Raw genomic sequence first — 72089 nt, 5'->3', positions numbered from 1 at the left:
ACCTACTTTGTCAAGGCCACTATATTTCATGCAAGCTACATTGTAAAGATGACGATATTGGCATGGCGAGTGTATTGTTATGTTCAATATAACGCCATTCTGGCTACATTATCTTGGTCTCTATATCAACTTGATGGCTATATTGCTACGTTCATTTTCATCGTTGGGATGTATTTTGTCTTTACCTACAATTTGGTTGTGATTATATGATCATGATAATATTTCTATGACGGCTTATTTGGCATCTTGAGTGTATGTGTCTCGATATCATATCATCATGTAACTTAGTCTGTCATGCTTTTAAACGGTAATGGTGCTTAAGTGAAAATGCTGATCACATTATCATCATTAATATATGATTATTGTAACTATATAGCAATGGCAATATCTTTTTTGATCATTTTGGTATGTTGACTTCATTTAGTAGTAGTTATATTGGTATGGCAGGTACATTTTCATGGTTCTGACATTGTTTTATGGGCTATAATGTCAAGGCGGCTGTATAGTATTGTTAAATTCTGTTTTGGACGCTATTGTCTCCTGGACACTATATACTTTAGAGGCTATATGTTTCCTATGATCCGAAAGCGACTATTGTGTCACGGTATCTATATTGTTAGGTGGCTATATTGACATTGTGAACATATTCTGAATATTTCTTTAATGTTGCGTTGACTATATTGTCATATCAGTTATATGGCCATGGTGACTTTGTTGTTATAGTGAATATATTGTAGTTGTGACTATACTATCATATTGGCTAAATTGTCATGGGAAATATGTTGATATGGATGCTATATTTTCATGATACTTTTATGGTAATTGTAAAAAAATTTTCAAGTTTACTCTAATATCACAGTGATTGATTTATGTTGTAACATTATTGTTATGGTGGCTGTCCAATCATGTTGGCTATATTGTCGTTTAATGCGTTTTCAGTGTTACTATTTAGTGAATATGGCTTTAATGTCAGTGTAGCTATACTTTCATTGGGAGCAAATTTTCATAGTGACGCAATTGTCTTTATGAAATAAAGTCATTTTGGCTATCTTCTAATTTGGGTTACATTGCTATGTTATATATATCGTCACCTTGGCTATATTGGGAAGGTGATTTTTTTTTATAGGTGGTATATTGTCATTTTTTAATCGTGCATATTCTGTTATAAGCGATATATTATCATGATACCCATATCACTAAGGTGAAAATATTGGCATGGCGACTATATTGTTTTTATGACTGTAATCTTATGGTAACAATATAGGTACCCTGATATATAGGCAACATGAAAAGACAATCACCCCCTTGTAATATAACAAAAAATAACAAATAGCCATCATGGCAATATATTCATTTAACAATAGAGCCACCATGGCAATACAGTTACCGTATCAATATAATCTTAATGGAAATATAACTACCATGACCATATAGACACGATGACAATATAACCACTAAGACAATACAGGAACCATGACATTACATTATGACAATATAGCCACAAATTCAACAAATCAAATGACAGTATAGATATTATGGCAACAGTCACCATGACAATATACACACAAGTGGAATATAATCGACATAAAATGATTATATTATGAAAATATAGCCACTCTGACACTATGGCTTCCATTGGAATATAGAATACATAATGATACATATACAATGACATTCCTGAAACCATAACAATATAGCATATCACGACAATGTAGTCCCCTAATGATTTAATCAAAATGAGAATCTCCTTTTATAATGATACATCCTCAAGGGCAAACCCAATACCAATATAAAAGCTACCGTGAAAAAATAGTCACCATGACATTATAACCATCATGATGAAAAAGACACCATGACATTAAAGTTACTTTGGCAAGATATCCAACATGATATCATTGCCATAATAACAGTATAGTCAAAATGCCAATATATAGTTACCGGAATGTTATAGTTATCATGATAATGTATCACTTACGGCAAAAAATGCATGATTGAAAAAATGAAAATATAGCAACCGTAAAAAAAGAATACGTTGCTAATATAGCAAAGGTGATGATATATTTATGATAGAAATGTAAGCAAAATAAGGAGATGGCCAAAATGACAGTATTTTCATAATGACAATAATTCCACAATGAAAATATATTCTCCTTGACACTATAGGTACACTGACAGTAAAGCTATCTTCACAAAAGCGTAAAATTAAAGTACAGCAAACTACAATATAGCCACCATGACAATACAGCCATCTTGACAATAATATCACGATATAACTCAATCACCAGGACAATAGAGTCACCTTGACAGTAATCTTACAATTACTTTATAAATATCATGAAAATATAGCCCTCATGTCAAGATATTTGCTATGACAATTTAGCGATTATGAAAATAGTCACGACGACAATCTATTCACTATGACAATAAAGCTACCATGATTATATAACTAATATGACAATATAATCAAAGCAAAAATATAGAAACATTCAACTTATATTCACAATGGTAATATAACCACCTGGCAATACAGATACTGTTAATAGATACTCGTTTTCGGATCATAGCAAAAATATAGACTCCAGGACAATATAGTCTCTGTGAAAAAACTGTGACTCAGACAGGATTTATCATCTTGATATGGTCATAACATTATAGCTGTCATGGAATTGTAGTCAACATGACAAAATTATCACAATGAAATAAAACCACATTACAATATAGTTACCATAATCATACACCAATCATGATTATATAATCAGCAGGTTGACATAAACAAGATCATAGTGTAAAACCCATGACAATTTAAGTGACATGATGAGATGATATCCATTCATTTACACTTACAATACCACATAACTTTTTATGAAATTATTATCAAGATCATAACAGTATTGTCACTAATTATAAAATATATCCCGAAAGACAAGATTAACCATAACAATATAGCCATCAAGTTTATATAGCGACCAAGATAATGTAGCCAGGACGGCATCATATTGAAAGTAAGAATACAACCACCATGCCAATGTCTTCACCATGATAATGTAGCTACCATGAAAATATAGTAACCTTGAATATGTAGCTACCATGATAAAATATACAATTGAAAAATATCCACAACAAGAATTTAGCTGCTACAACATTATATCGCCATGCCAATATCGCCAAAATGTTATTATTGCCATCATGATAATATATCGCCAGAAAAGAAATATATATACCCACTACTCGACAATATAGCTATTCTGACAATATTGCCAACATGAAAAGACAGTCACCTCCTTGTTATTTAACAAAAATGACAAATAGCCATCATGGTGATATAGTGATTTAACAATACAGCCACTATGGTAATATAGTTACCATAACAATGTGACCTTAACGAGAATGTAGCCAACATGACTATATAGTCACGTTGACAATAAAACCACGGTGACAATACAGATAACATGACAGTACCGTCTCTAAGACAATATTGCCATCAATTTGACAAATTATATGATAATATAGATATTATGGCAACATAGTCACTAAGACAATATACTCAGAAATGCAATATAATCGCCATGATAAAATTATCCTACCATGAAAATATAGCCATCTACTATTTTGGTTTCCATTGTAATGTAGAAACAGTAATAAAAGACTTAACATGACAGTACTGAAACCATAACAGTATAGCGTATCATGGCAATGTAGTCAGCTGATAATTCAATCAAAATGACAATTTCTCTTCTATAATGTTATATCCTCAAGGGAAATATCAACACCATTAAAAAACCTTTTACGAAAACACAGTCATTATGACATTATAAAAATCATGATAAAAAAGTCACCATGACAATATAGTTATCTTGGCAATATAGCCACTGTGACATTATAGTCATAATGATAATATAGTCGCTATGATAATATTGTCTCCATAAGAATATAATTATCATGATAATATTTCGCTTATGACAAAGTATGCAAGAGTTAAATAATGACAATATGTCACCTATAAAAAGATCACCATGAAAATATGACTGAGGTGACGATATATACATTATAGCAATGTAACTAAAATGAAAAGATAGCCAAAATGACGTTATGGTCATAATGACAATACTGCCACTATGAAAATATGTTCCCCATGACACTATAGCTACACTGACAACAAATCTATATTCACAAAAGAGCAACATTGAAAATACAGCAAACGAGAATATAGCCACCATCATAGTTCAGCCACAATAATAATAATGTCACGATACAAATCATCACTATGTCATTAGTCACCTTGATAATAAACTTACAATGACTACATAAATATCATGATAATATAGCCTCCATGTCAACATGTCTGCCATGATAATCTGGCCAATATGATAATATAGTCATGACGGCAATTTATTCACTATAACAATATAGCCACAGTGATCATATAACTGATGTGACAATACAGTCAAAGAAGCAAAAAAGAAATATAAAAATCATATTCACTATGGCAGTATAACTACATGACAATATAGATACTGTAACAAATAGTCGCTTTTGAATCATAGTAAACATATAGCCGGCAGGACAACATAGTCTCTATGACAAAATAGCGACCAAAATAGGATATATCATTATAATATAGACACCTTGACAGTATAGACCATAAAACAATGTAACAATCATGAAACTGTACCTGCCAAAACATTATAGATGTTATGAAATTTTAGCCAAGATGACAAAATTATCATAATGAAATATCATCGGCATTACAATATAGTTACCATAATCATAGACCAATCATGATCATATAATCAGCAGGTAGACATAAACAATATGAAAGTATAAAAACCATGACAGTATAAGTGACATGATGATATGATATCCGTGCACTTACACTTACAATACCAAAGAAGCCACCATGAATATATTGTTATCATGATCATATAATCATAACAATATTGTAGGCAGTGACAAATATATCCCAACGACAGAATTAATGATAGCAATATAGCCATCAACTTGTTATAGCGACCAAGATAATGTAGCAAGCATTGTATTGAGAATTACAATGGAGACACCGTGCCAATATCCTCACCATGACAATATAGCTACCATGAAAGTATAGTAACGTTGATAATGTAGCTGTCATGGCAAAATATTCAAGATAGAAAATACCCAAAAGATAGCCACAACAAGAGTTTAGCTGCCAAGACGATATATCACCATGCCAAAATCTCTAAAATGTTAGTATAGCCATCATGGAAATATATCAACAGAAAAAATACTCATCACAACGATATAGCTAACTTGACAATATACTACTCTGACAATATAGGTAACATTAAAAGACAGCCAAATTCTTGAAATATAAAAAAAAAAATGACAAATAGCCATCATTGCAATATGGTAATTAAACTATATAGCCATCTTGGCAATATGGTAACCAAACAATATAGCCATCATGGCAATATGATTACCATAGCAATGTATTCTTAATGGCAATATAGTCACCATGTTATTATAGTCACGATGACAATACAACTACCATGACAATACAGAAAACATCAAAATACAGTCTCTCAAACAATATTGCCCCTAATTCAACAAGTTAAATGACAATATAGATATTATGGCAACACAATCACGATGACAATATACTCAGAAATGTTATATAATCGTCATAGTAAAATGATCCTACCATGAAAATATAGTCACCCTGCCACTATGGCTTCCATTACAATATAGGCACAATAACAAAACATTGACCACGACAGTACTGAAACCATAATAATATAGCATATCATGACAATGTAGTCACTTGATCATTTAATGAAAAATAAAAATTTCTCTTCTATTATGGTATAACCTCAGGGACAAAATTTTATACACCATTAAAAAGCTGCCATGAAAATACAGTCACTATGACATAAATATCATGATAGAATAGTGACCATGGCAATATAGCAACTCTGAGATTATAGTCATTATGACAATATAGTCGCTATTAAAATACTGTCACCTTAATAATAAAGTCATCAAAATGATATATCGCTTGTGAAAAAATATGCATGATTAGAAAATGACAGTACAGCACCATTAAAAAAGATCACCTTGCCACTATAGTCAAGGTGACGATATATACATCATAGCAACGTAAAGAAAAAGAGATTATAACCAGAACGATGGTATGTTCATAATGACAATACTGCAACTATGAAAATATGTTCCCCATGATTCTCCAGCTTCACTGACAATAAAGCCATCTTCACAAAAAGAGTACTATTGAAAAAATAGCAAACGACTATACAGCCATCAAGACAGTACAGCCACCATGACAATAATCTCTCGATATAAATCAATGGCCAGGACATTAGCGTCACTTTGATAATGAATATACAATGAGTACATGAACAACATGAAAATATAGCGTCCATATAAATATATTTGTCGTGAAAATATAGCCTCCATATGAATATCTTTAAAGTGACAGTTTCGCCATTCTGATAATATAGTCAAGACGCTAATATATTCACCATAACATTGAAGCCACCATGATCACATAAATGATATGACAATATAGTCAACGCAACAATAAACGCATTTATAAATTATATCCACTCTGAGAATACAGCCACATGAAAATATAGATACCGTGACAAAATAGTCATTTTTGGATCATAGCAAACATATAGCGTCCAAGAGAATATAGTCTCTGTGACAAAATAGCGAAGAAGACAGGATTTATCATCACAATACAGTCACCTTGACAGTATAGCCAATAAAACAGTGGAACAACCATGAAAATGTACCTACCATAACAATATAGCATACATGAAAATATAGTTAATTTGACAAATTCATTACAATGAAATACAAACGATATCACATTATGGTGTCGTTAATCATACACCAATCTTGATCATATAAGATAAAACCTTCAAAACAAACCAAGTGTAGCGACAACGCATGGAGGAATAGCTACAACCTAGATCTGAAAGACGATAGCAGCTCCATACACGTCTTTAGCTGGTGCGCGACTGTCATCAGGTGACTACATTGTCATGATATGCTATATTGTCATGGTTTTTAGTACTGTCGTAGTGAATGTATTATTATGTTAGCTATATTACAGTGGCAGGGTGGCTAAATTTTCATGACAGGATAATTTTGTTATCGCGGTTATATTGCATTTGTGATAATACTCTCATGGTGACTGTGTTCCAGTTATATCTATATTATCATTTAATTTGTTGAAGCGATTGCAATATTGTCGTAAAGACTCTAATGTCATGTTGCCTGTATTGTCATGATGGTTGCATGTCATCTTGACTATATAGTCATGTTGGTTATATTCCAGTTATGATTACATGGTTATGGTAACTATATTGCCATGGCGACTATATTGATAGGTGACTACATTGCCATGATAGCTATTTTTCATTTTTGTTATACTGTAAGGAAGTGACTGTCTTTTCATATTGAATATATTATCAGGGTAGCTATATTGTTAAGTTAGCTATATCATTGTGGTGCTTATTTATTTTTTCTGGTGGTATATTGCCATGATGCCTAGACTAACATTTTGGCGATATTGGCATGGTGATATAGTGTCTTAGCAAATAAACTGTTATTTTGGATATGTTCCATGGGATTTTATTATTATAGTAGCTGCATTTTCAATGTTACTATATTTTCATGGTAGGTCCATTGTCATGGTGACGATATTGCCATTGTGGCTGTATTGTTATTTTCAATACAATGCCATCCTAACTCCATTATCTTGGTCGCTATATTTACTTGCTGGCTATATTGATATTGTTAATTTTGTCGTTGGGGATATATTTTGGTATTAACTACAATATTGTTTTAATTATATGATCATGATAACAATATTTTCATTACGGCTTATTTGGTAATATGAGTGCAAGTGTATGGATATCATATTATCATGTCACTATATTGTCATGGTTTTTATACTGTGATGGTGTTTATGTCAGCCTCCTGATGATGTTATCATGATTGATATATAATTATGGTAACTAAATTGTAATGGCGATTACATTTCATTGTGACAATTTTGTTATGTTGCCTGCTTTTTCATGGTAACTATATTGTTAGGCAGGTACATTTTCATTGTTGTTTCATTGTTTTTTCGGCTATACTGTCAAGGTGACTATATCTTAATTAAAAATCTTGTCTACGTCGCTATTTTGTCGTGGACACTATATTGTTCTGGAGCCTATATTTTTCTATGATCTGAAAGAGACTATTTTGTCACAGCATCAATAGTGTCAGGTGCTTATATTGCCATAATGAATGAAATTTGAAGGCTTCCTTATTGTTGTGTTGACTGTATTGTCTCATCCCTTATATGATCATGGCGCAAGGAAACAGACGAAAGAAATGGCCCAACCCCCCCCCCATACACATGTATATACATACGTCCACACACGCAAATATACATACCTACACAGCTTTCCATGGTTTACCCCAGACGCTTCACATGCCTTGATTCAATCCACTGACAGCACGTCAACCCCTGTATACCACATCGCTCCAATTCACTCTATTCCTTGCCCTCCTTTCACCCTCCTGCATGTTCAGGCCCCGATCACACAAAATCCTTTTCTCTCCATCTTTCCACCTCCAATTTGGTCTCCCTCTTCTCCTCGTTCCCTCCACCTCCGACACATATATCCTCTTGGTCAATCTTTCCTCACTCATTCTCTCCATGTGCCCAAACCATTTCAAAACACCCTCTTCTGCTCTCTCAACCACGCTCTTTTTATTTCCACACATCTCTCTTACCCTTACGTTACTTACTCGATCAAACCACCTCACACCACACATTGTCCTCAAACATCTCATTTCCAGCACATCTATTGTTATAGTGAATATATTTCCGTCTTGACTATATTATCATATTGGCTAAATTGTCATGGTAAGTATGTTACATGGAAGCTTTATTTTCATGATCTTTATATAGTTAGTGAATTATATCGTGACATTATTGTCATAGCGGCTGTACTTTGATGGTGGGTATATTGTCGTTTCCTGTATTTTCACTGTTACTCTTTTGTGAAGATTGCTTTATTGTCAGTGTAGCTATAGTGTCATGGGGGATATATTTTCATAGCAGCAGTATTGTCATTATGAACATACCGTCATTTTGGCTATCTACTCATTTTGGTTATATTGCGCAGATTTACATATCGTAACCTTGGCTATATTGTCAAGGTGATCTCTTTTATAGTTGCTATGTTTCATTTTTTTAGTCATGCATATTTTTTCATAAGCGATACATTATCGTCATAACTTTACTATTAAGGTGACAGTATATTGTCATTGTGACAATGTTGACAATATGACTATAATCTCTTAGTAGCTATATTGCTAAGATAACTATACTGTCATGGTGACTATTTCATGATGATGGCTATAATGACAGTTTGACTGCATTTTCATTGTAGCATATTTAATGATGTTGATTTTGCCCTTGAAGATATATTATAAAATTGAGAATTTACTTTTTTTTAAATTTTCATGTGAATATATTGCCATGATATGCGATATTGTTATAGTTTCAGTAATGGCATGTTGAATGTATATTATGTTGGTTACATTACAATTAAAGTCATAGTTGCAAGGTAACTATATTTTCATGGTTGGATCATTTTGTTATAACTATTTTATTGTATTTGTGAGTATATTCTCATAGTTACTATGTTCCCGTAATTTCTATATTGTCCTGGACACTACATATCCTGAAATCTATATTGTCATATCAGTTATATGATCATGGTAGCTTTATTGTCATAGTGAATATCTTGTCGTCGTGACTATATTATCATAATGGCTAAATTGTCATAGGAAATATGTTGACATGAGGGCTATATTTTCATGATATTCATAAAGTCATTGAAAGATTACTATCAAGGTGACTCTAATAGCCTGACGACTGATGTATATCGTGACATTATTGTCACGATAGCTGCATTGTCATGGTGGCTATATTGTCGTTTGCTGTATTTTCAATGCTACTCTTTTGTGAAGATTGCTTTATTGTCATTGTAGCTATAGTGTCATGGGGAATTTATTTTCGTAGTAGCAGTATTGTCATTATGAACATATCGTCATTTTGGCTATCTGCTCATTTTGGTTACATTGCGAAGATATACATATCGTCATTTTGGCTATATTGGCAAGGTGATCTCTTTATAGTTGCTATATTGTCATTTTTTTTAATCATGTATATTTTTTCATGAGTCATACATTATCTTGATAACTATATCATTAAAGTGACAGTATACTGTCATGGTGACTATATTGTAATTATGACTACAATCTCTTAGTGGCTATATTGCTAAGGTAACTACATGTGACTACATTTTCATTGTAACTTATTTAATGATGTTGATTTACCCTTGGAGATATATCATTATAAAAACGGATATTTCATTTTGTTTAAATTATGAGGTGAATACATTGTCATGATATGCTATATTGTTATAGTTTCAGTACTGTCACGGTGAATGTATATTATGTTGGCTACATTACAATGGAAGCTATAGTGCCGGGGTGGCTATATTTTCATGGTCTGATCATTTTCTTATTAGTATTTTATTGTATATTTGAATATCATTTCATGGTGACTGTGTTGCCATAATTTCTATATTCTCATTTGATTTATTAAATCAATGGCAATATTGTCAGAGAGACTGTATTGTCATCTTGTCTGTATGGTCATCATGGTTGTCATGTCATCGTAACTCTATGGTCATGATGGCTATACTGTCGTTAAGATTACATTCTTATGGTAACTATATTGCCATCATAGCTTTTTGTCAGAGTAGCTATATTGTTAAGTTACCTATCTTATTGTGGTGGGTATTTTTTTTCCTTTTGGTATATTGCCATAATGGCTAAACTAGAATTTTGGCAAGATTAGCATGGTAATATAGTATTCGCAGCCTAACTGTTGTTTTGGACATTTTTTCATGGGAATACATTATCATGGTACCTACTTTGTCAAGGTTACTATAATTTCATGCAAGCTACATTGTAAAGATGACGATATTGGCATGGCGGATGTATTGTTATGTTCAATATAACGCCATCCTGGCTACATTATCTTGGTCGCTACATCAACTTGATGGCTATATTGCTACGATCAATTTCATCGTTGGCGATGTATTTTGTCTTTATCTACAATTTGGTTGTGATTATATGATCATGATAATATTTCTATGACCGCTTATTTGGCATCTTGAGTGTATGTGTCTGGATATCATATCATCATGTAACTAAAGTCTGTCATGCTTTTAAGCGGTGATGGTGCTTATGTGAAAATGCTGATTACATTATCATCATTAATGTATGATTATTGTAACTATATAGCAATGGCATTATCTTTTTTGATCATTTTGGTATGTTGACTTCATTTTGATAGTACTTATATTGGTATGGCAGGTACATTTTCTTGGTTCTGATAATGTTTTATGGGCTATACTGTCAAGGCGGCTGTATATTATTGATAAATTCTGTTTTGGACGCTATTGTCTCCTGGACACTATATACTTTAGAGGCTATATGTTTCCTATGATCCGAAAGCGACTATTTTGTCATGGTATCTATATTGTCAGGTGGCTATATTGACGTTGTGAACATATTCTGAATGTTTCTTTAATGTTGCATTGACTATATTGTTATATCAGTTATATGGACATGGTCGCTTTGTTGTTATAGTGAATATATTGTAGTTGTGACTATACAATCATAATGGCTAAATTGTCATGGGAAACATGTTGATATGGATGCTATATTCTCATGATACTTTTATGGTAATTGTAATAATTTTTTCAAGTTTACTCTAATATCACAGTTATTGATTTATGTTTTAACATTATTGTCATGGTGGCTGTCCAATCATGGTGGCTATATTGTTGTTTGATGCGTTTTCAATGTTGCTATTTAATGAATATGGCTTTAATGTCAGTGTAGCTATACTATCATTGGGAACATATTTTCATAGTGACGCAATTGTCATTATGAAATAAAGTCATTTTGGCTATCTTCTAATTTGGGATACATTGCTATGTTATATATATCGTCACCTTGGCTATAATGGGATGGTGATTTTTTTATATGTGGTATACTGTCATTTTTTAATAGTGCATATTCTGTTATAAGCGATATATTATCATGATACCCATATCATTAAGGTGAAAATCTTGGCATGGCGACTATATCGTCTTTATGACTGTAATCTTATGATAACAATAGATGTACCCTGATATATAGGCAACATGAAAAGACAATCACCCCCTTGTAATATAACAAAAAATAACAAATAGCCATCATGGCAATATATTCATTTAACAATATATCCACCACGGCAATATAGTTACCACATTAATATAATTTTAACGGAAATATAACTACCATGACCATATAGACACGATGGCAATACAACCACAAAGACAATACAGGAACCATGACATTACATTATGACACTATATTCACCAATTCAACAAATCAAATGACATTATAGATATTATGGCAACAGTCACCATGACAATATACACACAAGTGGAATATAATCGACATAACAAAATGATTGTATTATGAAAATATAGCCACTCTGCCACTATGGCTTCCATTGGAATGTAGCCAACATAATACATATACAATGACATTCCTGAAACCATAACAATATAACATTTCACAACAATGTAGTCCCCTAATGATTTATACAAAATGAGAAGCTTGTTTTATATTGATACATCCTCAAGGGCAAACATAACACCAATATAAAAGCTACCGTGAAAATATATTCACCATGACATTATAACCATCATGATGAAATAGACACCATGACAATAAAGTTACTTTGGCAAGATATCCAGCATGATATCATTGTCATAATAACAATATAGTCAAAATGCCAATATATAGTTACCGGAATGTTATAGTTATCATGATAATGTATCACTTACGACAAAAAATGCATGATTAAAAAAAGGAAAATATAGCAACCGTAAAAAAAGATCACGTTGCTAATATAGCCAAGGTGATGATATATATATGATAGAAATGTAACCAAAATAAGGAGATGGCCAAAATGAAAGTATGTTCATAATGACAAAAATTCCACTATGAAAATATATTCTCCATGACACTATAGGTACACTGATAGTAAAGCTATGTTCACAAAAGCGTAAAATCAAAATACAGCAAACTACAATATAGCCCCGATGACAATACAGCCATCTTGACAATAATATCACGATATAACTCAATCACCAGGACAATAGAGTCACCTTGACAGTAATCTTACAATGAGTTTATAAATATCATGAAAATATAGCCCCCATGTCAAGATATTTGCTATGACAATTTAGCCATAATGAAAATATAGTCACGCCGACAATCTATTCACTATGACAATAAAGCTTCCATGATCATATAACTGATATGACAATATAATCAAAGCAAAAATATAGAAACAATCATCTTGTAATCGCAATGGCAATAAAACCACCTGACAATATAGATACTGTTAATATTTAGTCCTTTTCGGATCATAGCAAAAATATAGACCCCAGGACAATATAGAGTCTGTGAAAAAACAGTGACTCAAAAAGGATTTATCATCATGTTATGATCATAACATTATAGCTGTCATGGATCTGTAGTCAGCATGACAAAATTATCGCAATGAAATAAAACGACATTACAATATAGTTACCATAACCATACACCAATCATGATTATATAATCAGCAGGTTGACATAAACAAAATCATAGTGTAAAAACCATGAGAATTTAAATGACATGATGAGATGATATCCAATCACTTACGCTTACAATACCACATAAGTTTTCATGAAAATATTATCATTATTATAAAATCACAATAGTATTGTCACTAATTACAAAATATATCCCGAAAGACAAAATTAACCATAACAATATAGCCATCAACTTGATATACCGAACAAGATAATGTAGCCAGGACGGCATTATATTTAAAGTAAGAATACACCCACCATGCCAATGTCTTCACCATGACAATGTAGCTACCATGAAAATATAGTAACCTTGACTATATAGCTACAATGATAAAATGTACAACTGAAAAATATCAACAACATGAGTTTAGCTGCTAAAACACTATATCGCTATACCAATATCGCCAAAATGTTATTAGTGCCATCATGATAATATATCGCCAGAAAAGAAATATATATACCCAATACTCGACAATATAGCTATTCTGACTATATTGCCAACATGAAAAGACAGTCACCTCCTTGTTATATAACGAAAATGACAAATAGCCATTATGGCGATATAGGGATTTAAAAATACAACCACTATGGTGATATAGTTAGCATTAAAATGTGATCTTAACGACAATGTAGCCAACATGACTATATAGTCACGTTGACAATACAACCACCGTGACAATACAGATAACATGACAGTACCGTCTCTACGACAATATTGCCTTCAATTTGACAAATTATATGACAATATAGATATTATGGCAACATAGTCACCATGAGAATATACTCAGAAATGCAATATAATCGCCATGATAAAATTATCCTACCATGAAACTATAGCTACCTACCATTTTGGTTTCCATTGCAATGTACAAACAGTAATAAAAAATTACCATGACAGTACTGAAACCATAACAGTATAGCATATCATGTCAATGTAGTCAGTTGATAATTTAATCAAAATGACAATTTCTCTTCTATAATGGTATATCCTCAAGGGCAATATCAACACCATTAAAAAAGCTTCAACGAAAATAGTCATGATGACATTATAAAAATCATGATAAAAAAGTCACCATGACAATATAGTTATCTTGGCAATATAGCTACTGTGACATTATAGTCATAATGATAATATAGTCGCTATGACAATATTGTCACCATAGAAATATAATTATCATGATATTTCGCTTATGACAAAGTATGTAAGAGTTAAATAATGACAATATTTCACCTATAAAAAGATCACCTTGCCAATATAGCTAAGGTGACTATATATACATTATAGCAATATAACTAAAATGAGAAGATAGCCAAAATGACGTTAAGGTCATAATGACAATATTGCCACAATGAAAATATGTTCCCCATGACACTATAGCTACACTGAAAACAAAGCCATATTCAGAAAAGAGCAACATTGAAAATACAGCGAACGAGAATATAGCCACCATCATATTTCAGCCATCATGATAATAATGTCACGATACAAATTGTCACCATGTCATTAGTCACCTTGATAATAAACTTACAATGACTATATAAATATCATGAAAACATAGCCTCCATGTCAACATGTCTGCCATGATAATCTGGCCATTATGATAATATAGTCATGACGGCAATTTATTCACTATAACAATATAGCCACAGTGATCATATAACTGATGTGACAATACGGTCAAAGAAGGAAAAAAGATATATACAAATCATATTCACTATGGCAGTATAACTACATGACAATATAGATACTGTGATAAATAGTCGCTTTTGAATCATAGCAAACATATAGCCGGCAGGGTAACATAGTCTCTATGACAAAATAGTGACCAAGACAGGATATATCATTATAATATAGACACCTTGACAGTATAGACCATAAAACAATGTAACAATCATGAAGCTGTACCTGCCAAAACATTATAGATGTCATGAAATTTTAGTCAACATGAGAAAATTATCATAATGAAATATCATCGGCATTAGAATATAGTTACCCTAATCATACACCAGTCATGATCATATAAGCAGCAGGTTGACATAAAGAATATCTCAGTATAAAAGCCATGACAGTATAAGTGACATGATGATATGATATCCATACACATACACTTACAATATCAAGGAAGCCGCAATGAATATATTGTTATCATGATCATATAATCACAACAATGTTGTAGGTAGTGACAAATATATCCCCAACGACAAAATTAATCATAGCATAATAGCCATCAACTTGTTATAGCTACCAAGATAATGTAGCGAGCATTGTATTGAGAATTACAATACAGCCACCGTGCCAATGTCGTCACCATTATAATATAGCTACCATGAAAATATAGTAACGTTGATAATGTAGCTGCCATGGCAAAATATTCAAGATAGAAAACACCCAAAAGATAGCTACAAAAAGAGTTTAGCTGCTAACACGATATATCACCATGCCACTATCTCTAAAATGTTAGTATAGCCATTATGGCAATATATCAACAGAAAAAATACTCATCACAACGATATAGCTAACTTAACAAAATACTACTCTGACAATATAGGTAACATTAAAAGACAGCCACCTCCTTGAAATATAAAAAAAAAAATGAGAAATAGGCATCATGGCAATATGGTAACTAAACATATTGCCATCATGGCAATATGGTAACCAAACAATATAGCCATCATGGCAATATGATTACCATAGCAATGTATTCTTAATGGCAATATAGTCACCATGTCCTTATTGTCACGATGACAATACAACTACCATGACAATACAGAAAACATCAAAATACAGTCTCTAAGACAATATTGCCACTAATTCAACAACTTAAATGACAATATAGATATTATGGCAACACAATCTCGATGACAATATACTCAGAAATGTTATATAATCGTTATAATAAAATGATCCTACCATGAAAATATAGTCATCCTGCCACTATGGCTTCCATTACAATATAGCCATAATAACAAAGCATTCACCACGTCAGTACTCCAACCATAACAATAGAGCATATCATGACAATGTAGTCACTTGTTCATTTAATGAAAAATGAAAATTTCTCTTCTATTATGGTATAACCTCAGGGACAAAATTTTATACACCATTAAAAAGCTGCCATGAACATACAGTCACTATGACATAAATATCATGATAAAATAGTGACCATGGCAATATAGCCACTCTGAGATTATAGTCATTATGACAATATAGTCGCTATCAAAATACTGTCACCGTAATAAGTAAGTTATCAAAATGATATATCGCTTTCGACAAAATATGCATGATTAGAAAATTACAATATAGCACCTATAAAAAAGATCACCTTGCCACTATAGTCAAGGTGACGATATATACATCATAGCAACGTAAAGAAAAAGAGATGATAACCAGAACGACGGTATGTTCATAATGACTATACTGCAACTATGAAAATATGTTCCCCACGATTCTCCACCTTCACTGACAATAAAGCCATCTTCACAAAAAGAGTACTATTGAAAAAATAGCAAACGACTATACAGCCATCAAGACAGTACAGCCACCATGACAATAATCTCACGATATAAATCAATCGCCAGGACATTAGCGTCACCTTGATAATGAATATACAATGAGTACATGAACATCATGAAAATATATCGTCCATATAAGTATATTTGTCGTGAAAATATAGCCTCCATATGAATAGCTTTAAAGTGACAGTTTCTCCATTCTGATAATATAGTCAAGACGCTAATATATTCACCATAAAAATAAGGTCAGCATGATCACATAAATGATATGAGATAGTCAACGCAACAATAAACGCATTTATAAATTATATCCACTCTGATAATACAGCCACATGAAAATATAGTTACTGTGAGAAAATAGTCAGTTTTGGATCATAGCAAACATATAACGTCCAAGAGAATATAGTCTCTATGACAAAATAACGAAGAAGACAGGATTTTTCATCACAATACAGTCACCCTTGACAGTATAGCCAATAAAACAGTGGAACAACCATGAAAATGTACCTACCATACCAATATAGCTTACGTGAAAATATAGTTACTATGACAAATTAATTACAATGATATACAAACGATATCACATTATGGTTTCGATAATCATACACCAATCATGATCATATAAGATAAAACCTTCAAAACAAAGCAAGTGTAGCGACAACGCAGGGAGGAATAGCTACAACCTAGCTCTGAAAGGCGACAGCAGCTCCGTACACGTCGGGAGCTGGTGCGCGACTGTCATCAGGTGACTACATTGTCGTGATATGCTATATTGTCATGGTTTCAGTATTGTCGTAGTGAATGTATTATTATGTTAGCTATATTGCAGTGGCAGGGTGGCTAAATTTTCATGGGAGGATAATTTTGTTATCGCGGTTATATTGCATTTGTGATAATACTGTCATGGTGACTGTGTTCCAGTAATATCTATATTATCATTTAATTTGTTGAAGCGATTGCAATATTTTCGTAGAGACTCTAATGTCATGTTGCCTGTATTGTCATGATGGTTGCATGACATCTTGACTATATAGTCATGTTGGTTAAATTCTATTTATGATTACATGGTTATGGTAACTATATTGCCATGGTGACTACATTGATAGGTGACTACAATGCCATGATAGCAATTTTTCATTTTTGTTATACTGTAAGGAGGTGACTGTCTTTTCATATTGAATATATTATCAGGGTAGCTATATTGTTAAGTTAGCTACATCATTGTGGTGCTTATTTTCTTTTTCTGGTGGTATATTGCCATGATGCCTAGACTAACATTTTGGCGATATTGGCATGGTGATATAGTGACTTAGCAAATAAACTGTTATTGTGGATATGTTCCGTGGGATTTTATTATTATAGTAGCTACTTTGTCAATGTTACTATATTTTCATGGTAGCTACATTGTCATGGTGACGATATTGCCATTGTGGCTGCATTGTTATTTTCAATATAATGCCATCCTAACCACATTATCTTGGTCGCTATATTTACTTGCTGGCTATATTGCTATGGTTGATTTTGTCGTTGGGGATATATTTTGTCATTAACTACAATTTTGTTTTAATCATATGATCATGATAACAATATTTTCATGGCGGCTTATTTGGTAATGTGAGTGAAAGTGTATAGATATCATATTATCATGTCACTATATTGTCATGGTTTTTATACTGTGATGGTGTTTATGTCTGCCTCCTGATGATATTATCATGACTGATATATGATTATGGTAACTAAATTGTAATGGCGATTATATTTCATTGTGACAATTTTGTCATGTTGCCTGCATTTTCATGGTAGCTGTATTGTTATAGCAGGTACATTTTCATTGTTGTTTCATTGTTTTATCGGCTATACTGTCAAGATGATTATATATTAAATGAAAATCTTGTCTTAGTCGCTATTTTGTCATGGACACTATATTGTCTTGAAGCCTATATGTTTGCTATGATCCGAGAGAGAATATTTTGTCACAGCATCCATATTGTCAGGTGCTTATATTGCTATAATGAATGTAATTTGAAGGCTTCCTTATTGTTGTGTTGATTGTATTGTCATATCACTTATATGATCATGGTTATATCGTTATAGTGAATATATTGCCCACTTGACTATATTATCATATTGGCTAAATTGTCATGGTAAGTATATTGACATGGAAGCCTTATTTTCATGATGTTTATATAGTCAGTGAATTATATCGTGACATTATTGTCATAGTGGTTGTACTTTCATGGTGGCTATATAGTCGTTTGCTGTATTTTCACTGTTACTCTTTTGTGAAGATTGCTTTATTGTCATTGTAGCTATAGTGTCATGGGGGATATATTTTCATAGCAGTTGTATTGTCATTATAAACATACCGTCATTTTGGCTATCTACTCATTTTGGTTATAATGCGAAGATTTACATATCGTCACCTTGGCTATATTGTCAAGGTGATCTCATTTATAGTTGCTATATTGTCATTTTTTTTAGTCATGCATATTTTCTCATAAGCGATACATTATCGTCATAACTTTACTATTAAGGTGACAGTATATTGTCATTGTGACAATGTTGACAATATGACTATAATCTCTTAGTGGCTATATTGCTAAGATAACTATACTGTCATGGTGACTATTTCATGATGATGGTTATAATGACAGTTTGACTGCATTTTAATTGTAGCATATTTAATGGTGTTGATTTTGCCCTTGAAGATATATCATAAAAACGAGAATTTCCTTTTTTTGAAATTATTATATGAATATATTGCCATGATATGCGATATTGTTATAGTTTCAGTACTGTCATGTTGAATGTATATTTTGTTGGTTACATTACAATTAAAGTCATAGTGGCAGGGTAACTATATTTTCATAGTTGGATCATTTTGTTATGACGATTTTATTGTATTTGTGAGTATATTTCCATGGTTACTGTGTTGCCGTAATTTCTATATTGTCCTGGACACTACATATCCTGAAATATATATGGTCATATCAGTTATATGATCATGGTAGATTTATTGTCATAGTTAATATCTTGTCGTCGTGACTATATTATCATAATGGCTAAATTGTCATATGAAATATGTTGACATGAGGGCTATATTTTCATGATATTCATAAAGTCATTGAAAGATTACTATCAAGGTGACTCTAATAGCCTGGCGATTGATGTATATCGTTACATTATTGTCACGATAGCTGCATTGTCATGGTGGCTATATTGTCGTTTCCTGTATTTTCAATGTTACTCTTTTGTGAAGATTGCTTTATTGTCATTGTAGCTATAGTGTCATGGGGAATATATTTTCGTAGTAGCAGTATTGTCATTATGAACATATCGTCTTATTGGCTATCTGCTCATTTTGGTTACATTGTGAAGATTTACATATCGTCACCTTGGCTATATTGGCAAGGTGATCTCTTTATAGTTGCTATATTGCCATTTTTTTAATCATGTATATTTTTTCATGAGTGATACATTATCTTGATAACTATATTATTAAAGTGACAGTAAATTGTCGTGGTGACTATATTGTCATTATGACTACAATCTCTTAGTGTCTATATTGCTAAGATAACTGCATGTGACTACATTTTCATTGTAGCTTATTTAATGGTGTTGATTTACCCTTGGAGATATATCATTATGAAAACGGATATTTCATTTTGTTTAAATTATGAGGTGAATACATTGTCATGATATGCTATATTGTTATAGTTTCAGTACTGTCATGGTGAATGTATATTGTGTTGGCTATATTACAATGGAAGCCATAATGTCAGGGTGGCTATATTTTCATGGTTTGATCATTTTGTTATTAGTATTTCATTGTATTTTTGAATATATGGTCATGGTGATTGTGTTGCCATAATTTCTATATTGTCATTTGATTTATCAAATTGCTGGCAATATTGTCAAAGAGACTGTATTGTCATGTTGCCTATATGGTCATCATGGTTGTCTTGTCATCGTGACTCTATGGTCATGATGGCTATACTGTCATTAAGATTACATTCTTATGGTAACTATATTGCCATCATGGCTTTTTGTAAGAGTAGCTATATTGTTAAGTTAGCTATCTTATTGTGGTGGGTATTTTTTTTCCTTTTGGTATATTGCCATGATGGCTATAGTAGAATTTTGGCAAGATTAGCATGGTGATATAGTGTTCGCAGCCCAACTGTTGTTTTGGACATTTTTTCATGGGAATACATTATCCTGGTAACTATATTGTTCAAGGTTACTATATTTCATGCAAGCTACATTGTAAAGATGACGATATTGGCATGGCGGGTGTATTGCTATGTTCAATATAACGCCATCCTGGCTACATTATCTTGGTCGCTATATCAACTTGATGGCTATATTGCTACGGTCAATTTCATCATTGGGGATGAATTTTGTCTTTACCTACAATTTGGTTGTGATTATATGATCATGATAATATTTCTATGACGGCTTATTTGGCATCTTGAGTGTATGTGTCTGGATATCATATCATCATGTAACTTAGTCGGTCATGCTTTTAAACGGTGATGGTGCTTATGTGAAAATGCTGATTACATTATCATCATTAATGTATGATTATTGTAACTATATAGCAATGGCAATATCTTTTTTGATCATTTTGGTATGTTGACTTCATTTTGATAATTATATTGGTATGGCAGGTACATTTTCATGGTTCTGACATTGTTTTATGGGCTATACTGTCAAGGCGGCTGTATAGTATTGATAAATTCTGTTTTGGACGCTATTGTCTCCTGGACACTATATACTTTAGAGGCTATATGTTTCCTATGATCCGAAAGCGACTATTTTGTCACGGTATCTATATTGTCAGGTGGCTATATTGACGTTGTGAACATATTCTGAATGTTTCTTTAATGTTGCGTTGACTATATTGTTATATCAGTTACATGGCCATGTTGGCTTTGTTGTTGTAGTGAATATGTTGTAGTTGTGACTATACTATCATAATGGCTAAATTGTCATGGGAAATATGTTGATATGAATGCTATATTCTCATGATACTTTTATGGTAATTGTAAAAATTTTTTCAGGTTTACTCTAATATCACATTGATTGATTAATGTTCTAACATTATTGTTATAGTGGCTCTACAATCATGGTGGCTATATTGTCGTTTGATGCGTTTTCAGTGTTATTAATTAGTGAATATGGCTTCAATGTCAGTGTACCTATACTTTCAATGGGAACAAATTTTCATAGTGACGCAATTTTCATTATGAAATAAAGTCATTTGGCTATCTACTAATTTGGGTTACATTGCTATGTTATATATATCGTCACCTTGGCTATATTGGGAAGGTGATGTTTTTAATTGGTTGTATATTGTCATTTCTTAATCGGGCATATTCTGCTTTAAGCGATATATTATCATGATACCCATATCGTTAAGGTGAAAATATTGGCATGGCGACTATATTGTCTTTATGACTGTAATCTAATGATAACAATATAGTTACCCTGATATATAGGCAACATGAAAAGACAATCACCCCCTTGTAATATAACAAGAAATAACAAATAGCCATCATGGCAATATATTCATTTAGAAATATAGCCAACATGCAATATAGTTACAATATCAATATAATCTTAATGGAAATATAACTACCATGACCATGTAGTCACGATGACAATACAACCAACAAGACAATACAGGAACCATGACATTACATTATGACAATATAGCCACCAATTCAACAAATCAAATGACAGTATAGATATTATGGCAACAGTCACCATGACAATATACACACAAGTGGAATTTAATCGACATAACAAAATCATTGTATTATGAAAATATAGCCACTCTGCCACTAGGGCTTCCATTGGAATATAGCCAACATAATAATACATATACAATGACATTCCTGAAACCATAACAATATAGCATATCACGACAATGTAGTCCCCTAATGATTTAATCAAAATGAGAAGCTCGTTTTATAAAGATACATCATTAAGTGCAAACCCAATACCAATATGAAAGCTACCGTGAAAATGTAGTCACCATGACATTATAACCATCATGACAATAAAGTTACTTTGGCAAGATATCCAACATGATATCATTGTCATAATAACAATATAGTCAAAATGCCAATATATAGTTACCGGAATGTTATAGTTATCATGATAATGTATCACTTACGACAAAAAATGCATGAATAAAAAATGAAAATGTAGCAACCGTGAAAAAAGATCACGTTGCTAATATAGCCAAGGTGATGATATATTTATGATAGAAATGTAACCAATATAAGGAGATGGCCAAAATGAGAAGTGTTCATAATGACAATAATTCCACTATGAAAATATATTCTCCATGACACTATAGGTACACTGACAGTAAAGCTATCTTCACAAAAGCGTAAAATTAAAATAAAGCAAACTACAATATAGCCTCCATGACAACACAGCCATCTTGACAATAATATCACGATATAACTCAATCACCAGGACAATAGAGTCACCTTGACAGTAATCTTACAATGACTGTATAAATATCATAAAAATATAGCCCCCATGTCAAGATATTTGGTATGACAATTTAGCCATTATTTAGCTACCATGATCATATAACTGATATGACAATATAATCAAAGCAAAAATATAGAAACATTCAACTTATATTCACTATGGCAATAGAACCACCTGACAATATAGATACTGTTATTAGATAGTCGTTTTCGGATCATAGCAAAAATATAGACTCCAGGACAATATAGTCTCTGTGAAAAAACAGTGACTCAGACAGGATTTATCATCATGATATGGTCATAACATTATAGCTGTCATGGAACTGTAGTCAAGATGACAAAATTATCACAATGAAATAAAACGACATTACGATATAGTTACCATAATCATACACCAATCATGATTATATAATCAGCAGGTTGACATAAACAAGATCATAGTGTAAAAACCATGACAATTTAAGTGACATGATGAGATGATATCCATTCACTTACACTTACAATACCACATATTTTTTCATGAAAATATTATCATGATCATATAATCACAACAGTATTGACACTAATTACAAAATATATCCCGAAAGACAAAATTAACCATAACAATATAGCCATCAAGTTGATATAGCGACGAAGATAATGTAGCCAGGACGGCATTATATTGGAAGTAAGAATACAACCACCATACCAATGTCTTCACCATGACAATGTAGCTACCATGAAAATATAGTAATCTTGACTATGTAGCTATTATGATAAAATATACAATTGAAAAATATCCACAACATGAGTTTAGCTGCTAAAACACTATATCGCTTATTCTTGCGTTGACTGTATTGTCATATCACTTATATGATCATGGCTATATTGTTATAGTGAATATATTGCCGTCTTGACTATATTATCATATTGGCTATATTGTCATGGTAAGTATGTTGACAAGGAAGCCTTATTTTCATGATGTTCATATAGTCAGTGAATTATATCGTGACATTATTGTCATAGTGGCTGTACTTTCATGGTGGCTATATAGTAGTTTGCTGTATTTTCATTGTTACTCTTTTGTGAAGATTGCTTTATTGTTATTATAGCTATAGTGTCATGGGGGTTTATTTTCATAGATGCAGTATTGTAATTATGAACATTCGTCATTTTGGCTATCTACTCATTTTGGTATTATTACGAAGATTTACACATCGTCACCTTGGCTATATTGTCAAGGTGATCTCTTTTATAGTTGCTATATTGTCATTTCTTTTAGTCATGCAAATTTTTTCATAAGCGATACATTATCGTGATAACTTAACTATTAAGGTGACAGTATATTGTCATTGTGACAATGTTGACATTATGACTATAATCTCTTAGTGGCTATATTGCTAAGATAACTATACGTTATGGTGACTATTTCATGATGATGGTTATAATGACAGTTTGACTGCATTTTCATTGTAGCATATTTAATGGGGTTGATTTTGCCCTTGAAGATATATTATAAAAACGAAAATCTACTTTTTTTTAAATTATCATGTGAATATATTGCCATGATATGCGATATTTTTATACTTTCAGTACTGTCATGTTGAATGTATATTATGTTGGTTACATTACAATTAAAGTCATCGTGGCAGGGTAACTATATTTGCATGGTTGGATCATTTTGTTATGACGATTTTATTGTATTTGTGAGTATATTCTCATGGTTACTGTGTTGCCGTAAATTCTATATTGTCCAGGACACTACCTATACTGATATCTATATTGTCATATCAGTTATATGATCATGATAGCCTTATTGTCATAGTGAATATCAGCTTTATTGTCTTAGTGAATATCTTGTCGTCGTGACTATATTATCATAATGGCTGAATTGTCATAGGATATATATTGACATGAGGGCTATATTTTCATGATATTCATAAAGTCATTGAAAGATTACTATCAAGGTGACTGTAATAGCCTGGCGATTGATGTATACCGTGACATTATTGTCACGATCGCTGCATTGTCATGGAGCCTATATTGTCGTTTCCTGTATTTTCAATGTTACTCCTTTGTGAAGATTACTTTATTGCCATTGTAGCTATAGTGTCATGGGGAATATATTTTCGTAGTGTCAGTGTTGTCATTATGAACATATCGTCATTTTGGCTATCTGCTCATTTTGGTTACGCTGCGAAAATTTACTTATCGGCAGCTTGGCTATATTGGCAAGGTGATCTCTTTATATTTGCAATATTGTCATTTTTCTTTAATCATTTATATTTTTTCATGAGTGATATGTTATCTTGATAATTATATCTTTAAAGTTACAGTATATTGTCATGGTGACTATATTGTCATTATGACTACAATCTCTTAGTGGCTATATTGCTAAGACAACTACATGTGACTACATTTTCATTGTAGTTTATTTAATGGTGTTGATTTACCCTTGGAGATATATCATTATAAAAACGGATATTTCATTTTGTTTAAATTAGGAGGTGAATACATTGTCATGATATGCTATATTGTTATAGTTTCAGTACTGTCATGGTGAATGTATATTATATTGGCTACATTACAATGGAAGCCATAGTGGCATGGTAGCTATATTTTCATGGTTTGATCATTTTGTTATGAAAATTTTATTGTATTTTTGAATATATTTTCATAGTGACTGTGTTTCCATAATTTCTATATTGTCATTTGATTGATTGAATTGATGGCAATATTGTCATAGAGACTGTATTGTCATGTTGCATGTATGGTCATCATGGTTGTCTTGTCATCGTGACTCTATGGTCATGATGGCTATACTGTCATTAAGATTACATTCTTATGGTAACTATATTGCCATCATGGCTTTTTGTCAGAGTAGCTATATTCTTAAGTTATCTATCTTATTGTGGTGGTTATTTTTTTTTCCTCTTGGTATATTGCCATGATGGCTATACTAGAATTTTGGCAAGATTAGCATGGTGATATAGTGTTCGCAGCTCAACTGTTGTTTGGACATTTTTTCATGGGAATACATTATCATGGTACCTACATTGTCAAGGTTACTATATTTCATGCAAGCTACATTGTAAAGATGACGATATTGGCATGGCGGGTGTATTATTATGTTCAATATAACGCCATCCTGGATACATTATCTTGGTCGCCATATCAACTTGATTGCTATATTGCTACGGTCAATTTCTTCGTTGGGGATGTATTTTGTCTTTACCTACAATTTGGTTGTGATTATGTGATCATGATAATATTTCTATGACGGCTTATTTGGCATTTTGAGTGTATCGATCTGGATATCATATCATCACGTAACTTTGTCATGCTTTTAAACGTTGATGGTGCTTATGTGAAAATGCTGATTACATTATCATCATTAATGTATGATTATTGTAACTATATAGCAATGGCAATATCTCTTTTGATCATTTTGGTATGTTGACTTCATTTTGATAGTATTTATATTGGTATGGCAGAAACATTTTCATGGTTCAGACATTCTTTTATGGGCTCTACTGTCAAGGCGGCTCTATAGTATTGATAAATTCTGTTTTGGACGCTATTATCTTCTGGACACTATATACTTTAGAGGCTATATGTTTCCTATGATCCGAAAGCGACTATTTTGTCACGGTATCTATAATGTCAGGTGGCTATATTGACGTTGTGAACATATTCTGAATGGTTCTTTAATGTTGCGTTGACTATATTCTTATATCAGTTATATGGCCATGGTGGCTTTGTTGTTATAGTGAATATATTGTAGTTGTGACTATACTATCATAATGGCTAAATTGTTATGGGAAATATGTTGATATGGATGCTATATTCTCATGATACTTTTATGGTAATTGTAAAAACTTTATCAAGTTTACTCTAATATCACAGTGATTGATTTATGTTGTAACCTTTTTGTTACAATCTTACAATCATGGTGGCTATACTGTCGTTTGATGCGTTTTCAATGTTACTATATAGCGAATATGGCTTTAATGTCAATGTAGCTATACTTTCATTGGGAACAAATTTTCATAGTGAAGCAATTGTCATTATGAAATAAAGTCATTTGGGCTATCTTCTAATTTGGGTTACATTGCTATGTTATATATATCGTCACATTGGCTATATTGGGAATGTGATTTTCTTTATAGGTGGTATACTGTCATTCTTTAATCGTGCATATTCAGTTATAAGCGATATATTATCATGATACCTATACCATTAAGGTGGACATATTGGCATGGCGACTATATTGTTTTTATGACTGTAATCTTATGATAACAATATAGGTACCGTGATATATAGGCAACATGAAAAGACAATCACGCCCTTGTAATATGAAAAAAATAACAAATAGCCATCATGGCAATATATTCATTTAACAATATAGCCACATAACGATATAGTTATCATATCAATATAATCTTAATGGAAATATGACTACCATGATCGTATACCCACGATGACAATACATCCACCAAGAGAATACAAGAACCATGACATTACATTATGACAATATAGCCACCAATTCAACAAATCAAATGACAGTATAGATATCATGGCAACAGTCACCTGACAATATACACACGATTGGAATATAATCGACAGAACAAAATGATTATATTATGAAAATATAGCCACTCTCCCACTATGGCTTCCATTGGAATATAGCCAACATAATAATAAATATACAATGACATTCCTGAAACCATAACATATAGTATATCACGACAATGTAGTCCCTAATGATTCAATCAAAATGAGAAGCTCGTTTTATAATGATACATCATCAAGGGCAAACCCAACATCAATATAAAAGATACTGTGAAAATGTAGTCACCATGACATTATAACCATCATGAAGAAATAGACACCATAACAATAAAGTTACTTTGGCAAGATATCCAACATGATATCATTGTCATAATAACTATATAGTCGAAATGCCAATATATAGTTACCGGAATGTTATAGTTATCATGATAATGTATCACTTACGACAAAAAATGCATGATTTAAAAAGTGAAAATATAGCAACCGTAAAAAAAGATCACCTTGCTAATATAGCCCAAGTGATGATATATATATATATATATATATATATATATATATATATATATATATATATATATATATATATATATATATATATATATATATATATTTATATATATATATATATATATATATATATATATATATATATATATATATATATATATATATATATATATATATATATATATATATATATATATATATATATATATATATATATATATATATATATATATATATATATATATATATATTTTTTTTTTTTTTTCATACTATTCGCCATTTCCCGCATTTGCGAGGTAGCGTTAAGAACAGAGGACTGGGCCTTAGAGGGAAAATCCTTACCTGGCCCCCTTCTCTGTTCCTTCTTTTGGAAAATTAAGAAAAAAGCGAGAGGGGAGGATTTCCAGCCACCCACTCCCTCCCCTTATAGTCGCCTTCTACGACACGCAAGGAATACGTGGGAAGTATTCTTTCTCCCCTATCCCCAGGGATAGGGGATATATATATATATATATATATATATATATATATATATATATATATATATATATATATTTTTTTTTTGTCGCTGTCTCATGCGTTTGCGAGGTAGCGTAAGGAAACAGACGAAAGAAAAGGCCCAACCCCCCCCCCCCATACACATGTATATACATACGTCCACACATGCAAATATACACACCTACACAGCTTTCCATGGTTTACCCCAGACGCTTCACATGCCTTGATTCAATCCACTGACAGCACGTCAACCCCGGTATACCACATCGCTCCAATTCACTCTATTCCTTGCCCTCCTTTCACCCTCCTGCATGTTCAGGCCCCGATCACACAAAATCTTTTTCACTCCATCTTTCCACCTCCAATTTGGTCTCCCTCTTCTCCTTGCTCCCTCCACCTCCGACACATATATCCTCTTGGTCAATCTTTCCTCACTCATCCTCTCCATGTGCCCAAACCACTTCAAAACACCCTCTTCTGCTCTCTCAACCACGCTCTTTTTATTTCCACACATCTCTCTTACCCTTACGTTACTCACTCGATCAAACCACCTCACACCACTCACTGTCCTCAAACATCTCATTTCCAGCACATCCATCCTCCTGCGCACAACTCTATCCATAGCCCACGCCTCGCAACCATACAACATTGTTGGAACCACTGTTCCTTCAAACATACCCATTTTTGCTTTCCGAGATAATGTTCTCGACTTCCACACATTCTTCAAGGCCCCCAGAATTTTCGCCCCCTCCCCCACCCTATGATCCACTTCCGCTTCCATGGTTCCATCCGCTGCCAGATCCACTCCCAGATATCTAAAACACTTCACTTCCTCCAGTTTTTCTCCATTCAAACTCACCTCCCAATTGACTTGACCCTCAACCCTACTGTACCTAATAACCTTGCTCTTATTCACATTTACTCTTAACTTTCTTCTTCCACACACTTTACCAAACTCAGTCACCAGCTTCTGCAGTTTCTGACATGAATCAGCCACCAGCGCTGTATCATCAGCGAACAACAACTGACTCACTTCCCAAGCTCTCTCATCCCCAACAGACTTCATACTTGCCCCTCTTTCCAGGACTCTTGCATTTACCTCCCTAACAACCCCATCCATAAACAAATTAAACAACCATGGAGACATCACACACCCCTGCCGCAAACCTACATTCACTGAGAACCAATCACTTTCCTCTCTTCCTACACGTACACATGCCTTACATCCTCGATAAAAACTTTTCACTGCTTCTAACAACTTTCCTCCCACACCATATATTCTTAATACCTTCCACAGAGCATCTCTATCAACTCTATCATATGCCTCCTCCAGATCCATAAATGCTACATACAAATCCATTTGCTTTTTTAAGTATTTCTCACATACATTCTTCAAAGCAAACACCTGATCCACACATCCTCTACAACTTCTGAAACCACACTGCTCTTCCCCAATCTGATGCTCTGTACATGCCTTCACCCTCTCAATCAATACCCTCCCATATAATTTACCAGGAATACTCAACAGACTTATACCTCTATAATTTGAGCACTCACTCTTATCCCCTTTGCCTTTGTACAATGGCACTATGCACGCATTCCGCCAATCCTCAGGCACCTCACCATGAGTCATACATACATTAAATAACCTTACCAACCAGTCAACAATACAGTCACCCCCTTTTTTAATAAATTCCACTGCAATACCATCCAAACCTGCTGCCTTGCCGGCTTTCATCTTCCGCAAAGCTTTTACTACCTCTTCTCTGTTTCCCAAATCATTTTCCCTAACCCTCTCACTTTGCACACCACCTCGACCAAAACACCCTATATCTGCCACTCTATTATCAAACACATTCAAGAAACCTTCAAAATACTCACTCCATCTCCTTCTCAAATCACCACTACTTGTTATCACCTCCCCATTTGCGCCCTTCACTGAAGTTCCCATTTGCTCCCTTATATATATATATATATATATATATATATATATATATATATATATATATATTATACCTCCTTTTTTTTTATACCTCGTCGCTGTCTCCCGCGTTTGCGAGGTAGCGTAAAGAAACAGACGAAAGAAATGGCCCAACCCCCCCCATACACATGTACATACACACGTCCACACACGCAAATATACATACCTACACAGCTTTCCATGGTTTACCCCGGACGCTTCACATGCCCTGATTCAATCCACTGACAGCACGTCAACCCCTGTATAGCACATCGCTCCAATTCACTCTATTCCTTGCCCTCCTTTCACCCTCCTGCATGTTCAGGCCCCGATCACACAAAATCCTTTTCACTCCATCTTTCCACCTCCAATTCGGTCTCCCTCTTCTCCTCGTTCCCTCCACCTCCGACACATATATCCTCTTGGTCAATCTTTCCTCACTCATTCTCTCCATGTGCCCAAACCATTTCAAAACACCCTCTTCTGCTCTCTCAACCACGCTCTTTTTATTTCCACACATCTCTCTTACCCTTACGTTACTTACTCGATCAAACCACCTCACACCACACATTGTCCTCAAACATCTCATTTCCAGCACATCCATCCTCCTGCGCACAACTCTATCCATAGCCCACGCCTCGCAACCATACAACATTGTTGGAACCACTATTCCTTCAAACATACCCATTTTTACTTTCCGAGATAATGTTCTCGACTTCCACACATTTTTCAAGGCTCCCAAAATTTTCGCCCCCTCCCCCACCCTATGATCCACTTCCGCTTCCATGGTTCCATCCGCTGACAGATCCACTCCCAGATATCTAAAACACTTCACTTCCTCCAGTTTTTCTCCATTCAAACTCACCTCCCAATTGACTTGACCCTCAACCCTACTGTACCTAATAACCTTGCTCTTATTCACATTTACTCTTAACTTTCTTCTTCCACACACTTTACCAAACTCAGTCACCAGCTTCTGCAGTTTCTCACATGAATCAGCCACCAGCGCTGTATCATCAGCGAACAACAACTGACTCACTTCCCAAGCTCTCTCATCCCCCACAGACTTCATACTTGCCCCTCTTTCCAGGACTCTTGCATTTACCTCCCTAACAACCCCATCCATAAACAAATTAAACAACCATGGAGACATCACACACCCCTGCCGCAAACCTACATTCACTGAGAACCAATCACTTTCCTCTCTTCCTACACGTACACATGCCTTACATCCTCGATAAAAACTTTTCACTGCTTCTAACAACTTGCCTCCCACACCATATATTCTTAATACCTTCCACAGAGCATCTCTATCAACTCTATCATATGCCTTCTCCAGATCCATAAATGCTACATACAAATCCATTTGCTTTTCTAAGTATTTCTCACATACATTCTTCAAAGCAAACACCTGATCCACACATCCTCTACCACTTCTGAAACCGCACTGCTCTTCCCCAATCTGATGCTCTGTACATGCCTTCACCCTCTCAATCAATACCCTCCCATATAATTTACCAGGAATACTCAACAAACTTATACCTCTGTAATTTGAGCACTCACTCTTATCCCCTTTGCCTTTGTACAATGGCACTATGCACGCATTCCGCCAATCCTCAGGCACCTCACCATGAGTCATACATACATTAAATAACCTTACCAACCAGTCAACAATACAGTCACACCCTTTTTTAATAAATTCCACTGTAATACCATCCAATCCCGCTGCCTTGCCGGCTTTCATCTTCCGCAAAGCTTTTACTACCTCTTCTCTGTTTACCAAATCATTTTCCCTAACCCTCTCACTTTGCACACCACCTCGACCAAAACACCCTATATCTGCCACTCTGTCATCAGACACATTCAACAAACCTTCAAAATACTCATTCCATCTCCTTCTCACATCACCAGTACTTGTTATCACCTCCCCATTTACGCCCTTCACTGAAGTTCCCATTTGCTCCCTTGTCTTACGCACCCTATTTACCTCCTTCCAGAACATCTTTTTATTCTCCCTAAAATTTAATGATAGTCTCTCACCCCAACTCTCATTTGCCCTTTTTTTCACCTCTTGCACCTTTCTCTTGACCTCCTGTCTCTTTCTTTCATACTTCTCCCACTCAATTGCATTTTTTCCCTGCACAAATCGTCCAAATGCCTCTCTCTTCTCTTTCACTAATACTCTTACTTCTTCATCCCACCACTCACTACCCTTTCTAAACAGCCCACCTCCCACTCTTCTCATGCCACAAGCATCTTTTGCGCAATCCATCACTGATTCCCTAAATACATCCCATTCCTCCCCCACTCCCCTTACTTCCATTGTTCTCACCTTTTTCCATTCTGTACACAGTCTCTCCTGGTACTTCCCCACACACGTCTCCTTCTCAAGCTCACTTACTCTCACCACCTTCTTCACCCCAACATTCACTCCTCTTTTCTGAAAACCCATACTAATCTTCACCTTAGCCTCCACAAGATAATGATCAGACATCCCTCCAGTTGCACCTCTCAGTACATTAACATCCAAAAGTCTCTCTTTCGCACGCCTGTCAATTAACACGTAATCCAATAACGCTCTCTGGCCATCTCTCCTACTTACATAAGTATACTTATGTATATCTCGCTTTTTAAACCAGGTATTCCCAATCATCAGTCCTTTTTCAGCACATAAATCTACAAGCTCTTCACCATTTCCATTTACAACACTGAACACCCCATGCATACCAATTATTCCCTCAACTGCCACATTACTCACCTTTGCATTCAAATCACCCATCACTATAACCCGGTCTCGTGCATCAAAACCGCTAACACACTCATTCAGCTGCTCCCAAAACACTTGCCTCTCATGATCTTTCTTCTCATGCCCAGGTGCATATGCACCAATAATCACCCACCTCTCTCCATCAACTTTCAATTTTACCCATATTAATCGAGAATTTACTTTCTTACATTTTATCACATACTCCCACAACTCCTGTTTCAGGAGTATTGCTACTCCTTCCCTTGCTCTTGTCCTCTCACTAACCCCTGACTTCACTCCCCAGACATTTCCAAACCACTCTTCCCCTTTACCCTTGAGCTTCGTTTCACTCAGAGCCAAAACATCCAGGTTCCTTTCCTCAAACATACTACCTATCTCTCCTTTTTTCACATCTTGGTTACATCCACACACATTTAGGCACCCCACTCTGAGCCTTCGAGGAGGATGATCACTCCCCGCGTGACTCCTTCTTCTGTTTCCCATTTTAGAAAGTTAATACAAGGAGGGGAGGATTTCCGGCCCCCCGCTCCCGTCCCCTCTAGTCGCTTTCTACGACACGCGAGGAATACGTGGGAAGTATTCTTTCACCCCTATCCCCAGGGATAATATACATATATATATACATATACACACACACACACATACACACACATACGCACATACACACACACACACACACACACACACATACATATATATACATATGAAAAATGTAAGAAACAATTTAGAAAACAAACTTTTAGCTTGAAATGAATGAAAAAAATGAATGTCACATAATGGTTCAACCTCTGGCTATGGAAAAGGAAATGTACAATTTATTCACACAAACGTCAATAGCAGTTCTCATCAATTTCACCACTGTATCAATAAGCTTCAATGTCTAAGCTACATTTTTCTCCAACTTTACTATTTTCTTGTCAAAAAAACACCATGCATGAAAACTATCACTCCAGTAACACAACTATAAACATTTACTTCCCCTTTAAAAGTTCTGGGGAAGTCTGTCTCGATACACTGCGGCGAGGCGACGCGACGCTGACACAATCACTGTCACAATATCACTTCTGCCTCCTCAAGTCAATCTCTCAGCCACAGTGCAGGCCTTCATCGTCGAAATCGGTCTTGCCTTCAGACGTCTTATTGATGTCTCTGCTCTCGGTAGCCCTCCTCTCGTTAACTCCTCTCGTTAACCCTCACCGTCCTCTTCTCACTCGTTTCCCCTACGACCATCGTTGTATTGACTTCCGTATTGTGACGTAGGAGATGCTAAACCATGACTCACTCCGGCACGAGACATCCAGCCAGACCCACACGACTCCAGACATCATTATCCTGCCCGGAGACGACCCCCAGGTTCAGTGCGACCCCTAGGGTCAGTACGACCCCTAGGGTCAGTACGATCCCCAGGGTTCATGACCTGAGAAAACCATGAGGGCCCAGGTAACCTTCTAGAAGTCGTCCAGCTGGTCTCGAGGTGTGTCCTCTGTCTCACTCACAAGTAAGGAGACTACAGGGAAATAAAGAACTGCCTTATTTTCGCCGATCAACAAAACATTCACTGGATTTTTCTCCGAAGATTTATAACTGTAGCACCTGAAGCATATCTAAATTACTATGGTAAGTGATACTTCATCGGATGTTTCTACGGAAAATAATTCCCGTCATTAATTTCCCACATATCGACACGAATTTTGTTCACAGCTTCACCATATGATACTTAATCAATGTACTTCATACAAATCCGAGTTAATTACATGTTCACCCTAATTCATTGTCATACACCACCACTATGAAAATAATGTTACACACTAGATAATTGCAAACTGTACGGATCCGTACCCTTGCCCGCGCGGGTTGGGGTATATATATATATATATATATATATATATATATATATATATATATATATATATATATATATATATATATATATATTTATATATATATATATATATATATATATATATATATATATATATATATATATATATATATATATATATATATATATATATATGATAGAAATGTAACCAAAATAAGGAGATGGACAAAATGACTTTATGTTCATAATGACAATAATTCCACCATGAAAATATATTCTCCATGACACTACAGGTACACTGACAGTAAAGCTATCTTCAAAAAAGAGTAGAATTAAAATACAGCAAACTACAATATTGCCACCATGACTATACAGCAATCTTGACAATAATATCACGATATAACTCAATCACCAGGATAATAGAGTCACCTTGACAAGAATCTTACAATGACTTTATAAATATCATGAAAATATACCCGCCATGTCAAGATATTTGTTATGACAATTTAGCCATTATGAAAATATAGTCACGACGACAATCTATTCACTATGAAAATAAAGCTACTATGATCATATGACTGGTATGACAATATAATCAAAGCAAAAATATAGAAACATTCAACTTATATTCACACTAGCAATATAACCACCTGACAATATAGATACTGTTAATAGTCGTTTTCGGATCGTAGCAAAAATATAGACTCCAGGACAATATAGTCTCTGTGAAAAAACAGTGACTCAGACAGGATTTATCGTCATGATATGGTCATAACATTATAGCTGTCATGGGATTGTAGTCAACATGACAAAATTATCACAATGAAATAAAACGACATTACAATATAGTTACCATAATCATACACCAACCATGATTATATAATCAGGAGGCTGGTATAAACAAGATAATAGTGTAAAAACTATGACAATTTAAGTGACATGATGAAATGATATCCATTCACTTACACTTACAATACCACATAAGTTTTCATGAAAATATCATGATCATATAATCACAACAGTATTGTCACTAATTACAAAATATATCCCGAAAGACAAAATTAACCATAACAATATAGCCATTAAGTTGATATAGCGACCAAGATAAGGTAGCCAGGACGGCATTATATTGAGAGTAAGAATACAACCACCATGCCAATGTAGCTACCATGAAAATATAGTAACCTTGACTATGTAGCTATCATGATAGAATATAAAATTGATAAATATCCACAACAAGAGTTTAGCTGCTAAAACACTATATCGCCATACCAATATCGCCAAAGTGTTATTATTGCCATTATGATAATATACCGCCAGAAAAGAAATATATATACCCACTACTCGACAATATAGCTATTCTGACAAGATTGCCAACATGAAAAGACAGTCATGTCCTTGTTATTTAACAAAAATGACAAATAGACATCATGGCGATATAGTGATTTAACAATACAGCCACTATGGTAATATAGTTACCATAACAATGTGATCTTAACGACAATGTAGCCAACATGCCTATATAGTCACGTTGATAATACAACCACCGTGACAATACAGATAACATGACAGTACCGTGTCTGAGACAATATTACCATCAATTTGACAAATTATATGAGAATATATATATCAGGCAACATAGTCACAATGTAAATATACTCAGAAATGCAATGTAATCGCCATGGTAAAATTATCCTACCATGAAAATATAGCCACCTACCATTTAGGTTTCCATTGCAATATAGAAATAGTAATAAAAGATTTACCATGACAGTACCGAAACCATAACAGTATAGCATATCATGGCAATGTAGTCAGCTGATAATTCAATCAAAATGACAATTTTTCTTCTATAATGGTATATCCTCAAAGGCAATATGAATAACATTAAAAAAGCTTCTACGAAAATACAGTCATTATGACAATATAAAAATCATGATAAAAAAGTCACCATGACAATATAGTTATCTTGGCAATATAGCCACTGTGACATTATAGTCATAATGATAATATAGTCGCTATGACAAAATTGTCACCATAAAAATATAATTATCATGATAATATTTCGCTTATGACAAAGTATGCAAGAGTTAAATAATGACAATATATCACCTATAAAAAGATCACCTTACCAATATAGCTAAGGTGATGATATATACATTATAGTAATGTAACTAAAATGAAAAGATAGCCAAAATGACGGTATGGTCATAATGACAATACTGCCACTATGAAAATATATTCCCCATGACACTATAGCTACACTGACAACATAGCAATATTCACAAAAGAGCAACATTGAAAATACAGCAAACGAGAATATAGCCACCATCATACTTCAGCCACAATGATAATAATATCACGATACAAATCATCACCATGTCATTAGTCACCTTGATAATAAACTTACCATGACTCTGTAAATATCATGAAAAGATAGCCTCCATGTCAACATGTCTACCATGATAATCTGGCCATTATGATAATATAGTCATGACGGCAATTTATTCACTATAACAATATAGCCACAGTGATCACATAACTGATTTGAAAATACAGTCAAAGAAGTAAAAAAGAAATATACAAATCATATTCACTTTGTCAGTATAACTACATGACAATATAGATACTGTGACAAATAGTCGCTTTTGAATCATAGCAAGCACATAGCTGGCAGTACAATATAGTCTCTATGACAAAATAGCGACCAAGACAGTTTGTATCTTTATAATATAGACACCTTGACAGTATAGACCATAAAAAAATGTAACAATCATGAAACTGTACCTGCCAAAACATTATAGATGTCATGAAATTTTAGTCAACATAAAAAAATTATCATAATGAAATATCATTTGCATTACAATATAGTTACCATAATCATAGACCAATCGTGATCATATAATCAGCAGGTTGACATAAACAATATTACAGTATAAAAACCATGACAGTATAACTGACATGATGATATGATTTCCATACACTTACACTTACAATACCAAAGAAGCCGCCATGAACATATTGTTATCATGATCATATAATCACAACAATATTGTAGGTAGTGACAAATATATCCCCAACGACAAAATTAATGATACCAATATAGCCATCAACTTCTTATAGCGACCAAGACAATGTAGCGAGCATTGTATTGAGAGTTACAATACAGCCACCGTGCCAATATCGTCACCATGACAATATAGCTACCATGAAAATACAGTAACGTCGATAATGTAGCTGCCATGGCAAAATATTCAAGATAGAAAATATCCAAAAGATAGCCACAACAAGAGTTTAGCTGCTAAGACGATATATCACCATGCCCATATCTCTAAAATGTTAGTATATCCATCATAGCAATATATCAACAGAAAAAATACTCATCACAACGATATAGCTACTGTGAAAATATAGGTAACATTATAAGACAGCCACCTCCTTGAAATAAAAAAAAAAAAAATGACAAATAGCCATCATGGCAATATGGTAACTAAACAATGTAGCCATCATGGCAATATGGTGACCAAACAATATAGCCATCATGGCAATATGATTACCATAGCAATGTATTCTTAATGGCAATATAGTCACCATGTCCTTATAGTCACGATGACAATACAACTACCATGACAATACAGAAAATATCAAATTACAGTCTCTAAGACAATATTGCCACTAATTCAACAAGTTAAATGAAAATATAGATATTATGGCAACACAATCACGATGACAATATACTCAGAAATGTTTTACAATCGTCATAATAAAATGATCCTACCATGAAAATTTAGTCACCCTGCCACTATGGCTTCCATTACAATATAGCCACAATAACAAAACATTCACCCCGACAGTACTGAAACCATAACAATATAGCATATCATGAAAATGTAGTCACTTGATCATTTAATGAAAAAGAAAAATTTCGCTTCTATAACATCAGGGACAAAATTTTATACACCCTTAAAAAGCTGCCTTAAAAATACAGTCACTATGACATAAATATCATGAGAAAATAGTGACCATGGCAATATAGGGACTCTGAGATTACAGTCATTATGACAATATAGTCGCTATTAAAATACTGTCACCTTAATAATAAAGTTATCAAAATGATATAACGCTTGTGACAAAATATGCATGATCCGAAAATGACAGTATAGCACCTATAAAAAAGATCACCTTGCCACTATAGTCAAGGTGACGATATATACATCATAGCAACGTAAAGAAAAAGAGATGATAACCAGAACGACGGTATGTTCATAATGACAATACTGCAACTATGAAAATATGTTCCCCACGATTCTCCAGCTTCACTGACAATAAAGCCATCTTCACAAAAAGAGTACTATTGAAAAAAATAGCAAACGACTATACAGCCATCAAGACAGTACAGCCACCATAACAATAATCTCTCGATATAAATCAATCGACAGGACATTAGCGTCACCTTGATAATGAATATACAATGAGTACATGAACATCATGAAAATATAGCGTCCATATAAATATATTTGTCGTGAAAATATAGCCTCCATATGAATATCTTTAAAGTGACAGTTTCGCCATTCTGATAATATAATCAAGACGCTAATATATTCACCATAACAATAAAGCCACCATGATCACATAAATGATATGACAATATAGTCAACGCAAAAATGAACGCATTTATAAATCATATCCACTCTGAGAATACAGCCACATGAAAATATAGACACTGTGACAAAATAGTGATTTGTGGATCATAGCAAACATATAGCGTCCAAGAGAGTATAGTCTCTATGACAAAATAGCGAAGAAGACAGGATTTATCATCACAATACAGTCACCTTGACAGTCTAGCCAATAAAACAGTCGAACAACCATGAAAATGTACCTAACATAACAATAAAGCTTACATGAAAATATAGTTACTATGACAAATTCATTACAATGAAATACAAACGATATCACATTATGGTTTCGATAATCATACACCAATCATGATCATATAAGATAAAACCTTCAAAACAAAGCAAGGGTAGCGACAACGTAGGGAGGAATAGCTACAACCCAGCTCTGAAAGACGACAGCAACTCCGTACACGTCGGCAGCTGGTGCGCGACTGTCATCAGGTAACTACATTGTCATCATATGCTATATTGTCATGGTTTCAGTACTGTCGTAGTGAATGTAATATTATGTTAGCTATATTGCAGTGGCAGGGTGGCTAAATTTTCATGGTAGGATAATTTTGTTATCGCAGTTATATTGCATTTGTGATAATACTGTCATGGTGGCTGTGTTCCAGTAATATCTATATTATAATTTAATTTGTTGAAGCGATTGCAATATTGTCGTAGAGACTCTAATGTCATGTTGCCTGTATTGTCATGATAGTTGCATGTCATCTTGACTATATAGTCATGTTGGTTATATTCCAGTTATGATTACATGGTTATGGTAAATATATTGCAATGGTGACTATATTGATAGGTGACTACATTGCCATGATAGCTATTTTTCATTTTTGTTATACTGTAAGGAGGCGACTATCTTTTCATATTGAATATATTATCAGGGTAGCTATATCATTAAGTTAGCTATATCATTGTGGTTTTTTTTTGGTTGTATATTCCCATGATGCCTAGACTAACATTTTGGCGATATTGGCATGATCATATAGTGTCTAAGTAAGTAAACTGTTATTGTGGATATGTTCCATGGGATTTTATGATCATAGTAGCTACATTGTCAGTGTTACTATATTTTCATGGTAGCTCCATTGTCATGGTGACGATATTGCCATAGTGGCTGTATTGTTATTTTCAATATAATGCCATCCTAACTACATTATCTTCGTCGCTATATTTACTTGCTGGCTATATTCCTATGGTTAATTTTGTCGTTGGGGATATATTTTTGCCATTAACTACAATTTTGTTTTAATCATATGATCATGATAATATTTTCATGGCGGCTTATTTGGTAATGTGAGTGCAAGTGTATGAATATCATATTTTCATGTCACTATATTGTAATGGTTTTTATAATGTGATGGTGTTTATGTCAGCCTCCTGATGATATTATCATTATTGATATATGATTATGGTAACTAAATTGTAATGGCGATTATTTCTTATTGTGAAAATTTTGTCATGTTGCTTGCATTTTCATGGTAGCTATATTGTTATGGGAGGTACATTTTCATTGTTGTTTAATTGTTTTATCGACTATACTGTCAAGGTGACTATATCTTAATTAAAGATCTTGTCTTGGTCGCTATTTTGTCATGGACACTATATTGTCCTGGAGCCTATATGTTTCCTATGATCCGAAAGAGACTATTTTGTCGCAACATCAATATTGTCAGGTGCTTATATTGCCATAATAAATATGATTTGAAGGCTTCCTTATTGTTGCGTTGACTGTATTGTCATATCACTTATATGATCATGGCTATATTGTTATAGTGAATATATTGCCGTCTTGACTATATTATCATATTGGCTAAATTGTCATGGTAAATATGTTGACATGGAAGCCTTATTTTCATGATGTTTATAAAGTCAGTGAATTATATCGTGATATTATTGTCATAGTGGCTGTACTTTCATGGTGGCTATATAGTCGTCTGCTGTATTTACACTGTTACTCTTTTGTAAAGATTGCTTTATTGTCATTGCAGCTATAGTGTCATGGGGGATATATTTTCACAGCAGCAGTATTGTCATTATGAACATACCGTCATTTTGGCTATCTACTCATTTTGTTTATATTGCGAAGATTTACATATCGTCACCTTGGCTATATTGTCAAGGTGATCTCGTTTATAGTTGCTATATTGTAATTTTTTTTAGTCATGTATATTTTTTCATAAGCGATACATTATCGTGATAACTTTACTATTAAGGTGACAGTATATTGTCATTGTGACAATGTTGACATTATGACTATAATCTCTTAGTGGCTATTTTGCTAAGATAACTATACTGTCATGGTGACTATTTCATGATGATGGTTATGATGATAGTTTGACTGCATTTTCATTGTAGCATATTTAATGTTTCTGATTTTGCCCTTGAAGATATATTGTTAAAACGAAAATTTCATTTTTTTTAAATTATCATGTGAATATATTGCCATGATATGCGATACTGTTATAGTTTCAGTATTCTCATGTTGAATGTATATTATGTTGGTTACATTACAATTAAAGTCATAGTGGCAGGGTAACTATATTTTCATGTTTGGATCATTTTGTTATGACGATTTTATTGTATTTGTGAGTATATTCTCATGGTTGCTGTGTTGCCGTAATTTCTATATTGTCCTGGGTACTACCTATCCTGAAATCTATATTGTCATATCAGTTATATGATCATGGTAGCTTTATTGTCATAGTGAATATCTTGTCGTCGTGACTATATCATAATGGCTAAATTGTCATAGGAAATATGTTGACATGAGGGCTATATTTTCATGATATTCATAAAGTCATTGAAAGATTACTATCAAGGTGACTCTAATAGCCTGGCGATTGATGTATATCGTGACATTATTGTCACGATAGCTGCATTGTCATGGTGGCTACATTATCGTTTCCTATATTTTCAATGTTACTCTTTTGTAAAGATTGCTTTATTGTCATTGTAGCTATAGTGTCATGGGGAATATATTTTCGTAGTAGCAGTATTGTCATTATGAACATATCGTCATTTTGGCTATCTGCTCATTTTGGTTACATTGCGAAGATTTACATATCGTCACCTTGGCTATATTGGCAAGGTGATCTCTTTATAGTTGCTATATTGTCATTTTTTTTAATCATGTATATTTTTTCATGAGTGATACATTATCTTGATAACTATATCATTAAAGTGACAGTATATTGTCATGGTGACTATATTGTCATTATGACAACAATCTCTTAGTGGCTATATTGCTAAGATAACTACATGTGACTACATTTTCATTGTAGCTTATTTAAAGGTGTTGATTTACCCTTGGAGATAAATCATTATAAAAACGGATATTTCATTTTGTTTAAATTATGAGGTGAATACATTATCATGATATGCTATATTGTTATAGTTTCAGTACTGTCATGGTGAATGTATATTATGTTGGCTACATTACAATGGAAGCCATAGTGGCAGGGTGGCTAGATTTTCATGGTTTGATCATTTTGTTATTAGTATTTTATTGTATTTTTGAATATATTGTCATGGTGACTGTGTTGCCATAATTTCTATATTGTCATTTTATTTATTAAATTGATGGCAATATTATCATACAGACTGTATTTTCATGTTGCCTGTATGGTCTTCATGGTTGACTTGCCATCGTGACTCTATGGTCATGATGGCTATACTGTCGTTAACATTACATTCTTATGGTAACTATATTGCCATCATGGCTTTTTGTCAGAGTAGCTATATTGTTAAGTTAGCTATATTATTGTGGTGGGTATTTTTTTTCTTTTTCGTATATTTCCATGATGGCTATACTAGAATTTTGGCAAGATTAGCATGGCGATATAGTGTTCGCAGCCCAACTGTTGTTTTGGACATTTTTTCATGGGAATACATTATCATGGTACCTACATTGTCAAGGTTACTATATTTCATGCAAGCTACATTGTAAAGATGACGATATTGGCATGGCGGGTGTATTGTTATGTTCAATATAACGCCATCCTGGCTACATTATCTTGGTCGCTATATCAACTTGATGGTTATATTGCTACGGTCAAATTCATCGTTGGGGATGTATTTTGTCTTTACCTACAATTTGGTTGTGATTATATGATCATGATAATATTTCTATGACGGCTTATTTGGCATCTTGAGTGTATCTGTCTGGATATCTTATCATCATGTAACTTAGTCTGTCATGCTTTTAAACGGTGATGGTGCTTATGTGAAAATGCTGATTACATTATCATCATTAATGTATGATTATTTTAACTATATAGCAATGGCAATATCTTTTTTGATCATTTTGGTATTTTCATAGTAGTTATATTGGTATGGTAGAAACATTTTTATGGTTCTGACATTGTTTTATGGGCTATACTGTCAAGGCGGATCTATAGTATTGATATATTCTGTTTTGAACGCTATTGTCTCCTGGACACTATATACTTTAGAGGCTATATGATTCCTATGATCCGAAATCGACTATTTTGTTATGGTATCTCTATTGTCAGGTGGCTATATTGACGTTGTGAACATATTCAGAATATTTCTTTAATGTTGCATTGACTGTATTGTTATATCAGTTATATGGCCATGGTGGCTATGTTGTTATAGTGAATATATTGTAGTTGTGACTATACCATCATAATGGCTAAATTGTCATGGGAAATATGTTGATATAGATGCTATATTCTCATGGTACTTTTATGGTAATTGTAAAAATTTTTTCAAGTTTACTCTAATATCACAGTGACTGATTTATGTTGCAACATTATTATCATGGTGGCTGTACAATCATGGTGGCTATATTGTCGTTTGATGCGTTTTCAATGTTACTCTTTAGTGAATATGGCTTTAACTTCAGTGTAGCTATACTTTCATTGGGAACTAATTTTCTTAGTGACGCAATTGGCATTATGAAATAAAGCCATTTTGGCTATCTTCTAATTTGGGTTACATTGCTATGCTATATATATCGTCACATTGGCTATATTGGGAAGGTGATTTTTTTTAGGTGGTATATTGTCATTTTTTAATCGTGCATATTTTGTTATAAGCGATATATTATCATGATACCCATATCATTAATGTGAAAATATTGGCATGGCGACTATATTGTCTTTATGACTGTAATCTTATGATAACAATATAGGTAGCCTGATATATAGGCAACATGAAAAGACAATCACCCCCTTGTAATATAACAAAAAATAACAAATAGCCATCATGGCAATATATTCATTTAACAATATAGCCACCATGGCAATATAGTTACCATATCAATATAATCTTTATGGAAATATAACTACCATGACCATATAGACACGATGACAATACAACCACCAAGAGAATACAAGAACCATGACATTACATTATGACAATATAGCCACCAATTCAACAAAGCAAATGACAGTATAGATATTATGGCAACAGTCACCATGACAATATACACACAAGTGGAATATAATCGACATAACAAAATGAGTATATTATGAAAATATAACCACTCTGCCACTATGGCTTCCATTGGAATATAGCCAACATAATAATACATATACAATGACATTCCTGAAACCATAGCAATATAGCATATCACGACAATGTAGACCCCTAATGATTTAATCAAAATGAGAAGCTCGTTTTATAATGATACATCCTCAAGGGCAAACCCAACGCCAATATAAAAGATACCGTGAAAATGTAGTCACCGTGACATTATAACCATCATGACGAAATAGACACCATGACAGTAAAGTTACTTTGGCAAGATATCCAACATGATATCATTGTCATAGTTATCATGATATAGTATCACTTACGACAAAAAATGCATGATTAAAAAAATGAAAATAAAGCAACCGTAAAAAAAAGATCACGTTCCTAATATAGCGAAGGTGATGATATATATATGATAGAAATGTAACCAAAATAAGGAGATGGCCAAAATAACAATATGTTCATAATGACAATAATTCCACTATGAAAATATATTTTCCATGACACTATAGGTACACTGACAATAACACTATCTTCACAAAAGCGTAAAATCAAGGTACTGCAAACTACAATATAGCCACCATGACAATACAGCCATCTTGACAATGATATCATGATATAACTCAATCACCAGGACAATAGAGTCACCTTGACAGTAATCTTACAATGACTTTATAAATATCATGAAAATATAGCCCCCATGTCAAGATACTTGCTATGACAATTTAGCCATTATCAAAATATAGTCACGACGACAATCTATTCACTATGACAATAAAGCCACCATGATCATATAACTGATATGACAATATAATCAAAGCAAAACTATAAAAACATTCATCTTATATTCACAATGGCAATATATCAGCCTGACAATATAGATACTGTTAATAGATAGTCGTTTTCGGATCATAGCAAAAATATAGACTCCAGGACAATATAGTCCCTGTGTAAAAACAGTGACTCAAACTGGATTTTTCATCATGATATGGTCATAACATTATAGCTGTCATGGAATTGTAGTCAACATGACAAAATTATCACAATGAAATAAAACGACATTACAATATAGTTACCATAATCATACACCAATCATGAATATATAACCAGCAGGTTGACATAAACAAGATCATAGTGTAAAAACCATGACATTTCAAGTGACATGATGAGATGATATCCATGCACTTACACTTACAATACCACATAAGTTTTCATGGAAATATTATCATGATCACATAATCACAACGGTATTGTCACTAATTACAAAATATACCCCCGAAAGACAAAATCAACCATAACAATATAGCCATCAAGTTGATATAGTGACCAAGATAATGTAGCTAGGTTGGCATTATATTGAAAGTAAGAATACAACCACCATGCCAATGTCTTCACCATGACAATGTAGCTACCATGAAAATATAGTAACCTTGACTATGTAGCTATTATGATAAAATATAAAATTGAAAAATATCCACAACAAGAGTTTAGCTGCTAAAGCAATATATCGCTATGCCAATATCGCCAAAATGTTATTATTGCCATCATGATAATATACCGCCAGAAAAGAAATATATATACCCACTACTCGACAACATACCTATTCTGATAATACTGTCAACATGAAAAGAGAGTCACCTTCTTGTTATATGACAAAAATGACAAATAGCCATCATGGTGATATAGTGATTTAACAATAGAGCCACTATGGTAATATAGTTACCATAACAATGTGATCTTAACGACAATATGGCCAACATGACTATATAGTCACGTTGACAATACAACCACCGTGACTATATAGATGACATGACACTACCGTCTCTAAGATAATATTGCCATCAATGTGACAAATTATATGAAAATATAGATATTATGGCAACATAGTCACCATGACAATATACTCAGAAATGCAATATAATCGCAATGATAAAATTATCCTACCATGAAAATATAGCCACCTACCATTTTGGTTTCCATTGCAATGTACAAACAGTAATGAAAGATTTACCATGACAGTACTGAAACCATAAAAGTATAGCATATCATGGCAATATAGTCAACAAATAATTTAATGAAAATGACAATTTCTCTTCTATAATGGTATACCCTCAAGGGCAATATCAACACCATTAAAAAAGCTTCTACGAAAATACAGTCATTATGATATAAAAATTATGATAAAAAAGTCAACATGAAAATATAGTTATCTTGGCAATATAGCCACTGTGACCTTATAGTCATAATGATAATATAGTCGCTACGACAATATTGTCACCATAAAAATATAATTATCATGATAATATTTCGCTTATGACAAAGAGTTATATAATGACAATAGTTAGATAATGAAAATATCTTTTCTTCTTTTCTTTTAAACTATTCGCCATTTCCCGCGTTAGCGAGGTAGCATTAAGAACAGAGGACTGGGCCTTTGAGGGAATACCCTCACCTGGCCCAATTCTCTGTTCCTTCTTTTGGAAAAAAAAAAAAAAAAAAAAAAAAAAAAAAAAAAAACGAGAGGGGAGGATTTCCAGCCCCCCGCTCCCTCCCCTTTTAGTCGCCTTCTACGACACGCAGGGAATACGTGGGAAGTATTCTTAATCCCCTATCCCCAATGAAAATATATCACCTATAAAAAGATCACCTTGCCAATATAGCTAAGGTGACGATATATACATTATAGCTATGTAACTAAAATGAAAAGCTAGCCAAAATGACAGTATGGTCATAATGAAAGTACTGCCTCTATGAAAATATGTTCCCTATGACAATATAGCTACACTGACAACAAAGCCATATTCACAAAAGAGCAACATTGAAAATACAGAAAACGAGAATATAGCGACTATCATAGTTCAGCCACCATGATAATAATGTCACGATACAAATCATCACCATGTCATTAGTCACCTCGATAAGAAACTTTTTTTTTTTTATACTTTGTCGCTGTCTCCCGCGTTTGCGAGGTAGCGCAAGGAAACAGACGAAAGAAATGGCCCCCCCCCCCATACACATGTATATACATACGTCCACACACGCAAATATACATACCTACACAGCTTTCCATGGTTTACCCCAGACGCTTCACATGCCTTGATTCAATCCACTGACAGCACGTCAGCCCCGGTATACCATATCGCTCCAATTCACTCTATTCCTTGCCCTCCTTTCACCCTCCTGCATGTTCAGGCCCCGATCACACAAAATCTTTTTCACTCCATCTTTCCACCTCCAATTTGGTCTCCCTCTTCTCCTTGTTCCCTCCACCTCCGACACATATATCCTCTTGGTCAATCTTTCCTCACTCATCCTCTCCATGTGCCCAAACCACTTCAAAACACCCTCTTCTGCTCTCTCAACCACGCTCTTTTTATTTCCACACATCTCTCTTACCCTTACGTTACTCACTCGATCAAACCACCTCACACCACACATTGTCCTCAAACATCTCATTTCCAGCACATCCATCCTCCTGCGCACAACTCTATCCATAGCCCACGCCTCGCAACCATACAACATTGTTGGAACCACTATTCCTTCAAACATACCCATTTTTGCTTTCCGAGATAATGTTCTCGACTTCCACACATTCTTCAAGGCCCCCAGAATTTTCGCCCCCTCCCCCACCCTATGATCCACTTCCGCTTCCATGGTTCCATCCGCTGCCAGATCCACTCCCAGATATCTAAAACACTTCACTTCCTCCAGTTTTTCTCCATTCAAACTCACCTCCCAATTGACTTGACCCTCAACCCTACTGTACCTAATAACCTTGCTCTTATTCACATTTACTCTTAACTTTCTTCTTCCACACACTTTACCAAACTCAGTCACCAGCTTCTGCAGTTTCTCACATGAATCAGCCACCAGCGCTGTATCATCAGCGAACAACAACTGACTCACTTCCCAAGCTCTCTCATCCCCAACAGACTTCATACTTGCCCCTCTTTCCAGGACTCTTGCATTTACCTCCCTAACAACCCCATCCATAAACAAATTAAACAACCATGGAGACATCACACACCCCTGCCGCAAACCTACATTCACTGAGAACCAATCACTTTCCTCTCTTCCTACACGTACACATGCCTTACATCCTCGATAAAAACTTTTCACTGCTTCTAACAACTTTCCTCCCACACCATATATTCTTAATACCTTCCACAGAGCATCTCTATCAACTCTATCATATGCCTTCTCCAGATCCATAAATGCTACATACAAATCCATTTGCTTTTCTAAGTATTTCTCACATACATTCTTCAAAGCAAACACCTGATCCACACATCCTCTACCACTTCTGAAACCACACTGCTCTTCCCCAATCTGATGCTCTGTACATGCCTTCACCCTCTCAATCAATACCCTCCCATATAATTTACCAGGAATACTCAACAAACTTATACCTCTGTAATTTGAGCACTCACTCTTATCCCCTTTGCCTTTGTACAATGGCACTATGCACGCATTCCGCCAATCCTCAGGCACCTCACCATGAGTCATACATACATTAAATAACCTTACCAACCAGTCAACAATACAGTCACCCCCTTTTTTAATAAATTCCACTGCAATACCATCCAAACCTGCTGCCTTGCCGGCTTTCATCTTCCGCAAAGCTTTCACTACCTCTTCTCTGTTTACCAAATCATTTTCCCTAACCCTCTCACTTTGCACTCCACCTCGACCAAAACACCCTATATCTGCCACTCTATCATCAAACACATTCAACAAACCTTCGAAATACTCACTCCATCTCCTTCTCACATCACCACTACTTGTTATCACCTCCCCATTTGCGCCCTTCACTGAAGTTCCCATTTGCTCCCTTGTCTTACGCACTTTATTTACCTCCTTCCAGAACATCTTTTTATTCTCCCTAAAATTTAATGATACTCTCTCACCCCATCTCTCATTTGCCCTTTTTTTCACCTCTTGCACCTTTCTCTTGACCTCCTGTCTCTTTCTTTTATACATATCCCACTCAATTGCATTTTTTCCCTGCAAAAATCGTCCAAATGCCTCTCTCTTCTCTTTCACTAATACTCTTACTTCTTCATCCCACCACTCACTACCCTTTCTAATCAACCCACCTCCCACTCTTCTCATGCCACAAGTATCTTTTGCGCAATCCATCACTGATTCCCTAAATACATCCCATTCCTCCCCCACTCCCCTTACTTCCATTGTTCTCACCTTTTTCCTTTCTGTACTCAGTCTCTCCTGGTACTTCCTCACACAGGTCTCCTTCTCAAGCTCACTTACTCTCACCACCCTCTTCACCCCAACATTCACTCTTCTTTTCTGAAAACCCATACAAATCTTCACCTTAGCCTCCACAAGATAATGATCAGACATCCCTCCAGTTGCACCTCTCAGCACATTAACATCCAAAAGTCTCTCTTTCGCACGCCTGTCAATTAACACGTAATCCAATAACGCTCTCTGGCCATCTCTCCTACTTACATAAGTATACTTATGTATATCCCGCTTTTTAAACCAGGTATTTCCAGTCATCAGTCCTTTTTCAGCACATAAATCTACAAGCTCTTCACCATTTCCATTTACAACACTGAACACCCCATGTATACCAATTATTCCCTCAACTGCCACATTACTCACCTTTGCATTCAAATCACCCTATCACTATAACCCGGTCTCGTGCATCAAAACCACTAACACACTCATTCAGCTGCTCCCAAAACACTTGCCTCTCTTGATCTTTCTTCTCATGCCCAGGTGCATAAGCACCAATAATCACCCACCTCTCTCCATCAACTTTCAGTTTTACCCATATTAATCGAGAATTTACTTTCTTACACTCTATCACATACTCCCACAACTCCTGTTTCAGGAGTATTGCTACTCCTTCCCTTGCTCTTGTCCTCTCACTAACCCCTGACTTTACTCCCCAGACATTCCCAAACCACTCTTCCCCTTTACCCTTGAGCTTCGTTTCACTCAGAGCCAAAACATCCAGGTTCCTTTCCTCAAACATACTACCTATCTCTCCTTTTTTCACATCTTGGTTACATCCACACATATTTAAGAAACTTATAATGACTATATAAATATCATGAAAATATAGCCTCCATGTCAACATGTCTGCCATGATAATCTGGCCATTATGATAATATAGTCATGACAGCAATTTATTCACTATAACAATATAGCCACAGTGATCATATAACTGAGGTGACAATAGAGTCAAACAAAAAAAAAAAGAAATATACAAACCATATTCACTATGGCAGTATAACTACATGACAATATAGATACTGTGACAAATAGTCGCTTTGAATCATAGCAAAAATATAGCCGGCAGGACAACATAGTCTCTATGACAAAATAGCGACCAAGACAGGATATATCATTATAATATAGACACCTTGACAGTATAGACCATAAAACAATGTAACAATCATGAAACTGTACCTGCCAAAACATTATAAATGTCATGAAATTTTAGTCAACATGACAAAATTATCATAATGAAATATCATCGGCATTACAATATAGTTACCATAATCATAGACCAATCATGATCATATAATCAGCAGGTTGACATAAACAATATCACAGTATAAAAACCATGACAGTAGAAGTGACATGATGATATGATATCCATTCACTTACACTTACAATACCAAAGAAGCCTTCATGAATATATTGTTATAATGATCACATAATCACAACAATATTTTAGGAAGTGACAAATATATCCCCAACGACAAAATTAATCATAGCAATATAGCCATCAACTTGTTATAGCAACCAAGATAATGTAGCGAGCATTGTATTAACAATTACAATACAGCCACAGCGCCAATGTCGTCACCATGACAATATAGCTACCATGAAAATATAGTAACGTTGATAATGTAGCTGCCATGGCAAAATATTCAAGATAGAAAATACCCAAAAGATAGCCACAACAAGAGTTTAGCTGCTAAGACGATATATCACCATGCCAATATCTCTAAAATGTTAGTATAGCCATCATGGCAATATATCAACAGAAAAGATACTTATCACAACGATATAGCTAACTTGACAATATACTACTCTGACAATATAGGTAACATTAAAAGACAGCCACCTCCTTGAAATATAAAAAAAAAATGACAAATACCTATCAAGGCAATATGGTACCTAAACAATATAGCCATCATGGCTATATTGTAACCAAACAATATAGCCATCATGGCTATATGATTACCAACGCAATGTATTCTTAATGGAAATATAGTCACCATGTCCTTATAGTCACGATGACAATACAACTACCATGACAATAAAGAAAACATCAAAATACAGTCTCTAAGACAATATTGCCACTAATTCAACAAGTTAAATGACAATATAGAAATTATAGCAACATAATCACGATGACAATATACTCAGAAATGCTGTATAATCGTCATAATAAAATGATCCTACCATGAAAATATAGTCACCCTGCCACTATGGCTTCCATTACAATATAGCCACAATAACAAAACATTCACCACGACAATACTGAAACCATAACAATATAGCATATCATGACAATGTAATCACTTGATCATTTAATGAAAAGTAAAACTTTCTCTTCCATTATGGTATAACCTCAGGGACAAAATTTAATACACCCTTAAAAAGCTGCTATGAAAATATAGTCACTATGACATAAATACCATGATAAAATAGTGACCATGGCAATATAGCCACTCTGATATTATAGTCATTATGACAATATAGTCGCTATTAAAATAATGTCACCTTAATAATAAAGTTATCAAAATGATATATCGCTTGTGACAAAATATGCATGATTAGAAAATGACAGTAGAGCACTTATAAAAAAGATCACCTTGCCACTATAGTCAAGGTGACGATATACACATCATAGCAACGTAAAGAAAAAGAGATGATAACCAGAACGACGGTATGTTCATATTGACAACACTGCAACTATGAAAATATGTTCCCCACGATTCTCCAGCTTCACTGACAATAAAGCCATCTTCACGAAAAGAGCACTATTGAAAAAAAAGCAAACGACTATACAGCCATCAAGACAGTACAGCTACCATGACAATAATATCTCGATATAAATCAATCGCCAGGACATTAGCGTCACCTTCATAATGAATATACAATGAGTACATGAACATCATGAAAATATAGCGTCCATATAAATATATTTGTCGTGAAAATATAGCCTCCATATGAATATCTTTAAAGTGACAGTTTCGACATTCTGATAATGTAGTCAAGACTCTAATATATTCACTATAACAATAAAGCCACCATGATCACATAAATGATATGACAATATAGTCAACGCAACAATAAACGCATTTATAAATCATATCCACTCTGAGAATACAGCCACATGAAAATATAGATGCTGTGACAAAATATTCATTTTTGGATCATAGCAAACATATAGCGTCCTAGAGAATATAGTCTCTATGACAAAATAGCGAAGAAGACATGATTTATCATGACAAAACAGTCACCTTGACAGTATAGCCAATAAAACAGTGGAACAACCATGAAAATATACCTAACATAACAATATAGCTTACATGAAAATATAGTTAATATGACAAATTCATTACAATGAAATACAAAAGATATCACATTATGGTTTCGATAATCATACGCCAATCATGATCATATAAGATAGAACCTTCAAAACTAAGCAAGGGTAGCGACAACGCAAAGAGCAATAGCTACAACCTAGCTCTGAAAGACGACAGTAGCTCCGTACACGTCAGTAGCTGGTGAGCGACTGTCATTAAATGACTACATTGTCATGATATGCTATATTGTCATGGTTTCAGTACTGTCGTAGTGAATGTATTATTATGTTAGCTATATTGCAGCGGCAAGGTGGCTAAATTTTCATGGTTGGATAATTTTGTTATCGCGGTTATATTGCATTTGTGATAATACTGTCATGGTGACTGTGTTCCAGTGATATCTATATTATCATTTAATTTGTTGAAGCGATTGCAATATTGTCGTAGAGACTCTTATGTCATGTTGCCAGTATTGTCATGATGGATGCATTTCATCTTGTCTATATAGTCATGTTGGTTATATTCCAGTTATGATTACATGGTTATGGTAACTATATTGCCATAGTGACTATATTGATAGGTGACTACATTGCCATGATGTACTATAAGGAGGTGACTGTCTTTTCATATTGAATATATTATCAGGGTAGCTATATTGTTAAGTTAGCTATATCATTGTGGTGTTTATTTTCTTTTTCTAGTGGTATATTGCCATGATGCGTAGACTAACATTTTGGCGATATGGGCATGATGATATAGTGTCTTAGCAAATAAACTGTTATTGTGGATATGTTCCATGGGATTTTATTATCATAGTAGCTACATTGTCAATGTTACTATATTTTCATGGTAGCTCCATTGTCATGGTGACGATATTGCCATTGTGGCTGTATATTTATTTTCAATATAATGCCATCCTAACTACATTATCATGGTCGCTATATTTACTTGCTAGCTATATTGCTATGGTTAATTTTGTCGCTGGGGATATATTTTGTCATAAACTACAATTTTGTTTTAATCATATGATCTTGATAACAATATTTTCATGGCAGCTTATTTGGTAATGTGAGTGCAAGTGCATGGATATCATATTATCATGTCACTATATTGTCATGGTTTTTATACTGTGATGGTGTTTATGTCAGCCTCCTGATGATATTATCATGATTGATATATGATTATGGTAACTAAATTGTAATGGCGAATATATTTCATTGTGACAATTTTGTCATGTTGCCTGCATTTTCATGGTAGCTATATTGTTATGGCAGGTACATTTTAATTGTTGTTTCATTGTTTTATCGGCTATGCTGTCAAGGTGATTATATCTTAATTCAAACTCTTGTCTTGGTCGCTATTTTGTCATGGACACTATATTGTCCTGGAGCCTATATGTTTGCTATGATCCGAAAGAGACTATTTTGTCACAGCATCAATATTGTCAGGTGCTTATATTGCCATAATAAATATAATTTGAAAGCTTCCTTATTGTTGCGTTGACTGTATTATCATATCACTTATATGATCATGGCTATATAGTTATAGTGAATATATTGCCGTCTTGACTATAGTATCATATTGGCTAAATTGTCATGGTAAGTATGTTGACATGGAAGCCTTATTTTCGTGATGTTTATATAGTCAGTGAATTATATCGTGGCATTATTGTCATAGTGGCTGTGCTTTCATGGTGGCTATATAGTCGTTTGCAGTATTTCATTGTTATTCTTTTGTGAAAATTGCTTTATTGTCATTGTAGCTATAGTGTCATTGGGGATATATTTTCATTTCAGCAGTATTGTAATTATGAATATACCGTCATTTTGGCTGTCTACTCATTTTGGTTATATTGCGAAGATTTACATATCGTCACCTTGGCTATGTTGTCAAGGTGATCTCTTTTATAGTTCCTTATGTTGTCATTTTTTTAAGTCATGCATATTTTTTCATAAGCGATACATTATCGTGATAATTTTACTATTAAGGTGACAGTATATTGTCAATGTGACAATGTTGACATTATGACTATAATCTCTTAGTGGCTATATTGCTTAGATAACTATACTGTCATGGTGACTATTTCATGATGATGGATATAAAGACAGTTTGACAGAATTTTCATTGTAGCATATTTAATGGTGTTGATTTTGCCCTTGAAGATATATTATATAAACGGAAATATCCTTAACTTGAAATTATCATATGAATATATTGCCATGATATGCGATATTGTTATAGTTTCAGTACCGTCATGTTTATTGTATATTATGTTGGTTACATTACAATTAAAGTCGTAGTGGCATGGTAACTGTATTTTCATGGTTGGATCATTTTGTTATGACGGTTTTATTGTATTTGTGAGTATATTCTCAATGTTGCTGTGTTGCCGTAATTTCTATATTGTCCTGGACACTACATATCCTGAAATCTATATTGTCATATCAGTTATATGATCATGGTAGCTTTAGTGTCATATTGAATATCAGCTTATTTGTCATAGTGAATATCTTGTCGTCGTGAATTTATTACCATAATGACTAAATTGTCATAGGAAATATGTTGACATGTGGGCTATATTTTCATGATATTCATAAAGTCATTGAAAGATTACTATCAAGGTGACTCTAATAGCCTGGCGATTGATGTATATCGTGACATTATTCTCACGATAGCTGCATTGTCATAGTGGCTATATTGTCGTATAGTTTAATTTATATGTTTCTCTTTTGTGAAGATTGCTTTATTATCATTGTAGCTATAGGGTCATGGGGAATATAATTTCGTAGTAGCAGTATTGTCATTATGAACATATCGTCATTTTGGCTATTTGCTCATTTTGGTTACATTGCGAAGATTTACATATCATCACCTTGGCTATATTGGCAAGATGATCTCTTTATAGTTTTTATATTGTCATTTTTTTAATCATGTATATTTTTCATAAGTGATACATTATATTGATAACTATATCATTAAAGTGACAGTATATTGTCAAGGTGACTATATTGTCATTATGATTTCAATCTCTTAGTGGCTATATTGCTAAGATAACTACATGTGACTACATTTTCATTGTAGCTTATTTAATGGTGTTGATTTACCCTTGGAGATATATCATTATAAAAACGGATATTTCATATTGTTTAAATTATGAGGTGAATGCATTGTCATGATATGATATATTGTTATAGTTGCAGTACTATCATGGTGAATGTATATTATATTGGCTACATTACAATATAAGCCATTGTAGCAGGGTGGCTATATTTTCATGGTTTGATCATTTTGTTATAAGAATTTTATTGTATTTTTGAATTTACTGTCATGGTGACTGTGTTGCCATAATTTCTATATTGTCATTTGATTTATTAAATTGATGGCAATATTGTCATAGAGACTGTATTGTCATGTTGCCTGTATGGTCATCATGCTTGTCTTGTCATCGTGACTCTATGGTCATGATGGCTATACTGCCATTAAGATTAAATTCTTATGGTAACTATATTGCCATCATGGCTTTTTGTCAGAGTAGCTATATTGTTAAGTTAGCTATCTTATTGTGGTTGGTATTTTTTTTCCTTTTGGTATATTGCCAGAATGGCTATACTAGAATTTTGACAAGGTTAACATGGTGATATAGTGTTCACAGCCCAACTGTATTCATGGGAATACATTATCACGGTACCTACATTGTCAAGGTTACTATATTTCATGCAAGCTACATTGTAAAGAGGACGATATTGGCATGGCGGGTGTATTGTTATGTTCAATACAACGCCATCTTGGCTACATTATCTTGGTCGCTATATCAACTTTATGGCTACATTGCTACGGTCAATTTCATCGTTGGGGAAGTATTTTGTCTTGACCTACGATTTGGTTGTGATTACATGATCATGATAATCTTTCTATGACGGCTTATTTGGCATCTTGAGTATATCTGTCTGGATATCATATCATCTTGTAACTTAGTCTGTCATGCTTTTAAACGTTGATAGTGCTTATGTGATAATGCTGATTACATTATCATCATTAATGTATGATTATTGTAACTATATAGCAATGGTAATATCTTTTTTGGTCATTTATGTTGACTTCATTTTGATAATAGTTATATTGGTATGGCAGAAACATTTTAATGGTTCTGACATTGATTTATGGGCTATACTGTCAAGGCGGCTGTATAGTATTGATAAAGTCTGTTTTGGACGCTATTGTCTCCTGGACACTATATACTTTAGAGGTTATATGTTTCCTGTTATCCGAAAGCGACTATTTTGTCACGGTATCTATATTGTCAGGTGGCTATATTGATGTTGTGAACATATTCTGAATGTTTCTTTAATGTTGCGTTGACTATATTGTTATATCAGTTATATGGCCATGGTGGCTTTGTTGTTATAGTGAATATATTGTAGTTGTGACTATACTATCATAATGGCTAAATTGTCATCGGAAATATGTTGATATGGATGCTATATTCTCATGATACTTTTATGGTAATTGTAAAAAAAATTTCAAGTTTACTCTAATATCACAGTGATTTATTTATGTTGTAACATTATAGTTATAGTGGCTGTACAATCATGGTGGCTATATTGTCGTTTGATGCATTTTCAATGTTACTATTTACTGAATATGGCTTTAATGTCAGTATTGCTATACTTTCATTGGGAACAAATTTTCATAGTGACGCAATTGTCATTATGAAATAAAGTCATTTTGGCTATATTCTAATTTGGATTATATTGCTATGTTATATATATCGTCACCTTGGCTATATTGGGAAGGTGATTTTTTTTATAGGTCGCATATTGTCATTTTTTAATCGTGCACATTCTGTTATAAGCGATATATTATCATGATACCCATATCATTAAGGTGAAAATATTGGCATGGCAACTATACTGTCTTTATGATTGTAATCTTATGATAACAATATAGGTTCCCTGATATATAGGCAACATGAAAAGAGAATCATCCCCTTGTAATATAACAAAAAATAACAAATAGCCATCATGGTAATACGTTTATTTAACAATATAGCCACCATGACAATACAGCCATCTTGACAATAATATCACGATATAACTCAATCACCAGGAAAATAGAGTCACCTTGGCAGTAATCTTACAATGACTTTATAAATATCATGAAAATATAGCCCTCATGTCAAGATATTTGCTATGACAATTTAGCCATTATGAAAATGCAGTCACGACGACAATATATTCACTATGACAATAAAGCTACCATGACATGATCATATAACTGATATGCAAATATAATCAAAGAAAAAATATAGAAACATTCAACTTATATTTGCAATGGCAATACAACCACCTGACAATTTAGATACTGTTAATAGATAGTCGTTTTCGGATCATAGCAAAAATATAGACTTCAGGACAATATAGTCTCTGTGAAAAAAAAGTGACTCAGACAGGATTTATCATTATGATATGGTCACAACATTATAGCTGTCATAGAATTGTAGTCGACATGACAAAATTATTACAATGAAATAAAACATTACAATATAGTTACCATAATCATACACCAATCATGATTATATAGTCAGCAGGTTTGCATAAACAAGATCATACTGTAAAACCAATGACAATTTAAGTGACATGATGAGATGATATCCATTCACTTACACTTACAATACCACAAAAGTTTTCATGAAAATATTATCATGATCGTATAATCACAACAGTATTGTCACTAATTACAAAATATATCCCGAAAGACAAAATTGACCATAACAATATAGCCATCAAGTTGATATAGCGACCAAGATAATGTAGCTAGGATGGCATAATAATGAAAGTAAGGATACAACCACCATGCCAATGTCTTCATCATGACAATGTAGCTACCATGAAAATATAGAAATCTTGACATTGTAGCTACCATGATAAAAAATACAATTGAAAAATATGCACAAGAGTTTAGCTGCTAAAACACTATATCGCCATGCCAATATCACCAAAATGTTATTATTGCCATTATGATAATATACCGCCAGAAAAGAAATATATATACCCACTACTCGACAATAGAGCTATTCTGACAACATTGCCAACATGAAAAGACAGTCACCTTGGTATATAACAAAAATGATAAATAGCCATCATGGCGATATAGTGATTTAACAATACAGCCACTATGGTAATATAGTTACCATAACAATGTGATCTTAACGACAATGTAGCCAACATGACTATATAGTCACGTTGACAATACAACCACCGTGACAATACAGATAACATGACAGTACCGTCGCTAAGACAATATTGCCATCAATTTGACAAATTATATGACAATATAGATATTATGGCAACATAGTCAACATGACAATATACTCAGAATGCAATATAATCGCCATGATAAAACTATCCTATCATAAAAATATAGCCACCTACCATTTTGATTTCCACTGCAATGTACAAACAGTAATAAAAGATTTACCATGACAGTACTGAAACCATAGCAGTATAGTATATCATTGCAATGTAGTAAGCTAATAATTTAGTCAAAATGACAATTTATCTTCTATGATAGTATATCCTCAAGGGTAATATCAACACAATTAAAAAATCTTTTACGAAAATACAGTCATTATGATATAAAAATCATGTTAAAAAAGTCACCATGAAAATATAGTTATCTTGGCAATATAGCCACTGTGACATTATAGTCATAATGATAATATAGTCGCTATGACAATATTGTCACCATAAAAATATAATTAGCGTGATAATATTTCGCTTATAACAAAGTATGCAAGAGTTAAATGATGACAATATATCACCTATAAAAATATGACCTTGCCAATATAGCAAAGGTGACGATATGTACATTATAGCAATGTAACTAAAATTAAAAGATAGCCAAAATGACGGTATCGTGATAATGACAATACTGCCACTATGAAAATATGTTCCCCATGACACTATAGCTACACTGACAACAAAGACAATTTCACAAAAGAGCAAAATTGAAAATGCAGCAAACGAGAATATAGCGACTATCATAGTTCAGCCACCATGATAATAATGTCACGATACAAACCATCACCATGTCATTAGTCACCTTGATAATAAACTTACAATGACTCAATAAATATCATGAAAATATAGCCTCCATGTCAACATGTCTGCCATGATAATCTGGCCATTATGATAATATAGTCATGACGGCAATTTATTCACTATAACAATATAGCCACAGTGATCATATAACTGATGTGACAATACAGTCAAAGAAGCAAAAAAGAAATATACAAATCATATTCACTATGGCAGTATAACTACATGACAATATAGATGCTCTGACAAATAGTCGCTTTTCAATCATAGCAAACATATAGCCGGCAAGACAACGTAGTCTCTATGACAAAATAGCGACCAAAACATGATATATCATTATAATATAGACACCTTGACAGTATAGACCATAAAAAAATGTAGCAATCATGAAACTCTACCTGCCAAAACATTAAAGATGTCATGAAATCTTAGTCAACATGACAAAATTATCATAATGAAATATCATCGGCATTACAATATAGTTACCATAATCATAGACCAATCATGATCATATAATCAGAAGATTGAAATAAACAATATCACAGTATAAAAACCATGATAGTATAAGTATCATGATGACATGATATCCATACACTTACACTTACAATACCAAATAATATTGTATGTACTGACAAATATATCCCTAACGACAAAATTAATCATAGCAATATAGCCATCAACTTGTTATAGCGACCAAGATAATGTAGCGAGCATTGTATTGAAAATTACAATACAGCCACCGTGCCAATGTCGTCACCATGACAATATAGCTACCATGAAAATATACTACCGTTGATAATGTAGCTGCCATGGCAAAATATTCAAGATAGAAAATACCCAAAAGATAGCCACAACAAGAGGTTAGCTGCTAAGACGATATATCACAGTGCCAATATCTCTAAAATGTTAGTATAGCCATCATGGCAATATATCAACAGAAAAAATACTCATCACAACGATATAGCTAACTTGACAATATATTACTCTGACAATATAGGTAACATTAAAAGACAGCCACCTGCTTCAAATATATAAAGAAAAAAATGACAAATAGCCATCATGGCAATATGGTAACTAAACAGTATAGCCATTATGGCAATATGGTAACCAAACAATATAGCCATCATGGCAATATGATTACCATACCAATGTTTTCTTAATGGCAATATAGTCCCCATGTCCTTATAGTCACGATGACAATACAACTACCATGACAATTAACAAAACATCAAAATACAGTCTCTAAGACAATATTGCCACTAATTCAACAAATTAAATGACAATATAGATATTATGGCAAAACAATCATGGTGGCAATATACTTAGAAATGTTATATAATCGTCATAATAAAATGATCCTACCATGAAAATATAGTCACCCTGCCACTATGGCTTCCATTACAATATAGCCACAATAACAAAACATTCACCACGACAGTACTGAAACAATAACAATATAGCATATCATGACAATGTAGTCACTTGATCATTTAATGAAAAAGAAAAATTTCGCTTCTATTATGGTATAACCTCAGGGACAAAATTTTATACACCCTTAACAAGCTGCCATGAAAATACAGTCACTATGACATAAATATCATAATAAAATAAAGACCATGGCAATATAGCCACTCTAAGATTATAGTCATTATGACAATATAGTCGCTATTAAAATACTGTCACCTTAAAGATAAAGTTATCAAAATGATATATCGCTTGTGACAAAATATGCATGATTAGAAAATGACGGTATAGCACCTATAAAAAAGATCACCTTTCCACTATAGTCAAAGTGACGATATATACATCATAGCAACGTAAAGAAAAAGAGATGATAACTAGAACGACGGTATGTTGATAATGACAATACTGCAACTATGAAAATATGTTCCCCACGATTCTCCAGCTTCACTGACAATAAAGCCATCTTCACACAAAAGAGTATTATTGAAAAAAATAGCAAACGACTATACAGCCATAAAGACAGTACAGCCACCATGACAATAATATCTCGATATAAATCAATCGCCAGGACATTAGCGTCACCTTGATAATGAATATACAATGAGTACATGAATATCATGAAAATATAGCGTCCATATAAATATAATTGTCGTGAAAATATATCCTCCATATGAATATCTTTAAAGTGACAGTTTCGCCATTCTGATAATATAATCAAGACGCTAATATATTCACCATAACAATAAAGCCACCATGATCACATAAATGATATGACAATATAGTCAACGCAACAATAATCGCATTTATAAATTATATCCACTCTGAGAATACAGCCACATGAAAATATATATACTATGACAAAATATTCATTTTTGGATCATAGCAAACATATAGCGTCCAAGAGAATATAGTCACTATGACAAAATAGCGAAGAAGACAGGATTTATCATCACAAAACAGTCACCTTGACAGTATAGCCAATAAAACAGTGGAACAACCACGAAAATGTACCTAACATAACAATATAGCTTATATGAAAATATAGTTACTATGACAAATTAATTACAATAAAATACAAACGATATCACATTATGGTTTCGATAATCATACACCAATCATGATCATATAAGATAAAACCTTCAAAACAAAGGAAGGGTAGCGACAACGCAGGGAGGAATAGCTACAACCTAGCTCTGAGAGACGACAGCAGCTCCGTACACGTCGGTAGCTGGTGCGCGACTGTCATCAGGTGACTACATTGTCATGATATGCTATATTGTCATGGTTTCAGTACTGTCGTAGTGAATGTATTATTATATTAGCTATATTACAGTGGCAGGGTGGCTAGATTTTCATGATAGGATAATTTTGTTATCGCGGTTATATTGCATTTGTGATAATAATGTTATGGTGACTGTGTTCCAGTAATATCAATATTATCATTTAATTTGTTGAAGCGATTGCAATATTGTCGTAGAGACTCTAATGTCATATTGCCTGTATTGTCATGATAGTTGCATGTCATCTTGACTATATAGTCATGTTGGTTATATTCCAGTTATGATTACATGGTCATGGTAACTATATTGCCATGGTGACTATATTGATAGGTGACTACATTGCCATGATAGCTATTTTTCTTTTCTGTTATACTGTAAGGAGGTGACTATCTTTTCATACTGAATATATTATCAGGTTAGCTATATTGTTAAGTTAGCTATATCAGTGTGGTGCTTATTTTCTTTTTCTGGTGGTATATTGCCATGATGCCTAAACTAACATTTTGGTGATATGGGCATGGTGATAGAGTGTCTTAGGAAATAAACTGTTATTGTGGATATGTTCCATGGGATTTTATTATCATAGTAGCTATATTGTCAATGTTGCTATATTTTCATGGTAGCTCCATTGTCATGGTTACGATATTTCCATTGTGGCTGTATTGTTATTTTCAATAAAATGCCATCCTAACTACATTATATTGTCGCTATATTTACTTCCTGGCTATATTGCTATGTTTAATTTTGTCGTTGGGGATATATTTTGTCATTAACTACAATTCTGTTTTAATCATATGATCATGATAACAACATTTTCATGTCGGCTTATTTGGTAATGTGAGTTCAAGTGTATGGATATCATATTATCATGTCACTATATTGTCAAGGTTTTAATACTGTGATGTTGTTTATGTCAGCCTCCTGATGATATTATCATGATTGATATATGAATATGGTAACTAAATTGTAATGGCGATTATATTCAATTGCGACAATTTTGTCATGTTGCCCGCATTTTCATGGTAGCTATATTGTTACGGCAGGTACATTTTCATTGTTGTTTCATTGTTTTATCGGCTATACTGTCAAGGTGACTATATCTTAATGAAAAATCTTGTCTTGGTCGCTATTTTGTCATGGACACTATATTGTCCTGGAGCCTATATGTTTGCTATGATTCGAAAGAGACTATTTTGTCACAGCATCAATATTGTCAGGTGCTTATATTGCCATAATGAATATAATTTGAAGGCTTCCTTATTGTTGCTTTGACTGTATTGTCATATCACTTATATGATCATGGCTATATTGTTATAGTGAATATATTGCCGTCTTGACTATATTCTCATATTGGCTAAATTGTCATGGTAAGTATGTTGACATGGAAGCCTTATTTTCATGATGTTTATATAGTCAGTGAACTATATCGTGACATTATTGTGATAGTGGCTGTACTTTCATGGTGGCTATATAGTCGTTTGCTGTATTTTCATTGTTATTCTTTTGTGAAAATTTCTTTATTGTCACTGTAGCTATAGTGTCATAGGGTATATATTTTCATAGCAGCAGTATTGTAATTATGAACATACCGTCATTTTGGCTATCTACTCATTTTGGTTATATTGCGAAGATTTACATATCGTCACCTTGGCTATATTGTCAAGGTGATCTCTTCTATAGTTGCTATATTGTCATTTTTTTAGTCATGCATATTTTTTCATAAGCGATACATTATCGTGATAACTTTACTATTAAGGTGACAGTATATTGTCATTGTGACAATGTTGACATTATGACTATAATCTCTTAGTGGCTATATTGCTAAGATAACTATACTGTCATGGTGGCTATTTCATGATGATGGTTATAATGACAGTTTGACAGCATTTTCATTGTAGCATATTTAATGGTGTTTTTTTGCCCTTGAAGATATATTATAAAAACGAGAATTTCCTTTTCTTTTAAATTATCATGTGAATATATTGCCATGATATGCGATATTGTTATAGTTTCAGTACTGTCATGTTGAATGTATATTATGTTGGTTACATTACAATTAAAGTCATAATGTCAGGGTAACTATATTTTCATGGTTGGATCATTTTGTTATGACGATTTTATTATATTTGTGAGTATATTCTCATGTTTACTGTGTTCCCGTAATTTCTATATTGTCGTGGACACTACCTATCCTAAAATCTATATTGTCATATCAGTTATATGATCATGGTAGCTTTATTGTCATAGTGAATATCAGCTTTATTGTCTTAGTGAATATCTTGTCGTCGTGACTATATTATCATAATGGCTAAATTGTCATAGGATATATGTTGATATGAGGGCTATATTTTCATGATATTCATAAAGACATTGAAACATTACTATCAAGGTGAATCTAATAACCTGGCGATTGATGTATAACGTGGTATTATTGTCACGATAGCTGCATTGTCATGGTGGCTTTTTTGTCGTTTCCTGTATTTTCAATGTTACTCCTTTGTGAAGATTACTTTATTATCATTGTAGCTATAGTGTCATGGGGAATATATGTTCGTAGTAGCAGTATTGTCATTATGAACATATCGTCATTTTGGCTATCTGCTCATTTTGGTTACATTGCGAAGATTTACATATCGGCACCTTGGCTATATTGGCAAGGTGATCTCTTTATAGTTGTTATATTGTCATTTTATCTTGATCATGTATACTTTTTCATGAGTGATATATTATCTTGATAACTATATCATTAAAGTGACAGTATATTGTCATGGAGACTATATTGTCATTATGACTACAATCTCTTAGTGGCTATATTGCTAAGATAACTACATGTGACTACATTTTCATTGTAGCTTATTTAATGGTGTTGATTTACCCTTGGAGATATATCATTATAAAAACGGATATTTCATTTTGTTTAAATTATGAGGTGAATACATTATCATGATATGTTACATTGTTATAGTTTCAGTACTGTCATGGTGAATGTATGTTATATTGGCTACATTACAGTGGAAGCCATAGTGGCAGGGCTGCTATATTTTCATGGTTTGATCATTTTGTTATTAGAATTTTATTGTATCTTTGAATACATTGTCATGGTGACTGTGTTGCCATAATTTCTATATTGTCATTTGATTTATTAAATTGATGGCGATATTGTCATAGAGACTGTATTGTCCTGTTGCCTGTATGGTCATCATGGTTGTCGTGTTATCGTGACTCGATGGTCATGATGGCTATACTGTCATTAAGATTATATTCTTATGGTAACTATATTATCATCATGGCTTTTTTTCAGAGTAGCTATAGTGATAATTTAGCTATCTTATTGTGGTGGGTATATTGGTATATTGCCATGATGGCTATACTAGAATTTTGGCAAGATTAGCATAGTGATATAGTGTTGTTTTGGACATGTTTTTATGGGAATACATTATCATGGTACCTACATTGTCAAGGTTACTATATTTCATGCAAACTACATTGTAAAGATAACGATATTGGCATGGCGGGTTTATTCTTATGTTCAATATAACGCCATCTTGGCTACATTATCTTGGTCGCTATATCAACTTGATGGCTATAGTGCTAAGGTCAATTTCATCATTGGGGATGTATTTTCTCTTTACCTACAATTTGGTTGTGATTATATGATCATGATAATATTTCTATGACGGCTTATTTGGCATCTTGAGTGTATCTGTCTGGATATCATATCATCATGTAACTTAGTCTGTCATGTTTTTAAACGGTGATGGTGCTTATGTGAAAATGCTGATTACATTATCATCATTAATGTATGATTATTGTAACTATATAGCAATGGCAATATCTATTTTGATCATTTTGGTATTTTGACTTCATTTTGATAATAGTTATATTGGTATGGCAGGTACATTTTCATGGTTCTGACGTTGTTTTATGGGCTATACTGTTAAGCTGGCTCTATAGTATTAATAAATTCTGTTTTGGATGCTATCGTCTCCTAGACACTATATACTTTAGAGGCTAGATGTTTCCTACGATCAGAAAGCGACTATTTGGTCATGGTATCTATATTGTCAGGTGGCTATATTGTCGTTGTGACCATATTCTGGATGTTTCTTAAATGTTGCGTTGACTATATTGTTATATCCGTTATATGGCCATAGTGGCTTTGTTGTTATAGTGAATATATTGTAGTTGTGACTATACAATCATAATGGCTAAATTGTCATGGGAAATATGTTGGTATGGATGCTATATTCTCATGACACTTTTATGGTAATTGTAAAAAAAATTTCAACTTTATTCTAATATCATAGTGATTGATTTATGTTCTAACATTACTGTTATGTTGGCTGTATAATCATGGTGGCTATATTGTCGTTTGATGCGTTTTCAATGTTACTATCTAGTCAATATGGCTTTAATGTCAGTATAGCTATACTTTCATGAGGAACAAATTTTCATAGTGACGCAATTGTTATTATGAAATAAAGTCATTTTGGCTATCTTCTAATTTGGGTTACATTGCTATGTTATATATATCGTCACCTTGGCTATATTGGGAATGTAATTTTTTTTATAGGTGGTATATTGTCATTTTTTAATCGTGCATATTCTGTTATAAGCGATATATTATCATAATACCCATATCATTAAGGTGAAAATATTGGCATGGCGACTACATTGTCTTTATGATTGTAATCTTATGATAACAATATAGGTATCCAGATATATAGGCAACATGAAAAGACAATCACCCCCTTGTAATATGACAAAAAATAACAAATAGCCATCATGGCAATATATTCATTTAACAATATAGCCACCATGGCAATATAGTTACTATATCAATATAATCTTAATGGAAATATAACTACCATGACCATGTAGACACGATGACAATACAACCACCACGAGAATACATGAACCATGACATTACATTATGACAATATAGCCTCCAATTCAACAAATCAAATGACAGTATAGATATTATTGCAACAGTCAATATGACAATATACACAAAAGTGGAATATAATCGACATAACAAAATGATTATATTATGAAAATATAGCCACTCTGCCACTATGGCTTCCATTGGAATATAGCCAACATGATAATACATATACAATGATATTCCTGAAACCATAACAATATAGCATAGCACGACAATGTAGTCCCCTAATGATTTAATGAAAATGAGAATCTCGTTTTATAATGATACATCCTCAAGGGCAAACCCAACACCAATAAAAAAGCTTCCGTGAAAATGTAGTCACCATGACATTATAACTATCATGATGAAATATACACCATGACAATAAAGTTCTTTTGGCAAGATACCCAACATGATATCATTGTCATAATAACAATATAGTCAAAATGCCAATATATAGGTACCGGAATTTTATAGTTATCATGATAATGTATCAGTTACGACAAAAAATGCATGATTTCAAAAATGAAAATATAGCAACCGTAAAAAAAGATCAACTTGCTCATATAGCCAAGGTGATGATATTTTTTTTTTTTTTGTGCTTTGTCGCTGTCTCCCGCGTTTGCGAGGTAGCGCAAGGAAACAGACGAAAGAAATGGCCCAACCCACCCCCATACACCTGTATATACATACACCACACACGCAAATATACATACCTACACAGCTTTCCATGGTTTACCCCAGACGCTTCACAGGCCTTGATTCAATCCACTGACAGCACGTCAACCCCAGTATACCACATCGCTCCAATTCACTCTATTCCTTGCCCTCCTTTCACCCTCCTGCATGTTCAGGCCCCGATCACACAAAATCTTTTTCACTCCATCTTTCCACCTCCAATTTGGTCTCCCTCTTCTCCTCGTTCCCTCCACCTCCGACACATATATCCTCTTGGTCAATCTTTCCTCACTCATTCTCTCCATGTGCCCAAACCATTTTAAAATACCCTCTTCTGCTCTCTCAACCACGCTCTTTTTATTTCCACACATCTCTCTTACCCTTACGTTACTTACTCGATCAAACCACCTCACACCACACATTGTCCTCAAACATCTCATTTCCAGCACATCCATCCTCCTGCGCACCACTCTATCCATAGCCCACGCCTCGCAACCATACAACATTGTTGGAACCACTATTCCTTCAAACATACCCATTTTTGCTTTCCGAGATAATGTCTCGACTTCCACACATTCTTCAAGGCTCCCAGAATTTTCGCCCCCTCCCCCACCCTATGATCCACTTCCGCTTCCATGGTTCCATCCGCTGCCAGATCCACTCCCAGATATCTAAAACACTTCACTTCCTCCAGTTTTTCTCCATTCAAATTCACCTCCCAATTGACTTGACCCTCAACCCTACTGTACCTAATAACCTTGCTCTTATTCACATTTACTCTTAACTTTCTTCTTTCACACACTTTACCAAACTCAGTCACCAGCTTCTGCAGTTTCTCACATGAATCAGCCACCAGCGCTGTATCATCAGCGAACAACAACTGACTCACTTCCCAAGCTCTCTCATCCCCAACAGACTTCATACTTGCCCCTCTTTCCAAAACTCTTGCATTCACCTCCCTAACAACCCCATCCATAAACAAATTAAACAACCATGGAGACATCACACACGCCCTGCCGCAAACCTACATTCACTGAGAACCAATCACTTTCCTCTCTTCCTACACGTACACATGCCTTACATCCTCGATAAAAACTTTTCACTGCTTCTAACAACTTTCCTCCCACACCATATATTCTTAATACCTTCCACAGAGCATCTCTATCAACTCTATCATATGCCTTCTCCAGATCCATAAATGCTACATACAAATCCATTTGCTTTTCTAAGTATTTCTCACATACATTCTTCAAAGCAAACACCTGATCCACACATCCTCTACCACTTCTGAAACCACACTGCTCTTCCCCAATCTGATGCTCTGTACATGCCTTCACCCTCTCAATCAATACCCTCCCATATAATTTACCAGGAATACTCAACAAACTTATACCTCTGTAATTTGAGCACTCACTCTTATCCCCTTTGCCTTTGTACAATGGCACTATGCACTCATTTCGCCAATCCTCAGGCACCTCACCATGAGTCATACATACATTAAATAACCTTACCAACCAGTCAACAATACAGTCACCCCCTTTTTTAATAAATTCCACTGCAATACCATCCAAACCTGCTGCCTTGCCGGCTTTCATCTTCCGCAAAGCTTTTACTACCTCTTCTCTGTTTACCAAATCATTTTCCCTAACCCTCTCACTTTGCACACCACCTCGACCAAAACACCCTATATCTGCCACTCTATCATCAAACACATTCAACAGACCTTCAAAATACTCACTCCATCTTCTCACATCACCACTACTTGTTATCACCTCATCATTTGCGCCCCTCACTGAAGTTCCCATTTGCTCCCTTGTCTTACGCACTTTATTTACCTCCTTCCAGAACATCTTTTTATTCTCCCTAAAATTTAATGATACTCTCTCACCCCAACTCTCATTTGCCCTTTTTTCACCTCTTGCACCTTTCTCTTGACCTCCTGTCTCTTTCTTTTATACATCTCCCACTCAATTGCATTTTTTCCCTGCAAAAATCG

The sequence above is a fragment of the Panulirus ornatus genome, chromosome 55 (assembly GCF_036320965.1).
Source record: "Panulirus ornatus isolate Po-2019 chromosome 55, ASM3632096v1, whole genome shotgun sequence".
In the NCBI taxonomy this organism is placed as follows: Eukaryota; Metazoa; Arthropoda; class Malacostraca; order Decapoda; family Palinuridae; genus Panulirus; species Panulirus ornatus.
Note: the sequence above shows the minus strand (reverse complement) of the source record.